Source organism: Chelonia mydas, chromosome 2 (genome assembly GCF_015237465.2).
Source record: "Chelonia mydas isolate rCheMyd1 chromosome 2, rCheMyd1.pri.v2, whole genome shotgun sequence".
NCBI classification, from domain to species: domain Eukaryota; kingdom Metazoa; phylum Chordata; order Testudines; family Cheloniidae; genus Chelonia; species Chelonia mydas.
Window position 1 is genome coordinate 12,812,880 of NC_057850.1, and position 72,089 is coordinate 12,884,968.

Below are 72,089 nucleotides of genomic sequence, written 5' to 3' on the forward strand. Positions count from 1 at the left end.
CAGCATCCACTGACTTCAGTAGGTGTGTGCTCAGCATCTCTGAAAAACAGATTCTGGGGTCCAGATCCTCAAAGGTATTTAGGCAACCAGTGGAAGTTAAATACCTTTGAACAGTTCAGCTTACACGACTTTCCCAAGATCAGAGGAAATCCGTGGCAAAGCCATGAAAAGACACCAGATCTCATGATGCCTGGTCCTGTGTTACAGTCACAAAACCTTTCGTGCAATCAGTGAAATCAATAGGTTTCAGAGTAGCAGCCGTGTTCGTCTGTATTCGCAAAAAGAAAAGGAGGACTTGTGGCACCTTAGAGACTAACAAATTTATTTGAGCATAAGCTTTCGTGAGCTAGTACATCCGATGAAGTGAGCTGTAGCTCACGAAAGCTCATGCTCAAATAAATTGGTTAGTCTCTAAGGTGCCACAAGTACTCCAACAAATTTATTTGAGCATAAGCTTTTGTGAGCTACAGCTCACTTCATCGGATGAGCTGTAGCTCACGAAAGCTCATGCTCAAATAAATGTGTTAGTCTCTAAGGTGCCACAAGTCCTCCTGTTCTTTTTGTGAAGTCAATAGGACTTTTCTTGACTTTTTGAGGACAGAATTCAGTCCTAGGTATCTAAACAAAAAGTGGCAGGTGGGAATTACTTTTAATTGAAAGAAACATAACGACAGAAAACGTTTGAGAGGCACAACCTCTTGATCTTGCTGGTGTACTTACTTCTTAAAAAAAAACAAATTCTATTTTTTAGAGAAAAATGTAGAGAAGAGCAAGGCAGTAAACTTGATGAGATCCTATTCATTCCAGCATCATAGCTGTTTTTTACCGACCACCAAGTAACTATTTCAATTATCTAAAATATTTTAATAGATCAGTCAAAATAGTGGGTAATAACAATAAAGCTAAAAGTGTCTTGCCTAATTAATGTCTAGCCAGATACATTAAGTTCCCTGAAAAACAAGCCAGACACAGAACAACATGACATTAAAAATTTAGCATCCTCAAACAATATGGTTATTGCTTATTAATTATACTGAAGTGGTGCTACTAATTAGTTTAATAGGAAGCATCGTATATGTAAGTATCATACACAGATACACAATGATTTATTTTAGCTTACATAGTTTTCTTTCTCCAGGTAAACAAAAAAGATCCATTCCAAAGTCAAAAATACACAATTATTTCCTCTGGTACTAGGAAGAAGTATTGTAATTTTATCTAATTCCTAAAAGACTCCTCAAACAAATGTAACTTACTGTTCAGAGTGCGTTAGGTGTCCACCTCTGTGTCTTACCCACACTGGATATGAATCCCTCTAAAATGGGAAGTTGGCCCCTTGGCAAAAGCTGTAGAGATCTGTGCTTCTTAGCTCTGGAATTTCCCTTATCCTCTTCGTAATGGTGACTAAGTTAGTGGTCATTCGATAAGGGTATGTCTCTAGTGAAGCCACTGGATATGATTACAGGTCCTGTCAACATACCCATTCTACCTTTAATCTAGCTAGCTCAGGTCCCAGAGCAGTGAAATTACAGTATTGTGCTCTTCAGAGTGGGCCATACAAGCTCACCAGAACTCTGGGTAATTATTTGCAGGGCTAGCTCGCACTATTGCAGTCTTCCAGTAGAGCTAGCTAGATTAATGCTTATTTGGGGATGTCTACACGAGCTCCAATCCCAAACTCTGATTGTGGTCTAGACATGACCATAGATATTCTAGCTCTGGCAGAGTGAGCTTTACATTGCATCTAACTCTTCACTCAATCCTACCATGCTTCTCCTGACAAGTAGAGCTATTCACCTTTTTTTTTTTTAAACCAAAAAGTGTTTTAATAGAAAAAAGGCTTTTTCAGAAATGAACATTTCTGTGAATTTTTATCTTTTTTTCAAATATTGTTTTTCAAGACAAACCCAAATAGATTTGTTTTGTTTTGCCCATCCACTTTCCCTTTTTTCAGTGGGCAAGTGAAGAAAAGAATAAAAATCGGGAGAAAGGGGGGAAAAAACTGAAGACTGAACCCACATCCAAGGTTTTCCAAACCAAGTTTATTTGTGAAAAAATTGGAATAAACAAAAAATTGTGCCATCTCAACCTGTGTAGGAAAAAATATTTCAACATTTTTAGTTTTTTAGCAAAAAATCTTTATTTTGTTCCATTCTATTCTATGTAGGTTCTTATGCCACCCTCATCACCATAGTATCTGAGGCCTTCTAGTGGTGCATTAAGCAACATGACTGAAACTCTCATGTTTGGTTCAGTCTCTCTCTCATTCTTTCCTCAGGAGAACCATCATTATGGAGATGTGGATTACCAATGTGAGGAGGAATAGGGACAAACGGCACTGCCTGATCCCGCCCTCATTGATGTCATCAACAAAAATCCCACTGACCTCAGTTGGAGCACAGCTAAGGGCTAGTCTAACACATGGAGTTATTCCAGAATAGCTATTCCAGAATAACTGCATGTGTAGACACTCTTATTCCACTTTGACCATGGATCAAGTTGAACAGGAGTAGAACGCTTATTCCAGAATTACAGTGTAATAGTTATTCCTGAGTTACCCCATGGGTGGACACTCTTATTCTGCAATAAGAGTATCCAGAATAAGAGTGCCCACACATAGTTATTTCAGAACAGCTATTGCGCTTGAATTTCACAGTAGTAGTAAAGGCCTTGATAGTACTCATCACCATGCTTTTTTGGACAGGTTTCCACGCCCCATTTGGGTCTTTTGTCCTGCCCTCCCGCCCCGTTTCCGTTGGCGCCGAAGTTTGGTGCCGTCGGCCATTTTGAAAGAAAAATGTGTGCGTTTGAATGGAGGAAGTGTTGTGTTTGGATACATGGAGAGCAGTTTAAAGTTTGGGTAAGGTTTATTGAAAAAAGTGATTGTGTGAGTAAGGAGAGCTGTTGTTAAAGGGCAGGCTATTAAAGAAAAGAGAGGCTGGTAAAGGTATGCTATAAAAGAATAGAAAATGTGATACATTGAAAGATTTGAGTGAGAGACACTTGGGTAAGGTTATTGGATGTGATTGAGTAAGGAGAGCTGTTATGAAAGAACAGAGTGTTTGTGTTACTGAACACATGCAGAGTGAAACATCCTACCCCACCGACTGTTGGTAGTGAAATGATAGCTGTTCTGGGCAGTGCTCCTAGGAGCTAGCCCCTCCTTTTGGTGGACCAATAAGGGGTTGTTTTACAACTAGGTCACAGAATGCACTTGTTGAACCAATCCTGTAGTCCCAAGATTTAGAGAGGATCTTTACCTTACATTAAAAGCTATAAAAACAGGATTAAAAAGGAAATTTAGGAAGCACATGATAAAAAAGTGAATAAAAAAAAGCATTAAACAATATTAAAAACTAAGGCAAAAGCTGTTTTGAGCACATGGCCAAAAGCTGGCTAAAAAACTATTAAAAGCTATAAAACTAGGTTTAAAAAGAAAATTTACTAAACGGGAAAAAACTGGTTGAAAAACATTAAAAGCTCCGTTTCAAAAGGAAATTTACTAAGCACGTGATAAAGGAGAGAATAAAGCATTAAATATTAAAAAAAGTGAATAAAAACATTAAAAGCTAGCTTTAAAAAGGCAATTTAGCAAGCACATGATAAAAAAGTGAATAAAAAAGCATTCAGTATCAGGGTAGATGAAAAGAAAGAACAGAGGAAAGATAGAGAGCACATGGTTGAATGGGAGAGAGAGAGAGATTTTTACCTTGCCTGTCTTTCTGTAAAATGAGGCAACTACACAGTCAGAAACTTTCAGACTGGTTATTCCCACCTTTGAATTGGGCCAATCAGAGGTTGTTCTACGGCAGTGGTATAGAATTCTTTTTCCTGAACCAATTTTATAGGTCCAAGATTCTCCCCGCCCCCACCGCCCCTTTAACGGCCTTATTCTTATCTAAAGAAACAGACCCCCAGCATTTTTCCCACCATCTAGATTTTTAGAAGGGGTTTTTTGTAAGAGTTAAAACCATACGCTTTTAGTAACAAACAATTTTTAAAAGTTTTTTTCCTACGTTATAGGCTTGCACTGGTTATTTTTTTCAGTAAGCCCAATATAAAACAACAGGCTTTCGCAGCTGATAGCTGTGATTAGAAAGAAGCAGGCTGCTTTTTTACCTGCTTTTTAACAAACACAAGTTAGTTCCATTAAGTTTTGTAATGGAATGAAGCTCTGCTTTATATTGACTTGAAAAGACACAGCCCTTTATTTATAGGGGTGTTTCAATAAAATAGAGCAGGCAGAATTACCCCAGGTTTAAAAATGAAAGCTTAATATAACTTTTGTATGGATGTGTTAAAAAGGGGGGGAGGAAAATAAACTTCTCTCTAATCCACTGGATTACAGAATAAGGGGAATATAAACTAGCTGTTACGAAGGTTCGATGGCTTTCACTCTGGGGTGCTCTCTGCATCTCATTTATTTTTAATTGAAACAAATGTAAAAATGTTAAATAAAGGGATCTGTCTTCATATAGGTTTGTCTTTTAAAGTGGTTATTCCTTTACAAAACTTAATACAACTTTCACTTGTATTTGTTAAAAAGCAGGTGAAGAAGCAGCCTTCTTATCTCTGATCCACAGGCCTACAGAGGGTGTTTTTGCTAACCGGCTTTGCTGCAAAAGCATATTGTTTCAAACTGTCCTTACTTAAAAAATGACCAGTGGTAGCCAAACATAGGGGGAAAATATTTTTATTACTATACATTATTTTTATAAACAGGATTTCTGTGTGTTTAACCCTGGGTTGTTTCTGCAAACTCACATTTTATTGAAACACCTATGCCAAAGGGGCCACATAAAGAAATGTGTCTTCAGATAGCCTTGTTCTTCAAAGGGGGTCTTCTTTTCTAATCCACTACCTTCAAAAGGCTGTTTCAAGTTGTTCTCACTAAAATCCCCATAGGGAAAAGCTTTTAAAATATTTTTCTTAGTCAAGGTTTAGACCTGGGGTACTTCTGCATGCTCTTTTTTTATTGAAACATATGCAAAAGCATTAAATGAAGGAATGTGTCTTCATATAGCTTGTTTTTTAAAGTGTTTATCCCTTTACAAGCCTTTCACCTCTCTTTGTTAAAAACTTTAACAAATTACTTTTATAAAGTAACTGGCTATGGTTTTAACCCTTAGGTAATTTCTTTTTTTATTTTACCTTGTTAATAAGCTTAGTTACAAAGCAATTCTTCTTCACATAACAAAAGAAAATGTTTATTTCAACAAGTATTTGGTGTAATTTTATTTTAAAAGCAGGCCTAGGGCTTTCTTGTTATAGTCTGGCCTTCTTATCTCTGATTCACTGACCCACAAATGCTGTTTTTGTTAAAAAAGCATGCTGCTTCAAAATGTTCTTACTGAAATATGACCCAAGTTATTCTAAAACATAGGGGAAAACTTTGTTATCACAATACGTTACTTTTATAAACAGGTTTTCTGTGTTTTTAACCATGGATTGTTTCTGCAGACTCACATGTTATTGAAACACCTATGCCAAGGGGGTTAAATGAAAAATTGTGTCTTCAGATAGCCTTGTTTTTCAAAGGGGTCTTCTTCTTTTCTAATGCACTACCTTCAAAAGGCTGTTTCAAGTTGTTCTCACTAAAAACATTGGGGGAAAACTTTTTCTTAGTCAGGGGTTAGGCCTGGGATGTTTCTGCCTGCTTTTTTTATTGAAACACTCCTGTAAATAAAGGGATATGTCTTTAGGTGGGTTTTTCTTTTAAAGTGTTTATTTAATAAGTTAGAAATGAGGGGATTTTAGGCATTACTTCACAAATAAACACATTTTTAAATTGTGTATAGTGTGTGCTGGTTACCTTTTGTTACTAGGTCCTGTTTATTTCGATAAGAGCAAAGCAGGCGGCCTCTAAAGGAAAAAAAAAAGGCAGGAATCCTGGGCTACATACTTTAGCTTTAATGGTTAAAAAGTTTTTGTTATATAGTAAGCTTATTTACAGTTAAAGTTACTGTTCTTTTTAGTACAAGTCTTTGGTATCATTTTCTTTTAAAAGCAGGACTTGGGCTTTCTTATTTCTGATCACAAATAGCTTCTTTTTTCACATTATTCTTACTGACCATGTTAGTCTAAAACTTTTTTGTGTTTTTAATTCCTGAACGGTTTCTGCAGGCTTACCTTTTATTAAAACACTTATGCCAATGGGACTAAATAAAGGAGTGTATCTTTTCAAGGGTTTATTCTGTTACAAGACTTTCACCTCTCTTTGTTAAAAAGTGGGGAAAGAAACAAGCTTCTTCTCTCTGATCCAGGGGTTAACAAAATAAGGGAAATATAAACTGTCTGTTACTAAAAACCTGGAGTTTTAAACCTGGGATAATTCTGCCTGCTCTAGTTTATTGAAACACCCCTGTAAATAAAGGGCTGTGTCTTTTCAAGTCAATATAAAGCAGAGCTTCATTCCATTACAAAACTAAATGGAACTAACTTGTGTTTGTTAAAAAGCAGGTAAAAAAGCAGCCTGCTTCTTTCTAATCACAGCTATCAGCTGCAAAAGCCTGTTGTTTTATATTGGGCTTACTAAAAAAATAACCAGTGCTAGCCTATAACCTAGGAAAAAAACTTTTAAAAATTGTTTGTTACTAAAAGCGTATGGTTTTAACTCTTACAAAAAACCCCTTCTAAAAAAACATTCTGTGACCTAGCTGTAAAACAACCTCTGATTGGTCCACCAAAAAGAGGGGCTAGCTCCTAGGAGCGCTGCCCAGAACAGCTATCATTTCACTACCAACAGTCGCTGGGGTAGGATGTTTCACTCTGCATGTGTTCAGTAACACAAACACTCTGTTCTTTAATAACAGCTCTCCTTACTCAGTCACATCCAATAACCTTACCCAAATGTCTCTCACTCGAATCTTTCAATGTATCACATTTTCTATTCTTTTATAGCCTCTCTTTTCTTTAATAGCCTGCCCTTTAGCAACAGCTCTCCTTACACAATCACCTTTTTTCAATAAACCTTACCCAAACTTTAAACTGCTCTCCATGTATCCAAACACAACACTTCCCCCATTCAAACGCACACATTTTTCTTTCAAAATGGCTGATGGCACCAAACTTCTGCACCAATGGAAACAGGGTGGGAGGGCAGGACAAAAGACCCAAATGGGGCATGGAAACCTGTCACAAAATGCATGGTGATGAGTACTATCGAGGCCTTCACTACTCGCACTCTACCTTAGCCCGAGTTAACTTTCCATTATAGACAAGCCCTAAAGTTGAAGGGAGAAAATGAGTCAAGTGGTCCTAAAATATTTGTAGATGTTAAAACTTTTGTAAATGTCCTTCTCTGGACCAGCAGTTTGACACAGGATATTTTCTTTGTTCTTTTGTAGGTTTTTGTTGTTGCTGGTGTTTTTTCTTCATGTCAGTTTTGAAGTTCTGACTTCAGCTGAAGAGAGTGAGGAAATGATATAATGATGATAGGTGCAATAGTAGAATTTAACTACTAGATTAAACAGAAAATCAAGATTAGATACAGGAAATTAGAACAATTAGATAGCTTGGAACTGCAGCTGGGCAAACAGTTAGGAAACTCTGATTGGCTCAGAATTTCTTAACTAATCTTGCTGAGTGCAGCAACCAATCAGACTGGAGAGCTTTTCACAGTCACAGTATGGTAATTGAAAAATAAGCAATACCATGTCTATGCAAATACTAGTCCTACTGGCTAATATGCTCTTTTAGTCAATGAGATTAAACAATTTGCATATCACCTTTTTACTGAGAAATACATGTATGGTGATTATGCTAGTCATACAGCCAGGGCCAATCAGAAAGTAGAGATTTACATATGGGGGGGGGGATGCAAGGCTGTGTATAATGAGTGATGCCTACATACTTGCAGACACCATTGATTTTAGCAGGGATCAAACCTGGGACCTTCACTACCAAAAGCACTAAACTATATGGATCAGGGACCCTGTCTTCACATGTATTTATACAACACCTCACACAACAGAGCATCAACCATGATATGGGCCCTGGGGGCTACTGCAATAGAAGTATGAAATAATAATAACAAAAGCTCTTATTGCATAAGCTAAATGAGTAACTCTGTTAACTGCCACTATGTAGCAGGCTGTTAGTCACTAAAGTAGTCACTAGAAGGAGACATGAACACTGAGGCCGCATATGCAACTCATGCTGAAGTCAGTTGGAAATACCCCTCATTGCCTTCAGTAGGAGATTAATTGGAAACTAAGCCACTTTATTAAATATGCTCCCATAACTGAACAGCCTCCCTCCGCTGATTAGCAGAGACAATGCCACGCCACCACAATCACTGAGATTACTAAATCCATTAAGAGAATATTCCCAAATTATCAAGCTATTAAGACTACTTCTCAGTTCCAATTCATGTAAAGCATTTTTGCAACAAACATTCACTGTACAGTGCGTTCATGGCTCTGTTGCAAACTCAAACAGTAACAGCTTAGGACACTTTAATAATTTAGCAAACAATAATGACCTCTAAGTAGCATGCTGTTTGTATTTCACAAGTTAACATAAGGAAATAATCTGCTGTTTAATTTATTATGGACACATGAGCTAGACTGACACATACTCAGGTGTTGCATTCAGGCTAACCCATGTTTTCATATTTCCAAAAATAAAGGAAAACATTTCTTTTTAGCCTTCATTCTCCAGGAAAACCAGGTGTTACTGTTGTGTTTAATTACTTTTTGTTATATTAATTGCTGTGCATTAAATTCTAATGAAATGTTGGCAATTAATGCCTAGTAATTAACAAGCATTAGTTGTTTTCTTATGTGTCAATTGCTTATCTATGGCAATTAATTTGAAAGGTTATTTTTATAACCACCCTATAGTCAGTCCCAGTAAACTTATTGTTCCTTATTTAAAATAAAGAGGCTGGAATGTGGCTCGTATAGATAGATATGCAATCAAACTGAATGGGTACTGTGATCAGGTGAAACAATATTCCTACTTAGCATTGCCTGAATATCTTCCTGTGTTCCCTCTGTGCACAGAAGTTTAGATTATTTTTGCCATTGGTTTGTATTTAGCTCACCAGTTGCACTAGAAGGCCCATCCCCTCCATGCAGTATTGACAGATATTCTTTAGCCAGATTCTGTCTTGGTCACAAGATCTAGGTTTCAGAGTAGTAGCCGTGTTAGTCTGTATTCGCAAAAAGAAAAGGAGGACTTGTGGCACCTTAGAGACTAACCAATTTATTTGAGCATAAGCTTTCGTGAGCTACAGCTCACTTTATCGGATGCATTCAGTGGAAAATTTAGGGTTACCATACGTCCATATTTTCCTGGACATGTCCGGCTTTTTGGTTCTTAAATCGCCGTCTGGGTGGCATTTTTAAATATCTAAAAACGCCCTGTATTTTGCCATTATTATTTTTCCCCAAAGAAGAGTTGATCATTCAAGAAAGAGAGTGAATGTTGATTATTCGAGAAAGCAAGTGAATGTTGATCACTCGAGAGAGTGCCCGCTTTCCCCCCCTAGCTCCAGGTGCTTGCGCCTGAAACAGCTGTTTCACACGGCTGGGAGGGAGGGGGGAGGAGAGGGAACGTGGCACGCTCAGGGGAGGAGGCGGGGCTGAGGTGGGGATTTGGGGAAGGGGTTGGAATGGGGATGGGAAAGGGGTGGGGAAGGGGTGAAGTTGGGTTGGGGCAGGGGCAGCATGAGCAAATACCCCCCACCCTGTGGAGTATCGTCTTTTTTTTGAATGTTCAAATATGGTAACCCTACAAGATCACCACCAAATATCTGCAACTTCCAATACCCTCTTGGCACAGTCTTCTTCAACCTGCTCCCTCCCTCTGCTCCGGAAAAGGAGCTACTGCCCCTTTCCCAGAATTCCTTTTTACAAAGCCTGCAACTCCCCTCAGCCCTAGGAACTACAAATCCCAGCATTCCTCTGGTCTGGGTTAAAGCCGGGACTAGGGCAAGCCTTGAATGCAGAGATTATCTCAAAGGGCCCACACACCTGATGTCTGTAGTACAGCTGGTCCAAAAATGATAATAGTTCGTCACAAAAAAAATTGAAATTTTCATTCTGCATGTTTTGAAAAGGAACGAGTGACTTTTTTTAGTTAAAATGTTATGTGCTTATCAATTTTCATTTCCTTCCCTTTCCCCCCTTTCTCTTCCTTTATTCCTTTTCCCATTTTGCCATTGAAAAAGGGAGGAAAAACGTATAAAAAAGAAAAAAAGCTGACCCCTCCAACAAATACTTAAACATACTTGTTTTCAAAGTCTTTGTTGAAGAAAAAAAAATTCAGATGCAAAATGTCATTGTTGAATATATGCCCTTTTTAAACAACAAAAAAATGTTCAAAATATCTATGGGCTCTAATGGGCAGAAGTGAGAGGCTTTTTCTCTGGCAAGAGCTGAGGCAGCAGGTCTCCATGGATACTGACAGAGTTACAAAATGGTGAAAGCACCTCCTTATTGCGCAAACCTCAATCCATTATCTGGTGCACTCCGATTCGGAACTTTCTTCACAAAGAAGTGAAGTGGACTGGCTTCTCTTCACTGTGCATGGTGAATGAAATGGAAATATAAAAACCCAGCACAAATGGTTAAATAAATGTCGGAGGAGTGTTGCCAGCAGAGAATTTGGCCCAGCAGATACTTATTTATTTAAACAACAATAATTTGAAACTAGATAGAACTGGGTCACATTTCTTCAAATTTTCAATATTTCTATTAAAGTTTATATACAAAAGAACTTCAAAAGCTTGTTTGTGAACATTGTTCCCCATTCTCTGAACAAGCTGTTTGGAACCACGTAATGCTGCACATTTCTATCCCATGTAACTAGGTTCAGTTATTAGTGTTACCTTACTAATGGCTGTTACAGTAACTTGTCACTTGTTTTAAGCTGATCCTGATTGGGACTTCTGGACTGTACCGCAATACAAGTAATACAATAATTCTTTTTTTTACTAATTTCTTTTATTCACAGTGGATCTATTTCAGCAGAGAATCTGTGCCATGTAGGAGACTGCATGAAGGCGGGCATGGACTCAGGAAACACAGCACTGGGGGGGAGTGAACGACAACAAGGTCAGAGCTGTAGGTTGTGGCTGAGTGATGTCTGAGCTTGAAAGAAAGGACAAAAAGCTTGAACTAGCTGCAGATACTATCACAGAATTCAGATACTATCTATCCAACTTATATATTATGTTGTAATAATTGGTTCCAAAAAATTGCCCTCCTTGTGATCTTAATTGTAAGAAGTGAGTGAAAGTTCTTAAAATGTCACAATAACTTATAACAATAGATGTTGATGGGAAAAGGTACAAAAGGGAGAAAACTGAATTAGTCCAAAACAAAAAGACCTACTGATATAATTCAAGGATTGTGTTAGAATCATGTCTGATAAATAAGAGACGTGCGGGACTGGATATTAATGGTCCAAAATTGGTGTGTCAGAAATTAATCCTAATTGGTGGAAAAATGAGAGGTTGGGCTATTTTGCCCACCACTTCCCTTTGGGGTTTTAAAAAGAAGGGACGCAAGAGGCGCGGAAATTAATTAAGAAGAATAAACTGCCAACTATTGCTGCAGCGAGCTTTAACATCATGACTGCCACTTGCTCCAGAATCTACCACAACACTGCTGGGCCCTTGTTGTCCTGATCCTGAGAGATGTCTTGACCAGATTGGGCCAGAGAGAGGTTTCAGGTAACTCCTAAATACCATCTGAGATGTGAGATTTTGTCTTGACCCCACCCCTTATTTATTCTCTTTCCTATCTCTCTCCTTTTGCCTTCAATCCAGTAAAAGCCTGGCTTAGCCGGCAAGACTGTATATTTTGCAACATTGCCAGTGACCAGAAAGAGGCAGTTAAAAGCAATGCCTTAAACAGCCCAACTCTGGTACTAATGTGCCAGGTCTTGGTGTGGTTATTAAGACATTGTCCCGTGCCTGTCAGGTTGGGACAAAATTGTAAAAAGTCAACACCAGAAACAGAAGTTGCATTCTTGTATTCTGTGTTGTTCTTTTTTCTCCCCTCTTGCTTGTTTTTGTCTTGTTTTGTCTTCTGAGAAATGGGTTCAGACACTAACAACAGCAACAACCATCACTCCAGTCTATTTCAACTAACTTGTTCTTCTCTTTTCCTCCAAAAGGACAGTTATTAGCATCTTTAATACCACCTGAAAACAGTCAAGTGGACGTGGGGGGGATGATTTCCTTTAAAAATTCCCTCTGACTAGAGGGAATGTTGTTAAAATGAGAGCCTTATTTACTATTTTACATTTCAAATGCTTTAACAGGGGTTCCTTCTTGTCTTTATTTTTAATAAAAGGTTAAAAACTAATTTATTGGTGTGTTTGCCATAGGGCTGAGCAGGCTGAGGTCTCTGTATGCCAAACCCTGAACTTGTTTAAAACTGTTTAATGTTGGACCGTGATAGTGCTCTTTTAACACCTTTGACTCTGGGCCCATTTATTCCATCTAAATGAATACAACAGCTTCCCCCGCACCAGCATATCTGAGCACTTTACAACATTGAATAGCTTTACCCTCCTAACTCTCCTGTGAGGCAGGATAGTGCTAGGAGCCCTATTTTACCAGTGGGGCAGACAGTGATAAAATGACTTGCCCAAGGAAACACAGGAAACCTGTGGTTAAGCAAGGGTTTGAAGCTACACCACCTGTAGCTACCACACCAGCCACCAGACCGTCCCTCGTCAGTACTGATGACTTTGTTATAAAAACCTGTACACACTACAAAGATTCAAAATAAGGTGTGAATCTGTTCAAAAGGTGTTTTTTGGCAGGGGCAGTGTGCATGTTGTCACCATACAACCCAACAGGCTACTGTACCAAACCACAATGAGAATACTGTCATTACAGGCAAGAAAGTTTGAATAAACTTCTAATTTCCTTTTTTGGAGTTGGTTTTGCATCAGCCTTAACTTTATGGTAAGTTCACTATGTGCTATTTATGAAACAAAAGCCTCTCACCTTGAAAACGTTGACTGGTGAGCTCTGTAGGAATCAGCTCAAATCCAGTCACTCTGCATTCCTCTTTGCCTGTAATTCAGCAGCTCTTTTTCCTTTTCCCAGATGTAATGGCTCCCGAGGCTAAACACATAAGAGCTGCCTTATGTAAGTGTTTTCATTTTGCAAATAAGTGAGCTGCAGGCCTCGGTTAGTTTAGAGAATACAGTGGAACCTGGGAATATTTCTAAAGGAGACAAACATGCAGGAGAACTAGAGAATAATATCATTTTGCTGTTATGAATAACAAAACCGACATTTATAGCCACTGTAATGACACAGTTGAAATCTGTGTAGCCTGGATGTTCAGAAATAAACAATGGCGTGCTTAGATGTAATTAGACATGGGCTTCCTAACCAGCTTATATGCTAAAATGGGGTTTTGAGAGCACACAAATTGTGTGTGCAAAATTCTGGCACAGTTTTAAAGCAGGACTGAGATCCCTTATAAAATTGGGATTGATGTCCACAACACTTAGGTATTGTTGTATTGTATAACCTAGAGGGAGTAAATGGCAGCAAACGCACAAGCCTGTACCACTTGAGTTAAAGGAAAATCTCCTTTAGCTATGAGTAAGCATCATGTTGTTGTAGTCACTGGTCTGCTATAAAGAGTTAAGCACCAGAAGCACTAATAGGGGTTCAGCAGATGGGGTGTGTGGGACTCAAGAAGTCAGAGTTCTAGTCCTGTCTCTGCCAATGTCCTGCTTTGTGACTCTGGAAAAGGCACTTTGCTTCTCTGACCTGTTGTCTATTTAGATGTGATCTCACTGGGGCAGGGTCTGTCCTTTACCATGTGTTTGTACTGCGCCATGCAGTGTGTCTGGGTGCTCTGTAACATCGATATTATAATATAATAATAATTAATAATAATTGCTAAGCCCGTGCATTACACTTGAAGGCATCACCTAACTATGGACCAAATAAAAGTAAATATTGCTTCATGTAGCATATAACCACTCTGTCATCTGAAGTTAGAGGGCACCAATAAAATGTGCAACAACTATATATAATCGAAAATAAGTATAGTCAAATTGCAACCCTTGGGGCATATGTTTCCTCACTCCTGAACAATATATAACATTCCACCATTGACTATACTTCTCTGGCCCTCATTACCACAGTATCTAGGCACTGCATAGTCTTTAATGTTTCTATTCTCTCAACACCCCGGTGAGGTAAGGCAGTGTTATTATTCGTGTTTAATGCAGGGCGAACAGAGGCCCAGAGAGCCTAAATGATTTGTTCAGTGTCACAGAGGAAGCCTATAGTGGAGCAAGAAAGTGAACCCAGCTCTCCCAAGTCCTACAGTGGCACCATAACCCACTGCCCCATCCTTAGGAATAGGAGCCTGACTACACACATGAGGAAAGTTATGCATGTATTACAGAAGACTGTCTAGTGCATCAGGCACTGCAAGAGGCAGGATACCAGCCGTGATCTTAACCCATCTGATGTTCCGGTGTTCCTCAGTTTCAGATATTTTATGGTTAATTTAGTGTGAAAAATAATAGCTGATCCAATGGTGCAAAATTTATGTGGTGACAAAATTGTGTGGTGGTGAATAATCTGATGTGGACATTACCCAGGGCTCCTGATGTTATCAAAGAGTAACATTAAATGGCAACCCAGCATGGCTGACATTACCAAATATGAACATAAACTTCGCATCTAAAATCGAAGACCTGCAGTGCACAGTTTGATGCTTACATGACCCAGCGGTGACACAAATTCAATAATGAGAGGTTGCTGGCAGAGTCTGTAAGAGGGCAAGGAGAATGCAGTGTAACTGAATCCAATGCTGGCAGCATGTTGTAACATTTGAATAAGCTGATACCAACGCGATCCTGTACTGATATGATCTGAGAGTGGCGCAGATCAGTCAAGACATGAGCTGATATCAACAGGTATCAGGTCTGAACTGACAATCCCATGGCAACGTCAATGTTATTGGCATCAGCATGAAACTTTGTTTGCTATACACTGGAATGACTTCAGAGTGTGTTAAAATTATCCTGCATTAACCAGCTGAAACATGCTCCAACTCTTAAAAGAATGAAATTTCTAAAAGTATGTTATTATGAAGTAGGAGGGCTCCAAGACTAGCTGGGCATTTAGAGTTGTCTGGTGTGTGATGATTAGCATCATCATTCTGATTATCAGTGTCTATTTGGCTCATTTATCTTTGGATATATACCCAATAAAGATGTGAATAAAGTTAAAAGGTAGATCATATAAAATGGTGATTCAACCCATCCTAATGTATGGAACAGAGACTTGGCCAGCCAAAAGAAAAAAGGAAGGAAAAGGCATGGGTAGAGACCGCCGAATCGTGGACGTCAACGAATGGCTACGCAGGTGGTGTCGGAGAGAAGGAGGCTCCACCTAACGAAGAGAGGGAAGAGCATCTTTGCAAGCACGCTGGCTAACCTAGTGAGGAGGTGTCAAAGTTCCTCCCCCACTCTGAACTCTAGGGTACAGATGTGGGGACCTGCATGAAAACCTCCTAAGCTTACTTTTACCAGCTTAGGTTAAAAGTTCCCTAAGGTACAAATTCATTTTATCCTTTGTCCTTGGAATATCCACTGCCACCACCAAACTCTGACTGGGTTTACTGGGAAACGTAGTTTGGACACGTCTTTCCCCCCAAAATCCTCCCAACCCTTGCACCCCACTTCCTGGGAAAGGTTTGGTAAAAATCCTCACCAATTTGCATAGGTGACCACAGACCCAAACCCTTGGATCTGAGAACAATGAAAAAGCATTCAGTTTTCTTACAAGAAGACTTTTAATAGAAATAGAAGTAAATAGAAGGAAAGGAATCACCTCTGTAAAATCAGGATGGTAGATACCTTACAGGGTAATTAGATTCAAAACAGAGAGAATCCCTCTAGGCAAAACCTTAAGTTACAAAAAAGACACACAGACAGAAATAGTCATTCTATTCAGCACAATTCTTTTCTCAGCCATTTAAAGAAATCATAATCTAACACATACCTAGCTAGATTACTTACTAAAAGTTCTAAGACTCCATTCCTGATCTATCCCCGGCAAAAGCAGCGTACCGACAGACACAGACCCTTTGTTTCTCTCCCTCCTCCCAGCTTTCGAAAGTATCTTGTCTCCTCATTGGTCATTTTGGTCAGGTGCCAGCGAGGTTACCTTTAGCTTCTTAACCCTTTATAGGTGAGAGGATTTTTTCCTCTGGCCAGGAGGGATTTTAAAGGGGTTTACCCTTCCCTTTATATTTATGACAGGAGGGCTTTAAACTAGGTTCACCAGGGGAAGGAGAACAAAGCCCTGAGATAAATGGGGACATGGGATACTGGGAGGAAGCACGAGCAGGAGAGCACAAAAGCAGTATGAACAGCAAGTTATCTGAAGTGCCTATACACAAATGAAAGAAGCCTGGGAAACAAGCAGGGAAAACTAGAAGTCCTGGCACAGTCAAGGCATTATAATGTGATTGGAATAACAGAGACTTGGTGGGATAACTCAAATGACTGGAGTGCTGTCATGGATGGATATAAACTGTTCAGGAAGGACAGGCAGGGCAGAAAAGGTGGGAGAGTTGCATTGTATGTAAGAGTGCGGTATGACTGCTCAGAGCTGAAGTATGAAACTGCAGAAAAACCTGAGGGTCTCTGGATTAAGTTTAGAAGTGTGAGCAACAAGGGTGATGTTATGGTGGGAGTCTGCTATAGACAACCAGACCAGGGGGATGAGGTGGATGAGGCTTTCTTCTGGCAACTAACAGAAGTTACTAGATTGCAGGCCCTGGTTCTCATGGGAGACTTCAATCACCCTGATATCTGCTGGGAGAGCAATACAGCGGTGCACAGACAATCCAGGAAGTTTTTGGAAAGTGTAGGGGACAATTTCCTGGTGCAAGTGCTGGAGGAACCAACTAGGGGCAGAGCTCTTCTTGACCTGCTGCTCATAAACTGGGAAGAATTAGTAGGGGAAGCAAAAGTGGATGGGAACCTGGGAGGCAGTGACCATGAGATAGTCGAGTTCAGGATCCTGACACAAGGAAGAAAGGAGAGCAGCAGAATACGGACCCTGGACTTCAGAAAAGCAGACTTTGACTCCCTCAGGGAACTGATAGGCAGGATCCCCTGGGAGAATAACATGAGGGGGAAAGGAGTCCAGGAGAGCTGGCTGTATTTTAAAGAATCCTTATTGCGGTTACAGGGACAAACCATCCCAATGTGTAGAAAGAATAGTAAATATGGCAGGTGACCCGCTTGGCTTAACAGTGAAATCCTTGCTGATCTTAAACACAAAAAAGAAGCTCACAAGAAGTGGAAGCTTGGACAAATGACCAGGGAAGAATATACAAATATTGCTCGGGCATGCAGGAGTGAAATCAGGAAGGCCAAATCACACCTGGAGTTGCAGCTAGCAAGAGATGTTAAGAGTAACAAGAAGGGTTTCTTCAGGTATGTTAGCAACAAGAAGAAAGTCAAGGAAAGTGTGGGCCCCTTACTTAATGAGGGAGGCAACCTAGTGACAGAGGATGTGGAAAAAGCTAATGGACTCAATGCTTTTTTGTCTCTGTCTTCACGAACAAGGTCAGCTCCCAGACTACTGCACTGGGCAGCACAGCATGAGGAGGAGGTGACCAGCCTTCTGTGAAGAAAGAAGTGGTTCAGGACTATTTAGAAAAACTGGACGAGCACAAGTCCATGGGGCCAGATGCGCTGCATTCAAGAGTGCTAAAGGAGATGGTGGATGTGATTTCAGAGCCATTGGCCTTTATCTTTGAAAACTCATGGCGATCGGGGGAGGTTCCAGATGACTGGAAAAAGGCTAATGTAGTGCCCATCTTTAAAAAAGGAAAGAAGGAGGATCCAGGGAACTACAGGCCAGTCAGCCTCACCTCAGTCTCTGGAAAAATCATGGAGCAGGTTCTCAAGGAATCAATTCTGAAGCACTTATAGGAGAGGAAAGTGATCAGGAACAGTCAGCATGGATTCACCAAGGGCAAGCCATGCCTGACTAATCTAATTGCCTTCTATGACGAGATAACTGGCTCTGTGGATGAGAGGAAAGGAGTGGACGTGTTGTTCCTTGACTTTAGCAAAGCTTTTGACACGGTCTCCCACAGTATTCTTGCCAGCAAGTTAAAGAAGTATGGGCTGGATGAATGGACTATAAGGTGGATAGAAAGCTGGCTAGATTTTCAGGCTCAATGGGTAGTGATCAATGGCTCCATGTCTAGTTGGCAGCCGGTATCAAGTGGAGTGCCCCAAGGATCGGTCCTGGGGCTGGTTTTGTTCAATATCTTCATTAATGATCTGGAGGATGGTGTGGATTGCACCCACAGCAAGTTTGCAGATGACACTAAACTGGGAGGAGAGGTAGATACGCTGGAGGGTAGGAATAGGATACAGAGGGCCCTACACGAATTGGAGGATTGGGCCAAAAAAAATCTGATGAGGTTCAACAAGGACAAGTGCAGAGTCCTGCACTTAGGACAGAAGAATCCCACTACAGACTCGGGACCGAATGGCTCGGCAGCAGTTCTGCAGAAAAGGACATAGGGGTTACAGTAGACAAGAAGCTGGATATGCGTCAGTGTGCCGCTGTTGCCAAGAAGGCCAATGGCATTTTGGGATGTACACGTAGGGGCATTGCCAGCATATCGAGGGACATGATCATTCCCATCTATTCGACACTGGTGTGGCCTCATCTGGAGTACTGTATCCAGTTTTGGGCCCCGCACTACAAGAAGGATGTGGAAAAATTGGAAAACGTCCAGCGGAGGGCAACAAAAATTATTAGGGGACTGGAACACATGACTTATGAGGAGAGGCTGAGGGGACTGGGATTGTTTAGTCTACGGAAGAGAAGAATGAAGGGGGATTTGATAGCTGCTTTTAACTACTTGAAAGGGGGTTCCAAAGAGGATGGCTCTAGACTGTTCTCAGTGGTAGCAGATGACAGAACAAGGAGTAATGTTCTCAAGTTGCAGTGGGGAAGGTTTAGGTTGGATATTAGGAAAAACTTTTTCACTTGGAGGGTGGTGAAACACTGGAATGCATTACCTAGGGAGACGGTGGAATCTCTTTCCTTAGAAGTTTTTAAGGTCAGGCTTGACAAAGCCCTGGCTGGGATGATTTAGTTGGGGATTGGTCCTGCTTTGAGCAGGGGGTTAGACTAGATGACCTCTTGAGGTCCCTTCCAACCCTGATATTCTATGATTCTATGAAATCTGTATCCTTGCCACCATAGAAATGAAAATGTTGAGATGGTCAAATGTTTGGACACTCCATGATAGGAAATGAAATTAGGTTGTGAGGGGCTTAATGTTGGTTACCACAATGGAAGATAAGTTGAGGGAGGCTAGGTTAAATTGATATGGGCATGTCCAATGGACACCTGAGAGTTATATAGGTAGGCTGTCCCTTGTAGTGTTTGTGGATGAAAGACAACCAAGGGGGAGGCCAAAGATTTGGTACATGGACCGGATCTTAGCAAATGTAGAGAGACTGATTTGCATGACAGCCAAGTGTGTGACAGTGAGTTTGGAAGAAGGCTATAAATTCCCTGACCCTGAATAGAGAAGTGGCAAGAAAGAAGAAGAGGAGAAGGCAAGAAAGAAGAACCACATATACCCTTGTGGTTACGCTGTCATTCACTGAGAATACAGCAATGATCCACTGCATGGAATTCAGGAAATAGGTTTCAAAATGAGAAAATACTATCTTAAAATGACCACCACACTTCCCTGCATTAGAGATACATGCATATTGGTTTCTGAAATATTTGCCCCTCAGAGGCACCTCCAGCTGTGCACCACATTCTATTTATCTTGATTCTCATGCCACACCCATGAACTTGGTATCTGAACACCCTGAAATATTAATAATTATTATTATTTATGTTACTGTAATGCCTAGGGGCCCTAGCCATTGAAGAGGATCCCATGGTGCTAGGCACTGTTCAAACATAGAACAAAAGGATGGCCCCTGACTCAAGGAGCTTACAATCTAAGACTAAGACAAGAGACAACAGAGGGATACAGACAGACATAGGAGTACAAGTGAACAATGAGACAATACTGGTCAGCATAATAGGCTGTGGTCTCTGCACACCAAGATATCATTGCAAAGGAGAGTTTTGAAGATAAAATGCTACATTGAATCATAATTACTGCAAACAACTGGAGCACTGATTCCAATAGCTAGGTGCATAGGAAGAATAATGGGGAGATTATGTTTTCATTTGTTCAACTAGGATGAAGAAATAGCATTCTTCGTTGCAATTCATTTGTTGATTTTGAAGAAAAAACAGTAGTTAATTGGCACAAATCAAGGGCCGTTGAGAGTTCTGGCCTCTTCAAGTTTTAAGTGAGGGGTTCTTAGTCGGGGGATTGTGACATATCGCTCAACAGGTGGTAGGTCTTGGGAGGTCATGGTTTGGAAAAGGTTGAGAATGGTGGTTCTAGGTTATGGATGTTCATATATAATGTGGTCTTGATTGTTAGGGATTGGAAATTGTTCCTATTTCATTTCTTTTTGGTGGTCAGTATGGAATGAGTTAGAGGTGACACTCCATTTCCTAGTGGGAAGTTGTCCAAAGTTTCTGTGGAAAGGGATGGAGATTCCACTAACCTTTTATCCCCAAGGCCTGTCACACCAGGTCAGGTTTGAGGGTACACTGGCACGGCACTCAGTGTATAGAAGCTTTCTCTGTTGCTGCTTGTGCCTGTCTACTCTGGAATACATAGCGAGTTCCATGTCTGTTTTCACCAATCCAACTCTTATGACATTCCAGGTTATTTTGGGGGGAGAGTGTGGACAGATGCTTGTCCAACAAGAACTGAGCGAGGTCACCCCTTTATTTCACACAGATTGCCAAACACCATCAGATGGATACAACATTTGCTCATTCCTAACCCAGGATGAAATTGAACTGGTGAGTCACAGTTGATGTGCTTCACGGTACATTTACATTTACATTCCCCTTCTCCACCCTCCACTAGTCACCCTTCTGCACAACAATTAATAAGATCTCTAGCTCCTTGCTTTGGTTTTTGAAGGATAGTGGGGAAAGAGTCATGTGAATTAATGTTTTTCTCCCCAAAACAGCTGTCTGTGGTGCGTGCTGGATTTGACTCCCACATTACATTGCTTCTGCTGTTTGTGAGTATCACACATCATGACACTAAAACAATCTGTTTGCAGTGTTGTTGTAGTCATGTTGGCCCCGGGATATTGGAGTGTCAAGATGAGTGAGGTAGTATCTTTTATTGGATCAGCTTCTGTTGGTCAGAGAGACAAGCTTTTGAGCCAAATTGAGCTCTTCTTCAGGTCAGACCAACTCAGGTCAAACCTGAAGAAGAGCTCTGTGTAGCTCGAAATCTTCTCTCTTTCACCAACAGAAGCTGATCCAGTAAATGATATTACCTCGCCCACTTACTCTCACTAAAGCAATCTGTCATTTTACAGGGCCTGATTTTCTTCTCCAGTGTATCTGCATTGACCTAAATGGATTTATTCCTGATTTACATCTGTATAAATGAGATCAGTATCAGGACATATGCAGATTGTCAAGTGTTATACTTTTAATACAAATTTGGGGCCAGATTCTGCCACTGTGGCTCCAGTTAGCTAGAACCTTACTCAACAAGGTGTCCCATCAATTTCAATGAGATTACTGAAGAATTAATAGCCTACCAGATGGACGACTAATGCCCACAAAATAAAGTTTAAGTGGGACTTAAGTAATGCAGAGGACCTGTGCTGGCTCGCTGCACAGAAGGTAAATTTCACCCAGTATAAGGATGATAGAATCAGACTCAGTTACCTCTTTTAGTGTAGAGTGCAGGGGAAATTAAATAATGGCTCTTGAAAGGTGTATGTTCTCTCATTGTTCCCAGGAAGAAGCAATTGCTGGCAGACACAGCCATTAGCACTCATCTCACTTTTTCATAGGAGTAATGTCATTGGAAAGATTGCTTTGGAGTCACTGACAGTTTTTAGTTGGATGAGTAGATCTTTAAACACATGTTTCTGCCTACAGCTTTTCAAAAAACAGAGATAAGGCTTCATCTGCTCAAGTGTCATGCTCCTGGGAGGGTACGTTTTGGCATTCATTTGTCAGAAAAGAGAAATAGCGTGCTCGAGTGGCTGAAGTATGAAATGTTCCACGGAAAGCAAATTAAAATGATCGATTAAAAAACAAACACCCCCCCCCCCCCAAAAAAAAACCCAACAGAAAACTCACCCTAAATGCAATGGAAATGTTGGGTTGGTAAAATTCCTGTGGAAAATCATAGCGATAGGTGCTGAGGAGTAAAAATTTGGAATGGAGCATTTCTCCTTTAATGTGAAAATACATATGTATGTACCAAGATGAATCTAGAAAATGTCTATAGTGTTTCCTTAAACTATGAATTCATTGTACCCAAGAGAACTTTCAACCAGCTGCAGTGCTGACACAGGACAGCGATTAATATTTCAGCAGCCACGACCAGAGATCGTTGTTATGGCTTCTAATAAGAAAAGTGTTAATATATATCTGCCCCCATAATATTGTATTCCCTCTATTCTCGGTGGCTGTGCTACAAATACTTCTGGAAGATGGCCTGATTCTTTAGGGGAGTTGGGCTCAACCTTGCCTGTGACCTAGCATTTAGCCCTCAGCTGATCCTGGTCTCCTCCAATTGCAATTAGCAGTCCCAGGTGTTTAAAGGTCAGGAAGGACTACATGAGTTCTCAATGAGGGGGGAGATCTAGGAGACAGGAGCAAGGGGAGTTCCTGCTCCCCAGGAAGGCAGGTAGGCTTGAGAGATCACAGGAAGCATGTTAGACTCCTGAGGGAGACCCTGAGGTAGGGCCTGTAAGAAATAGGGAGGTCCCTGGGAAAAGATGTCAGAGCAGTGGGAAAACCTGCAAGGAAGAAGAACCTCCAGGGAGAATGGAGCAAAGAAGGAACTCTGCAATCCCTGAGGGTAGGGGTAAAAAGTGAGGAACTTCAACATAGCCTAAACTGGGTAGAAGGATCTTCTGTTGGGATGTTGGTCTGGATTCTTTAGTTGGACTTTCGTTACCCCAGAAGAGGACAGAACTGGAAAGAGGTGAACTGGCCAGAGGGCTGGGCTACAGAAGAGTAGCCAGCAACAGGCCAACGCAGGGCCAAAGGAGTGGTCAGTGGAGGCATTAGAGATGAAGACCCCTGCAATGCTACACTATGACACCAGGGAGTGCTACAGCAGTCAATGGGAACTGGACCAGGCCTTTTGTGAGTTGTTGTGAATACATTCACAGTGATGGGAATTGTAAGTGAAGTGTATGGGTTGCTCTCCAGTTTGTTGCATCCTAGGTACTAACTGGGAATAATTTTTCAGAAAATGCTCAATTAGACTGTGGAACGCATTGCCAATGGATGCAATTGAGCACAAGGGCCAAACAGGATCTAGAAAAAGAGTAGGCATTTATATGGATAACATGAGTATCCATTCTTATAACAGTAAATATGTAAAAAAAAATATAGAACAGATTTGGGGGGGGATGTAGCCCTCAAGTGTAGGAGCATAAGCAGAGCTCGAAGTATTGGGGTTAGGAGGGGATTTTCTCTGGGTGCAGGTTACTGCATAACTGCTTTCTGCAGGGTTTCTTTTTCTGAGGCAACTGGTATTGTCTTCTACCAGGAACAAAAGACTAGACTGAGTGGATCACTGGCCTGATCAAATCTAGCAGTTCCTATGCCTTTAAGTCTACTGCTAAATGACAAACAGTTTAGTTTTTTAAAAGTAATCAATTAATTAAATGGAAAAAACAAACAGTTATGACAAAGCAAACTAATGAGAACTCCAGCAACTTCCAACTCAAGCATTGGTCTGACCCAGTATGGCCGTTCTTATGTTCTTTCCAAAACAAATTTTAGGCAAAATTCATATGATTTTGTGAAGCATTTCCATTTCAACTGAACTGCATTTGCTGACAGAAAATGGTTCTGGCAAAGTTTTTCTGAACACCCCTAGTGACGTGTCTGCATTTGTTACTGCACTTTGCTGTTCATAGCAGGGAGATGGCACAGGTTACAGGGGTGAATGTTGGACCAGACACACAAAATGCAAACACTAACATAAAATAAAGGCAACTTGGGGATAACCAAACAATAGTAGTCTTCCTCAGGTCCTCTTGCCAAAAGTTGTCATGTCTAGCTCTCTGATTTTGTTAGTTTCCTGTATGTAAAGGACAAAGCATGGATTTCTCAATCCAAGTGACAGTGCAGACTAAGGAAAACAACAGAGGAAGAAAGACCCTAATCTTTGCCAAATTTTCAAAAGTCGCCATTTGCCCTGGGTGCCTCAATTCAGGGAGTGCCGCTTGAGACACAATAAGGGCACACAGAAATTGTGGCATGTGGACACAAAAAAACCAAAGACTGACTGACAAAAGAGAGGTAGAAACAGGGTGAAAAACCTGACCTAGTTAAAGTCAGTGGAGGTTTTGTCATTGACTTCCCTGGGCCAAGAGTTCACCCAAAATTCCCAGTCTGGAGAATTCTGCAGCTGAACTCCAATACAAAATAGCAGCTGCGTCCCAGCTTCCCCGGGTGCAGACAGGGAGGATACTTTTCATTTTCATTTAAAGATGCAGTGCACAGAACAGCAACATCTCTGCCAAGTTACACCACCAATACACCACCACTATCTACCTCGATATTATTTTAGAACCAAATGTAGCCAAGGCATTTGGATGAAAAAGCTGTAGTCACATGTAATGAAGACATACTAAGAAAACAGAACAATCACATATGCTGAAAATACTGACATTTGAGGATATACTGTACAGGCAGAGTATGACTAACTTACAACATTAATAACTCAAACTGATGAGAGTGAAAGAGTGAGACCCTGAATGGGGTCTGGCAACTAAAGGGGTCCTCCCAGGGACTGTTTCAGAACACCAGATATGAGACACACGGAGTTGCTGTCTGGTTGGGCTCCAAGCTGCTCATATTGTGGTCAGGTGGAATATTCATGTAGATCACAGACAAGGTGATGAGCCAATTGTATCTTTCTGTGCTGAGTGCGTGTGTAGCCAAATCACTGGCTTGATTCTCATTAGAATCTCAAGTATTAAGAAGCTATAAACAAAACAGCTGTAAGTTGTGGGTGTTTTATCTCCTCTGATTGGAGCATTATCTCCTTCACTCTTGGGGGTGTCACCTTCATTCTGCAGCTTTCTCATCTGAGTGATCCATGAAGCAACATTCCTATCAGATAAGAGGCACTCAGAATTGGGCTGTACATTGGCATTTACATCAAAAGGCAAGGGAGGGGGGCGGCAGCTATGAGCCACTCTGGCTGTGATAGAACAAGGCTGCCTTTGTTCTCGCATTGTATTTCTTTTAACACCTGGCTGTTCTCGCCTGCCTTCGCTCTCATGGAGGAAAAAAATAACACGTTCTACCTATAACTGCCTCCAGGAATGTCCTGCAATTAAACATCTAAATCAATTTATACCATAGCTGCCTTCACAAGAGGAAGTTCAAATTGCTCTGCAGTATCAATGTGTGAGTTAGGACTGGAAGTTAGCAAAAATGAGAGGGAAGTGCCACTACATACATAGAGGACAGACTTGCATTGAAGTGATCAACTAGGCAAAGACATTTGGGACTTGCCAGCAGGAAGGCCCCCCATAGGCCAACAGACTGGGGACTGAACCAGGGGCCTCCAGAGCAAAAAGTAGGAACTGCCATAGCTTGACCTAGAGAGCCTAGTTTCTGTATGGTGGGGGTGTAATAACTCAGATCCTCTGTGGATCAGCAAACAGTGGGTCCTGTCAGTGGGTTAGAAAGGATTTCCCAGTGGATTGGATTAGACAAAGGTAAATTCATTAATGAGAATAAAAAAGAAAAATATGTTTCTTCTGTTCTTTTCATTCCATTTTTAATTTCTGAATGTTCTGAAGGGCTGGCTCTCTGGGGCTATTTCATTGAAATTATATTTATTTTGCAAACTATTTCATTTAAATGATTTTTATCTTTGGTCCTGGGTATCAGATTATGCTCCTTGGAAAAACAAACCCCATCTATGCTTCTCCTCCTTCCTACGCCCATGCAATGCATACCACAGCTCAGCAGACGATCTGCACTGCCTTCATGATTTTGAGTAGATAGCTAAGCAAATTCTCTTCTTCCTACCCAGTGAAGGAACTGACTCCTGAGTTGCTGGTGGCTCTAGGTTGGACTTGCAGTCTGTAATCTGACCCTTAGCTTACAAAAAGGATCAGGTTACTATATGACCAGCATGTGTCTAAGGTTGCCATTTCTTCTTGGAAGTGGTCTCCTGACCTCAACTTCAGTGCTGGATTTTGTGTCTTTCCTAGCCTTCATTACCCAGTGGCTAAATTTTTGGGGTCCCTGACTGTCCATCAGTCAGAAAATTTTGGTCCTTTCCCCCCAATCAACTGTAAAACTCTGTCTGCTCTGACAGACAGAGATCTATTATTTATTGTAATGCCCTAATATAACTAGTGGGACAGTGTGTCTGTCTGTCCTCTCTATCTGTCTAAGCTGGCCCAGGCATCAGGGAAGAGTAATGCCAGCCCTTTCTTTCAAGCAGGAATACATGACCCCTACCTGGTTTCTGTATGGTATTGTTCTGTTGGCCTATTGATCTGTTAGGTGAAGTTATAGCAGGGATGAATTTGGCCAGATATTTTCATAAAGACTTCGAGTTTGCCCAGGCTTTTGCTCCCAATTTATTGTTTATTGTTTCTGTTGTGCCATATGTCTGCAGTATGTAGGAAACTAATGGGTTTCCTTACTCTCATGAGCTTATTTCACTGGAGAGACAGAACAATTCACTAGAGGAACTTGGGACAGTAGGGGTCTTTATGTTTGAAGGGAAGGGTGGAAATTTCTGCCATGATCTCTGGGCTAGAACCAGAGATGATGGACACACCGTCTTGCTGTTACACTAGGGCACTGCATTGGACAACGTCTTAGCATCACAGGGCAACAGGGATGAAACTGCTGCAAAGCCCTGAAATAGCAAACTTTCTCTCTGGTGAATCTATCTATCCAATCTCACTGTGCATCTACTATACCCATCTGTCTAGCTACCCTGGTTAGTCTTGGGGTGTGTCATAAATATAAAGGGAAAGGTAAACCCCTTTAAAATCCTCCTGGCCAGAGGAAAAAATCCTCTCACCTGTAAAGGGTTAAGAAGCTAAAGGTAACCTCGCTGGCACCTGACCAAAATGACCAATGAGGAGACAAGATACTTTCGAAAGCTGGGAGGAGGGAGAGAAACAAAGGGTCTGTGTCTGTCGGTACGCTGCTTTTGCCAGGGATAGACCAGGAATGGAGTCTTAGAACTTTTAGTAAGTAATCTAGCTAGGTATGTGTTAGATTATGATTTCTTTAAATGGCTGAGAAAAGAATTGTGCTGAATAGAATAACTATTTCTGTCTGTGTGTCTTTTTTGTAACTTAAGGTTTTGCCTAGAGGGATTCTCTCTGTTTTGAATCTAATTACCCTGTAAGGTATCTACCATCCTGATTTTCCTTCTATCCTTTCCTTCTATTTACTTCTATTTCTATTAGAAGTCTTCTTGTAAGAAAACTGAATGCTTTTTCATTGTTCTCAGATCCAAGGGTTTGGTCTGTGGTCACCTATGCAAATTGGTGAGGATTTTTACCAAACCTTCCCCAGGAAGTGGGGTGCAAGGGTTGGGAGGATTTTGGGGGGAAAGACGTGTCCAAACTACGTTTCCCAGTAAACCCAGTTAGAGTTTGGTGGTGGCAGTGGATATTCCAAGGACAAAGGATAAAATTAATTTGTACCTTGGGGAAGTTTTAACCAAAGCCGGTAAAAGTAAGTTTAGGAGGTTTTCATGCAGGTCCCCACATCTGTACCCTAGAGTTCAGAGTGGGGGAGGAACCTTGACAGGGTGTAACAGCCACATTACCCCACAACCCTTACTGCATGTTGCAATGTATAGCTAAACTTTTAACCCCCTTTTATCTTTCCAGGAATCTTCTAGGCCTATGCAACATTTTCAAGTATTTTTATTTATTTCTGTTTACAATAACATGAAGGGCATTCTTGCTATATTCTCATCTTAACTGACATAGTTGAAGGCATAGGGAATTGGGTATAAAGTTCTTGAGGACAAACTTGTCCCCATGGACAGCTTTTTATTTCAGTCTGTTCTGTAGCACAATGACTATTCTAAAAACAAATCCATAAAGTTAAAAAAAATCTAATCATGACTGAATATCCCCAGGGCTGTACACCAGAAAGCTGGGATATGATAGACATCAGAATCCCTGAAACTGGTTATTTGCTTTTGAGTGCTCAGCAGTTTGAACCATGACCTTTCACTTCCAAATGCCACTTCTCGTCATCCAGCTGAGTGTCATTCTCTGCAACATTTCAGTCCCCCATTAAGGCAAGTGGGTGGCAAGTTTGTAATGACATTTTATCCTCTGCATTTCCATTAGCTTCATTCTGAGGTGCATAATATTGCTAATATGTTTTTGAATGGATGCTATATTTAGTGCCTTTTTTAAAAAAAATGGTTTTAGTTAAAAATTTGATTTACAAGAAAGCTTGATGATTCATGGGATTAGCAAAAAAAAAAAAAGGGGGGGGGGGCTGTAGATCCTTGTGACTCTTGGTCTTTTGTTCAAATCCAGCCTTTCTTGATACAGACTGAAATTTACCATCTGAAGGCTGTTTGGTGGCCTATGTGAAATAAGTTTTGAAGGTTTCAGTATAGTCCACATCACCAAAGCTACATCTGTGTTGGAGGGGTTCCGGAAAGGAGGCCCTGGAGAATAAATTCTCCTGGCACTCAGATAGGTGGTTGCGCCATCTCATGGTTGAAGTAATGTGGAAAAATCTGCAGTGCTGCTATCTGCTCTGTGGATAAAAGGACTGCTTTAAGGCTCAAGCCATAGCTTTTAAGGCCCGGTGGGACCACTATGATCATCTCCTGCATAACTCAGACCTTAGAATTTCACCCAGTAATTCCTCCTTCAAGCCCATAATTTCTGGAACATATTTTATTGCATGGAGCCATAAAGTTCCCACCCCCACAGGTCATCAGTACAGTTTGCTTCTTAGACCTTCAAGTCTCCAGCTAAGGCCACTACCATGAGACCTACAGACATAATTATAACTGGGAGTCTTGGAGCATCTTCCAATTGACTTCACAAACTTTAATCAGGCCTAGTTTGAAGGCTTGGATCTCTAGGAATGTAATTGTAGCAACCTTCCTGAGTACTAAATTCACTATAAAAGGGGTGGCGGGAGGGTGGAGGGGTATGACTTACATGTCAAATATGCCAACAGCAGAAGTTATGATGCACAGACAGACCCAGTATGCTGCAATTTAAACATCTATCTTCGTTAACACACAGTGTTTGCTGGAAGAGTTGTGTGAGATGTTCCTGGCTATGTATTTTCAGAGATCTCTCTTGTGGATAATAATGTGACCTCCATTTGTGTAAATGTGATTGAAACGAATATTTACAGATGGGGTCACTTACTATTTTAGGTGCTTGATCCTGCAAAGATTGACATGCCTGAGTAACTTTGCTCATCTGAGTAGCCCCATTGACTTCCAAAGGGACAAAAGATACTGAACGGGAAGCTTCTGAGAAGAATATCCTTGAAGAATTCAGTTTGTCTTAAATTATTATACTGTTATTATTTATGGACTATTTGAGTGTACTTTGTTGGACTGAATTACCATATTTACACAGTTTGGATCAAATCCAGGGCTCAGATATATACTCACTACTGCCACCATTTGGAATGGAAAAGGAGTGGTGTGTATAACAGAAGACAGAATTTGATCAGACATTGGTAATCCATCCATCTATCTATCTATCTATCCCTTATCACCACAAGTTCTGAGCATCTCCCAGATCTTTAAAAATAGAAAATACTTTCTTGGGTAGGTAGCAACCTACTGGGCCAGATCTTTGACTTCGGTAGTGCAACATGATTTATACCAGCTAAAGATCTACTGTACTTGGTGAACAACAATAACTGCATGTGTGGACTATGTATCTGGAATTTTGGGGTTAATACCAGCATACGTTATTGTACCAGCACCCACGCAGATATTTATTGTGTAGCAAAGACTTTGGTGCTGTAAAACAGAAAACAAGGCAAAAGAAGAAGGGGAAAAGACCAGCAGTATTAGCACTCTCAATTATTTACCAGTGATGTATGCTTCCCCACTGTGACAATGACTTATATAGGATATTGCCCAGGTTGTAGTGCACTGATAAATTCACTGTCCTTTGCTACCCTAGAATATATCTATGGTAAGAGTAACGGATTAGAACTTTATTACCATCAAGCCCAAGATCTGCTCCATCCTTCAAACTTTCTGTGTATTTGTTTTTTCTGTTCTATCTTCTCCTGTTTTCCCCCCCACCATAAATCATTTTCTTTGATCTCTTCACTTCTTTTTTCATAGTCTCTCCTAAGTGGATGTCAAAGTCAATAACATGGTCCTATGGTATCTCAATGAGTTCAAAAGTAGGCAGCATAAACTTTCCCCAGTTAAAATAAGTTCTCATTGCCCCAGATCATTTTCAATGCTTCTCAGTGACAATCAGAACTATTAAAATAATTGCTGTGAAATTAACACTACGGAGAAAGGAATTAAAAAAACCCAGCAACAACAACAACAAACCCCCATGCTTTAGCTGAAATTCCCCACTGCTTTCTATCAAACTTTCCATCCTGTCCCTGAATTTGGAAGGCGTGTAATGAGCCAGACATGAACTCTTTGTGTCCTTAATGCACAAACACCCAAGGGCTTGCTTCAAATACTCCTACTCAAATTAATAGGAATTTACTCCATGAGTGGTCCCATTGAAATCAGTGGCAGCACTCATGGAATGAATTATTACTCAACGTGCGTAAGGGTATCAGTATTTGGCTTTAGAAGTGTTTAATCCTTAATTGCTTCCTCAAGCCTGCAAAGTGCTCCCTTTGCTGTTCAAATCCTTCCGCAAAATCCAGTCTTTCAAACAACAATCCTGTAATTCCCCTTAAACAAATAATATATATAGTTATAAACAAGCAAACCACTGGGAAGTAACACAATGTAGATTACACAAGGAAGACATCTTATCGCATTATTTAATCTGTTCTTTCATCCGTCCCCCATCCCCATTGCCTGTTGTTATCTCCCACAGCGGCTTGCCCTGTCTTTAAACATTAAGGTCCTGATACTGCAATTTGCAACACACTGGTGGATTCCCATGATGCTCTGTTGCTTTCAATAATGCTCCACACAGGTACAGGGATCTCCTTGGACATTTTAAATTGCACTATCAGGGCCTTAGATTGTGAGCTGTATGGAGCAGTGACTGTGGGTGAAATCCTGGCCCCAATGAAGTCAGTAGGAATTTTGCCATTAACTTCAAGGGACCAGGATTTTACCTCATGTCTTTATTCGCTATGTAAAGTGCTACACACACCTATGCCTCTGGATACAAACATTAAATAATAATTTCCACAAATGCCTTTTGGCAAAATGGTATGCAAAGTGCTCTGAGATCCTCTAATAGAGATGCAAAAGGTGTATGCAACAGCATTTTGAGTTGTCGTGAGTGCAGAGGATAAGGCAATCCCAAACACTTGTGATTTAATACAAATTAATTGAAATTACTGCCATCGCCAAGATCTGTTTGCATGATTTTTCAATCCCAGAGCATTCTGTACATTTACAACACTGAGTGGCTAAAACATGCCATCTCCTTGCACTTAGTAACAAGACTAACATGCTCAGTAAATGAACATTTTATCTTTACCAAGATGTGAAATGCAACTATGACTTTGCATGTATTTAAATCTGTGAATATTGGCTAATCCTATTAATTTCAAGCTCTAAGAAGTTTAACGTTCTGTCAACTATAGAAAGATCGTCCTCAGTAATATCATCCCTGAGCCAGGAAACCAAAATACTGGGTGTCACCAATTTTAATATTAAGATTGTGCCATAAAGAAGTACGCTTAAAATATCATCATTTAACTTTAGAAACCTTATCTGTGTCAACAAAAGCCTGGTAAGTAGCTTTAAGGATCAAATTATGGGATGAGTGATGCAATATAATCATGGTTTTTAACAGACTCATAAGAAATGGCCTAACACTTTTTCAATTTCTCCATTTGAATCCCTTGCTGTACTTAAATCTAAACTTAAAACTTTTTTTTTTTTTTTTAGTTCTATTTCCACCTCCACCCAGGCATAAAGAACAAGGATTTTGACGAGTGCACACTGGTTCTATATGCCACTGGTTGATTTGTTGTTCTTTTGCATTCTGTTTGATTCCATAAGACTTTCCTAAAAGAATTGCCAATTTCGGTTGGACGTATTCCTGGAGATTTATTCACATGACACAATCTTTAATTAACAATTAATCTTTAATTCCTGGAGACTCCAGGCCAATCCTGAAGGGTTGGCAACCCTATCTGCTAGACAAACCTCTAAAAGGTGCTCAGATGTAACAGTAATGAGGACCATATAAAAACCTGCATTAATAGTAGTAGTACAGACAGAGTGAGAGACAAACCTTGCCCTGTGGATCTTCTATACTACATAGGCAAAACAAATAAAGGGTAGAAGAGAAAATGAAGGCACTGAGAATGACTTGCCCCAGGTCCCACAGCAGATCAGTGGTTGAGCCTAGAATAGAATCCAGGTCTCCGGACACCTGGCCCAGTATCCTGTCCTCTAGTGTTCTGGTTCTCAACTGGGGGACCGTGGCCCACAGGGGGTCCACAAGGAGGTTTCAGGGGGTCTGCCAAAGACATGGCTTCAGCTGCAGGCAGTGAGGCTTGGGCTTCAGCCCTGGGTGGTGGGACTCAGACTTTGTCTTCAGCCTTGTACAGTGGGGCTTGGGCTTCAGCCCATGTGGCGGGGCTCAGGGAGGGAAGGCCACCTCCACCCCCGACTCACCTCAGCAGGCTACCCAACCTCTCTGGGATGCGGGGGGCACAACCAAAAATTGCAATATCACTACAGAAGAGAGATCTCCCCCTGCCATCAGAAGGGGTTGCCTCACAGCCATTGACTCCACGAGCAGGCAGCAGCTAGCCAAGGAGACGCACACTACTGCTCTACCCTGCCACATCAGCACTTCGGGGAGCAGGGCCAAATGGAAGGCAGAAATCTGGGGGTGGGGCACATGACCCTGCAGCCCTCCCACATGTCACCTTTGGTTGGAATCTTCAGGTTTGTCTTTTTAACTATAGGGGTCCCTGGGTGTAAAAAAGTTGAGAACCAGTGCTCTAGTGAACAGATTAATCTTCACCTCCATTTTCACAGTCATTTACTGTTTTGCTCCTCCAGTAAACCAAATAACAAACAGCAGCTGGCATGCTGGGTGTTGCTAAGATTCTAGCTGTAGTGGCCTAGTAGCACAGTTGTATAATCAGGGGTTGTGTAACTTTTATATTTAAATGTTCCCAATTAATATTACATTGATAAAGATCAGGGTGCAATAAATCCAATTTAGTTCTCAGGTTTGAGCCTCTAGGTGGGTTACAGAACATTTATTTAGTAGCGGACCACTAAGCGGCACTTTGAATGATAAAATCAAAGTTTATTAAAAAAAAAAGATAGTTAAGCAAATAGGTATTAAATTACCATTTACACAATACTACAGTTACACTCAAAGGATGACATAGTATACGAAAAGGTGGTCAGTCCATTGACAACAGAATGAAGTATAACCTTATAATCCTGCAACCTAATGGTACCTTTTTGATGTTAATTGGAGTTCTCCAGCAATTTAGCAAAACTACTCCTTTTATACCCCATTATAATAGTAATTAACATTAAACTGCCCCTTATCATAATATTTACATCACTTATTATTTAAAACAACATCTGCACCAATATCCTTCACCTCCTGTCATTTTAGATAGCATTTAAATAAAACATTCCAAAATTCTCAAAACACTTCTTAAAAACCTTGCTCAAACCAGTTATAACCCAAACAGCAGCAACATAACCATGGGCCATGGCCTTGCTAACTTCAATTGTCTCACGTTACTATCCCTACCTTCTCTCTAACTTTCTCACCCTAGCAACTCTAGCATACTTCTACACTTAGGCTAACTTTAGGCTGAAGTCTAATTTCTACTTAAGATAGGCTACAGTTGGAAATGAGATGGCACTGATGCTGAGCTCCATGGACGTGCTGAGCGGCAAAGTGGTGTTAACTCAGCCAGCCCGTAGAGCTGACTACCAAAGGGAGTACCAGGAAAAACACAGAAAAACACAGATTTTCATCAGTAGCAACTTCACTGACATTTATATCCAAAGCGTGTAAACACTGCAGTCTATACCTATACCTATAAGCTGTAAAGTAAATGACCACTGTTTACTAACTCCCTAGGCTTTTGCCAGTCTCAGTATAGACTTTAAACATACCCATTGGAAAGCCCAGACCCTTTAACATCAAGTAAGTTGACCCCTGTGATATTAAGTACTTCTACCGTAATGCCACAGAAAAATCTAAGTTCCTCTGTTCCAAAATGATCAGACACATACCACAGGTCAGTTTCTCCTTAGAGCTTCCTCCTTTACCCAACAAGGCAGTGCTGAGTCTGATCCTGTAACAAACATATGTAGGCTTTATTAATTAAATGAAAATGAAGCAAGAAATAATTTCACCATGCTAGGAACACTAAAGACAGTAACAGACAGACAAAGACATAAACCTACTGTGGCAAATTGCCGGCACTACTATGATGGGTCACACGCTTTCTCTTCTTGGGGTGAGAGGGGGTTCAGGGCACCGTTTCTTGCCCCTGAACTGGGGTATTAACTGCCCCACTAGTGTCCTAGAGGAGGAGATTGGAGAGGGAGGCACCTGGGCCCGCCTTCTACTCTGGGTCCCAGCCCAGGGGCCCTAGGGATAGCAGTAAACGACTAGAACTAGCAGTTCCTTCCCCTGGGCTACTTCCCTCTCTGGCCCTTCAGTTTGTGGGGCTTCCTGCCCTCTCCCTCTGCACAAACCAGGTGTCCCTTTACCTAGGGTCTTGGTCTTCTTAGCCCACCGCAGCACTTCCCCAAACTCTCCTCTTCTTCCCTCCAAACTGCTCTCTGCTCCAACACCAATCCACTCTGCTTCAACTCCTCCTCTTGTCTGATTGAAGCAGGGGTTTTTTATCATGTGATTGGCTTCAGATGCTTTAATTAATTTATAGCAAACTTTCTTCCCTCTACAGGGAAAAAGGCTCCCTTCTAACACTCTCCTGCTGCTCTCTGGCCGTGCTGTATCACACTATGTTAAAACTTCTGTTCAATGTAACAATGTCTTAGAGGTTCAGTTTCTGAGGTTTTATCCCAGCTATGGCAGCTAGGGGTCCTTTACCTGGCAGACAGAGTCCTTGCCTCTCAGGATCCAGTCTGGTAAAAAGAATCATGTTTCCTTCCACTAGGCAGCTTTTAACCAAATACCCTGCTATGTAACTGTTCTGACCCCAGGGCTCACAGATGTAAAGGTGTGGGGAAGGGGGTCCATGAGGTAATTCTTCAGTGAAGTCATCCCATGTGACTCACCCATGGGTAGGAGTTTCCCCTTCTCCATTGTCTTGTAAACTGGTTTCTACCTGCTGTATTGAGAATCAAGGACTTTCCTCTGGACATGTTGCTTTTTAATCGGTATTAATTGACCACCCTCTCTCCTAAGGGGTGTATATCTACTTCTGGCAAGACTCAGCAATGATTAATGGCTCTTGTTATCATGGAATGTGTCCCAGCCATGTGAGAGTTAGGTAACACAAATGTACAATTGCTCTTTACATGAGCAATACAGAGATTAGCTCGTCAGTATTACAGTCATCTGGTCATCTGCATTTAGGAAAGACGAAACACTACATTGTTTGCTGCAATTTTAACAGCTGAATTTTAATAATGTTCTACCAGCATTAAGCCTGACAGACTCTTAGTTGATACACAGGCCTAGAGTTTGCTTACACGCCCAACACCACAATAAGTAGAGCTGGTTGAATACTGAGGATGCAGAAGCTTCTGAAAACTTCCATGTGGAAAGAAGAATCGTCCACATGTGGAAAGGATGCTCTGTCCCCGGATCTCAGAAAACCAGTCTAGAACAGTGTATATTCAGTTCGATGTATTCATGAAACACGACGAGAGTAGCTGTAGTCATTGTAAGTGTTAAGTGCTCTTTTAATTCTAATCCTCAGTAAATTCTTGATCATTTTCATTGTTATGCAATGTTGTTATTACAGTTCCTCAGAAAATGTCAATTGCTTTTCTTGGTAATTTTTTGGTTAAAAAAATATTCAATTTTATTGACATTTCCCATTAATGTTTTCATCTATCCATTGTCCTTTTGTGGCCCCCATTATCATACTGTCTGAGCCTTTCACAGTCTGGAATGTAATTACCCAACATCCCTGTGAGATAGGGAAGTGCTATTATCCCCATTGTACAGATGGGGAAATGAGGCATAATCAGATTTAGTGTAAGTCTACTTTAGAGTGGCTACAGCAGCACAGCTATGATGCTGCGGCTATGTAGCTATCGCACCATAGTGCAGATGCTTCCTACACTGATGGAAGGGGCTTTTCAATCACCATAGTTAACCCACCTCCCTGAGAGGAGTAGCCAAGTTGACAGAAGAATTCTTCTGTTGACCTAACCGTGTCTGCAGTGAGGGTTAAGTCGACCGAACTACGTTGCACGAGGTCAAAATTTTTCACAGTGCTGAGCAATGTAACTAAGAAAATTTAACGTTTATGTGTAGACCTGGCCGAAGGATATGTCTGCAGTTAGCAATGTGACTGTCCAAGCTTGCCTAGGACTCCGGGGATGTATTTGAGTGGCTAGCCCATGCTGCCATCACTTCACTGCTCTTGGAACCCAAGCTAGCTAGATGAAAGCTAGCTCAGGCATGTCTAAACGGGCTGCAGCCATGTCTCTGCTGGCAAGCATATGCATACCCTAATTGGCCTGCCCATACAGGAAGTCTGTAACAGAGAAGGGAATTGATTCTAGCTCTTTTGAGTCCTGGGCTAGCGCCCTAGCTACTGACCCATCCAAGATTAAACAGTGAATAATTCTAAGGAAAAATTATGTGAAAATTATCATGGGGGTGGGAATGTTTCTGTTGGGAAAATGCTTTTTAATGGAAAAATGTTGACCTGCCCTATTTATTATATTTCAGCTGCAGGATTTTTTTCCCTCTGTGCAGCATACTTTGCATTTTATATGATAACTTTCATGAGACTCCTGTTTTGTATGCACAGTGACTGATGCGGGGTGTGTGTGTGTGTGTGTATATATATCAGAACAATTGTATGGTATATTTTATCATTTGAGAAATATCACGTGATCAGATAATTAAAGACTGCCTAACAAGGAATACACATCAGGGCACATACAAGATATCATGTACAACTTTAAGTTTGGCATTTCTATCTAGCTATTTGTTTTACCATTCCCCCATCATCATTACAATATCAGAGTCGAAACCTTTTCTGAGGCAGAGTGATTTGGGCATTTCTTAAATGGGAGGCATTTGAAAGCTGCTCTGAGGCTTTGAATGGCAGAAGTAGTCCCAGAGGAGATATATTAGGGAGCACAATATGCATAATAAATTACATTTATCATATGGCTCTGCAGCTTCCTCAGTTTATCAAATGGATCTCATCAATACTCATGTGGTAATAATAATCTATATCTACACCTAAGATACTGACCTGTGGAAATATGTTATCACAAAGGGTGTTTAGAATGAGAAACTGCTTCTCAACATTAATTAAGAAAAGTCTTATGACATCTACTTTATAGTTGATTTTTGCCAAATGTCTTATGTGGGTCATTTTTTCTGCTCTTTGGAGCATGTTTTTCCTGTGCAAAGAATGTTAGACTTACTTGAGGAAATTTGACAGCCTCCGATAAGCCAGAGGCAGGCATCACTATTAGAAAGAACATCATTTTGGAAATTTGAATATATTAGACAAGCCAGAGCAGGGAAAGAAAACACATGTGTATAAATAATGAAGGGAGGGTTTAAGATGAGGGATAGCATGGGAGATGGCACTGGAAATATTAAGGGTAAGTGAATGGCAGGACATTTTCACAGCTCTGTGCAACCTTTTCTTCTCTTGCATTAACTGTTAACACCACAGCAGGATTCTGATGTTTTGACCATAGTTGTCTTCAAATCTCACGTTGTTTGCAGGTCTCTTGCTATTACAGCTCCCTGTCTCTGCTTAATATTTCTTTCCAGAGCCTGCCTTTTGGCAAGACATGTGTGTCCAGTTGCAGGGGCATGGAACAGCACAGGGGAGCAAAGCTATAAAGATCATTTGTTGGTCTCTGGCATAATCAGCAAATTAGGAGCTTGCTAGAATGGTGTACACAAAGAACAGATCTTGACAGATATCCCAGCAACACCTGTTCAGCTTTCTGTCTCTGCTGCAGAAGGGACACCTCAGAAACAGTAAGACAGAATGATGGTCCATTCCACTTGATGAAAGAGGACCCCTGCAGTAAAATCATTTGTGTCTCCACCTTTTGTGTTCCGAATTTAAACACATCCCGTTATCCCCGCCGCACTTTCATAGGCTGCCCTTCTGCACAGCTGGCACTTATTAAAATTCAGCACCCTAAATAATTGTGTCACTTTATTTAGATGCCCCCTCTGTTTCTTCTCTCATCCCACCGACTACAAAAATGTTGTTTGTTCTCCTACCCTCACATAAACAAATAAATATAAAAAATCTAATCATCTCCCATAATAAATATTCCTCAGGGGCACTGGATGATTTGCATTGACTAACAGGGCTAGAAACACTACCAAAAAAAAAAAAAAGACAGCGGTATAATATAAATGCCATACAGTAGTTAACCTCATATCACTTTTTGATTATCATGAGGCCAGTGTGTGATTAACTGTGAGCTACATGATAGCTTTTTTTAATAGATGCATTTCTGATCTCCACCAAACATAGCTCTTCATTATGCAAATAAGCACTGAGGTCTTTTTTGTTTATTTGTTTGTTTATATTCCAGCTAAATTAAAGAATATTTTGGCAGGAGCTGCATGTCTTCTAGCAGTCATATGCTCTTGATTAATCATGCATAATGGGCAGACAGCATGTGAGGTAAAGTAATTTCATACCAATCACTATCCATTATTTAAAATCACTTTGACACATTGCCTTGTCTGTCTCGTCTGAGATCTTGGAGCCAGGAAGAGAAAGATCATTTGGATGTATGCTCCATGAACCAGCTGGACATCACCGGCAAAAGCAAGAGCAGGACAATATAGCTGCTGTTTGGGGACAGAAGTTTGAGTTTTCTCTCCATTGCAAGACATGGAAATTGATGAAGCCAGGACAGTTACACAAGCAGATTGTGACTGTGTGATTGTTATTGGTGTTATGGTTGTGTATCAGATTCATATCCTCAGCAGACCAGGCACAGATGGGCACTTGTAATACATACTCACCAGTGGATTACTCTGGTCAAAGGAAGTTCTTCCTGAGTATCTGAGGCCACAGCAGTTTCAATTCCAGACAAACCCTCACTTATACCAGAGCCATTGACCAGGGATTGAACTGGGGACGTCCAGAACTGTACACTCTACTATGTGGGGTTGCAGGGGCGGTGCTGTGGGAGGATTGCAGGGGCTATAGCCACCCCAAAATTTGCCTTAGCCATCCTGTAGCAGCTGCCACTCTCTGACTGCCCAGCTCTGAAGGCAGAGTGCGGAGAGCAGCAGCTTCTGGTCGGGTGCCCAGATCTGAAGGCAGTGCCACCACCAACAGCAGCATGGGATTAAGCCCAGGCAGGGGACCGGGGCCCTGAGAGCAGCCCCCAGCCCATGTCCACACCCACTGGAGCGCACCGCCCAGGGCAGGTGCAGGGTCTGGGTCTCCCCACAACAGCCCTGACTGACCAGCTCTGAGCTGGGCCCCTTGGGCCCCACCCCTCCCCAGTCACTGCTCCCAGAGGGCTCTACAGGGCTCAGAGCTGGGTACCCCAACCTGGGCAGCTGTTACCTACTGCAAACAGTCAAAGGGTGGCGCGGAGCTGAGGAGCAGCCGCAGCCCCAAGCACCATCAGACGCAAGAGGAGGAGACGGGGAGTGTCATGGCCGCTCACATCATGGCACCAGCCAGAGCAGCAGCCGTCCCGCACTGCCTGGCTATGGCTTCCGGCCCCTGACCTGACTGGGTGGGGGGGCTTGGTGGGAGAGAGGATGATGAGGGGCCGGCACGTACCTGAGGAGGAGAAGGGGGCAGGGCCACAGAGAGGGGCAGGGCCTCATCACAAGGGGGGCCTCAGCCCCTCCCAATTTTCTGGCTAGCCCACATCAGCCCCCCCCACCCTGGAAGAGACTGGCACCACCCCTGCGGGGTGTAACAGACTCATATGCTCTCTAGATTGGACACAGAGGGTGATCTGTAATGCACACTCATCGCTCAGAAACCCCAGTCAGGATCAGAGTCCTGTTGTACTCTGTAAACATTTGAGTTGGTTGAAACCTGGGGGGAAATATTGTGAAAAAATATTGGCCACATTTCACAAATTTTCTTCCAGCTCTTATAAACATACAGAGAAATGGCAGTCTCTGCCCTGAAGATTCTGCAGTTTAATAGGGAGATTTTTAAAAGGGGAAGCTGGTGCACAACTCCCATTGACTTTCAATGAAAGTTGGGTGATTTAGAAAATCTCCCCCTGCATGAAGGCAAGACATAAAAGTGTGTGCCTCATACAGTAGAGGGGTTAGTGGGAAGCGGGCGATGGAGGTGACAGTGACTGGAACCCATGGTTGTGTAGACACATGAGCAACATGCATAATTTGCATGTTGCATTTATATCCATTGATATGCCGGATACTGCAGAAGGTCTATCAACACGCACACTCATTGGGAGATGTCTCTTTCTTTTAATGAAGACATAAAATGGCAGTGCACTGGTGTGGTGTATTGTTTATTGGCAATATGCTATGGAAAGCCCAGTATAATGGGCACTGTGCACCTGCTACTCATCCCATGGAGCACGTGGGTGGGGAATGGGTGGATTCTTGGCTCTGCCACCCACCCTCTTAACGTCAGCCAGGGCAGAGGTGTCAATTTGCTGGTGGTATAGGTCAGCATATAACTACTGCCCAATGCCCGGGAGCAAGGGTGCAGGAGGGAGAGGAATTGTGTTTGAGCCACACTGCCCCCTAGAGCTACTTCTGGGGTGATGCAGTTTACACACTATCCACTCCTCAGGCATGACGCGAAAGGCACCATCTAGCTCTAAATAGTCAGCCTACCAGTCTGAGTTCAGAGCATCCTTATCAGTTCCTGTTTTAGACTGTAGCTACAGAGGCAAAGAGGCCCTTCCCTGCATACTTTAATTTAGTCTCCATACCCCAAAGTGATGAATGGGGGAAGATTTGTTTTTCTGCACCAGCACAAATCTTGAAGAAAAGTTTACTTGTTGACATTTATACTTCAATGAACTATTAACCTTCCAGCTTTGGCAGGAGACACTGGGATCCACAGAATCCAGTTTGCCAGCTACAGATCATGAGCAATTTGTACCAAAAGAAGAGGTATTTAAACAGAGAATGAGTGGGAACTAGCAGTGATGTGTCTGGCATTTCATGATCCTGCCATTGGCTAAACTTCCTCTGGCAGCATATCACAAGTGTAATCACATTGATGCAAAAAGCAGAAAATGTCAGAGAATACTGCAACTGCTTAGCTGAAGAACGGCAGGCAGCAGTGGTGGGGTCTGATTTAAAAGAAGGTTTGATTTAAAAGAAATCTTCTATGGACCCTCAGCATGACTTTGCAGAGATTTGCCTCCTATATTTTAACATTTTTCCTCTTCAACTGTTTTAAACCCCTTGTCCCAGAGGTGTGTGTACTGCAGGCAGAATTTGGTGTGGGGCTGGAGAATCTGACCACACCTTTTCCTATTTAAACAAAATCATCTTCTCACAAGTGAAGCCATGGATGGAGGAAGCAATGCTTGACAAGAGAACTTAGAGTCATCACATTTGCTGGAAATATTTGACTTCCTGACAAATATACCAAATAAAAAGTGAGGGTTGGGGTTGAAAAGCTGATAGTGAGACCAGAAGGAATTCTACCCCAGGAATGTAGCTGGAAAATACCAGCTTTTTGATGCAATCAGATCCATTCCAAAGGCAATACATTTTATCTTCCAAAGTATATTCATGAACCATCTCATTTTTCTTATATGCCAGAAGGGTTAAGTTATCTCTAGCAAGGTTAGGAGCACAAGAACATAAGAAATGCCATACTCCATCAGACCAGTGGTCCATCTAGGCTGGTATGTTGTCTTCAGCTGTGGCCACTATCACATTTCAAAAGAAGGTGAAAGAAGCAAAGTTTGGTTGATAAAGGTAACTGTGTTGACATAATTTATTTAGACCCTTGTATAGCATTTAACTTGGTCTGACATGACATTCTGATAAAAATATTAACATATTCAAAAATTAATGTAGCCCATCTTAAACAGACTGAAAACTGGTTAGCTGATAAATCGCCCAAATTAACTGTAGATGGGGAATCATCTTGTTTTCTTGTTTCTAGTCAGGTGTTGCTGCGATCTATTCTCACTATTCAATATTTCAGGTTCAAAATTATGAGTTCAAATGATCCCTTTCCAAAGTTGCATAACTGGCATTTGCTAACAATGGATTTTACGTCATGAGCATTTTCCAAGGTTGAAAATTTAGCATTTATTCCTATTCTTTGTTTACTGTCTCTGAACCAGTTTCTCTCACCCCATGACTATTTAGTTTCCATAACAACATCTTGTGAGGGATATTTTTGCAGGCTTTTTGAAAGTCCCAATAATTTATCGGCGGGTTCACCTTCATACATCATGTTGTTAATACGTTCAAAATAGACTAGAGTGGCCTGATTGTCCTTTACAGAAGCTGCAAGAGAGTACCCTTGCCATAGCTTGTTCATCCCACTGCTTTAATTCAGCCATTTAATGTGGTACTGCAGTAAGGGCCTCTGGTTTGTAGATCCCAGGATTGCTACTACTGATTTTAATGTTGCAAGTTTTTTGTTAGCAGCTCAGCTGCTTTATCCTTAAGTTCCTTCCGAACTCTTGGGTGGATGCTCTTTGCTGGCCTCCTGATGATTGGTAGGTTGGCACAGTAATGCGGTGTCCTTGGAATAACAACACGGACACAAGCTCAGTTTAACAGCAGAGCAACATCTGCTTATTATTAGAAGAGGGTACAGAGCCTGCTCCGCTCCTGCTGCTAAGGCTGCTGGTATGAAGAAGTTCACTTTCTTCCCAAGGAAGGGAACACACATTTCAACTTCCTGTCAAAGCTACTTCCCCAGACGGGACCTTTCAGTCTGGGAGGAGCCACACACTTTAGGAGTTGTCCATAGCTGTGCCAAGAAACACCCTCTCAGCCAGCACAGTGACCCTGTTACAAAGCCATCTGGGCTGGTGACTGGCAGCTGTTTAGTTTATCAATTTGTTCAAGCTCCCTCCTTCTTTGATACCTACATCTCTATCTTGGAAGGATTAGACTTTTATCCAGGGGCAGCGGTATCGAAGGCCAGGGCAGGCTAAGCCTCCCCTGACCCTGGTCGTGGCCCCGCCCTCCATCTCCCACTATCCTTAAGCTGGTGGGGGTGCTTAGCTCTAGCCAGTGGCGTGGAGCTCTGGCCCACTGGTGGCCAGGAGCAGCCTGGGGTGGCACTTGAACCCAGCCGGGGGTCGGGTCAGGTCGGACAGTGGGGCTGCCCCGGGACTGGGGTTGGTGGCTGGGGGTGGCACTTGGGACGACCGGTGGCTCAGCCCAGCGCTGTGGCTAGCCTGGGAATTGGGGAGGTGTGGTTCAGCCAGGCACTGGGGCCGGCCTGGCATTTGGGGCGCTGGCCGGTATGGCTGCGGCGGGCGGGCTGGGATTCCTCCAGCTATAGGAGGTGTCTCTGGCTGCCTCTGGTCTGGGGAGTGGGGGGCCTCAGGGCTCCAGTGTGCAGGGGGCGAGGCCTCGGGCAGAAGGGAAGGGGCCAGTAGGCTAGCCTCCCCAAAGCAATGGGGTTCACCCGCCAACCAGGCTTTTATCAGTAAATGTCGATTTCAACATACACACACAAAACCAATAAAAATATTTCCATCAGTGATAATAGAAGATTACAGATAGGCAAAGTAGGAAAAACGCTGCTTGAGAACTTACTAGAGCCTGGTTTGAGGCTATTTCCTTTGTATATTTTGACATGCGATGTTGACAATTTGTGGTTGAATGGTTCTAAAGCATTCACTTTTTGAATCTCAGTGTCTACTGTCATTAAATAATTATTGTCTGACCCTCCCCCCCCCCACACACACATTGTTTGAAGCACCATAACTTTGGGGAACTGTAAAAATGTAAATTGATAAAAGTAGAAAAAATGCTTAAAATAAACATTGATATTATCCATCAAAATTATATAAAAATAAAAATAAAAGTAAAATTCTGTCTGGCCTACTCATCCTTATTACCTGAATGAACAGAGCACATCTGGGGAATGTTTAGCACTGTCCGTAAGGGCAAGAAAATCACCTCCACCCTGCTTTAACGTGGTGGTGACATTTTAACATAGATGGAGCCTCTGATACCTCCTCCAGCACCATCACTGCAAGTCTGTACCTTGTGCAGTCACTTACGACAATACTTCTGTGGTAGGTAGTCTATACAGCTGGCAGGACACGTCGACTTACATTCATTATATCTTTTCATAAAGGATTTTTCCTTCCAAAGAAAAAGAGCAGAATCTAGCAGTTACTGCGTCATGTCAGGATAGAGCAGTCCTAGATTTTAGTCTTGACTCACTGTGTGACCATGGCTACATCATTTATCCTGTATTTGCCTCAATTCACCCATCTGTAAAATGGAATTGCACCTACTGTACTTTCCCCTCATGGTTTTTTGGTGAGGCTTTATTAACTATAGTAAATAGCAGTGAGGTATATCCAAAACCCCAGATCTCAGGAGGAGCGTGGATCAGCGTTCATGTTGCACTTCTCGTCAGTACCCGGCCCAAGCCGGGGAAGCTAATGATCCAACCAGCAGACCAAAATCAATGATGAATCCTGGTCATGTGCCACCTGAGGCATGTTGTGCATATGCTAAGAGGACATGAAGGAGGAAATTGACTGATTCTATGTGCCTGAGTGGCTCCAGGAATAGCAGAAAGCCGTGCGCATGAACATTCTGGCAAGTATAAAAGTAGTACGGCAGTTGTTAGCCTGACACCTCCATCTGTGTGAATCCTATATATTGTAAGATGTCCAGTTTGGTTATTCCGTCTCTTTCATTGTGAGCTGCGGCTGGTGCTGTTGATTCAGAAACAGCCAATCAGAGCTAATGACACATTTTGAAGTCACAGGCTGTGTTCCTGGAAGGGAAGGAATCTCTGTACCACTGACCCCATGATGAGTAAAACCAAAATGAATTTGAAAGCCAGAGCAGCACAAGTGAAGATACACTCAGAGGGCTTGATCCCGCTATCGCTCTAGTCAGGGCAGTTTTTGTCATTAACCCAAGAGGTAACGCTCTGGGTACTAAGAGGTATATAGATTCCTAATTAACGGACATTAAAAAAAGCAGCAGGGACTGGCTGTGTTTGGTTCTTGGTAGATAACACAGTGGATTTTCAATGGTCACTGCCAACTTGTTTATACCCCCAAAATAGACCCTTCTCTAGAGGACGAGAAATCATATGCAGCACCCCAGGAGGAAAGAGTGTCAGATGCTGATAGCCCCACTATCACCAGCTGCTCTACTCACCACGGAAGCACCTCCTTCTGGCCACATCTGGGGATTTGCTCTGCCAGGCCAACATCCCTTCTTGCAGTTGCACTCTGTCACTCACGCAGTCTTGTTCGCTTGGGACTTGACTGCTCCTGCTTTGTATCTTGGCCCTCCTGTCAGGCCGCTGTGGTTTTCCCCTTCCGGGGGTGGGTTGCATGCCCCAAAAGTCTCTTGGGATCCACTGTCCCAGGCAGTCTTTCCTTTCACTGCCCATTACCCATTCCACTCTCCCAGTGGCTGGTAGGGGAACCCAGGCCTGCCCTCTACACTGGGTTCCAGCCCAGGAACCCTATAACAAGGAGTCAAGGTCTACATAATCCTCAACCTTACTGCTGTATCCCTGGGCTACTTCCTCCTACCTTGCCATCTCTCATTCTGAAAGTGACTGTAACCTCTCTCTGCTCTCAGCTACAGGGCTATATACAGGCCCCATCTGTTCCTGTCCAGCTGAACCTCATCTCTAATTAGTCCTTGTACCCTGGCTCCTCCTCCAGGTGCAGCCTAGGTGGTTAATTAGCCCCCCTGGCCATCTTAAACACTTCAGGCCTTATGTGGGATGGACACCCCATCAGACCTACCCATGCTGAGAACTAGCATATGCTGCTAGGAGTCCTACTGAAATCATTGGGACTACATGAGGAGCCAGCATGAGCAAAGTATCAGAATCTGGCCCAGAGAGCGAGGGTGATAGATAGTCTTCAGGAGGCCAAAGTTCTTGAAGCGCACAGGCCATGAACAGTTGGGACAGTTCACAAAGTTACAAATCTTTGCTGTTATCTGACTGTTTACAGACTCAGCCACGTGGGTGTGGTTTTCATGGTGTAGCTTCCACTCCTGACAGGAGCCGGAGTCAGAATGGAAAGCACCTGTCACAACTCTGCTGTGCTATAGCACGACACTGGAGAATCTAAAACAAAGAGTCACATCTCTTCTGTCTGATGTAGCACCTCCAGCCATTGCTGTTTGCTGGGCCTTTGTGTCAGTTTGTGCCAAACGATTAGACTTGCACAAGCTGTAAACATGGGAAATTTGGATCCATACTGCTCTCCATAGGCAAGAAGTACAGTGAGAAGTACAAGAGGAATGCATTAATAGGTAGCACTTTAATTGAAGTTTGTGCAGTAAGGTAGTGTTATTAACTCCATTTTAAAGGCTAGAGAAGCTGACACATAATTGGGAATAAACCTAGATTTCCTGAGTTTTAGTTCTGCACTCTGACCACAGGAGAAAATGGATCTGAGAGAAAACTCTGAAGAAGTGGTGAATATTAAATGATGTTTCACAATATAGTCCCCATTAATGAAATAATCTGAATGATCCAGCAACTTTCCTTATGGAAAACAACCCCTGAGATTAATTCCATTTGAGAAGATAATTTTATTAAAAGAGGACAAGTAGATGCACCCTGCAATATATAGAATTGCAATTCTTAATTTTCTATATGGTGCCTAAATAGTATAATGATATGTACCTTAGATATGCAGATTGATTGATAGAAATACAAGAAAACCCATGGGCCAGATTCTCAGGAAATCAGTGGATCCCCGATGAAGTCAAGAGGAGCAATGTTTACTAATTCACATCAGCTGCAGATCGGGTTTTATATTTTCATTCAGGATTTAGTTTCCTTCTTTCACACACTGTCTTAGTTTCATGTTGACAGGTTTCCCATAAGCAGTCATAATGTGTAACTAATTTGGATAGCAATTACCTGACCCAATTTTTTGTAGTAATTATCTGGTTGAGTAACCCATCAGAAGCAGGCAGTGGATATTTTAACTTCTACATGTCTTGAATACTTCTCGTTTTTTTAGAGCAAGGTAAAAAGCAACACCTTTAAGATAAAAATAAAAAAATTTCATCCAGCAGGGGATATGTTTTTAAGACTCAAGCTTTTAGCCAAGTTATTAAGAGCAGCCTTCAGCATAACATTATTTTCATATCGCTTGATTGTGGGTTTCATTTGTACCTGGCATCAGCACCTTCTTGCAGCATCTTTTCCTTTTACAGATCTCACTTTCTACTTTTCTGAGCGTTTTCCTATTGCAGAAGGGTGATACTCATTATCTAATAGATTAAATGTGAGATGAGCCTTTATTAGAACTTTATATGTCAAAAACGTTCCATTCTTACGGAGAATTGGGGTTTTGACAAAACAAAATTCCTGACTTCCAAAATGTCTGCTTTCCTCATTTTTTTTTGTTTTGTTTTTCATTGATAAACCAGAAACACTAAAACTGAACATTTTTAGCAGTTTTTGGCTGAAAATGTTTGCAGTTGCCAAAAAAAGAAAAGTATTTGGTTTTCATTTTTTGACAAAATATTGAGAAAGAAATAATGTTCTGACCAGCTCTGCTCTTTATACTAAGTGGATATTTATACTTTAGGATATGTAAGTTAGTGACAGTAACTCTATTGCTTGAAAAGACAAAGCCATTTATAATCATTTTACCAAGCTTTTCTTTTGACACAGAGGGATATACTTAGTTGATCTTTCTCCTACAACTGTGTGTTCTACCTAAAGTGTTACTTGTATGTCTCTCTACCTTAACATTCCTACAGTATGATTTATTATGGAAGCCAAATACATAACTGTGGAAGCTGTAAAAAGCCCCAAGGTGAGATATCCGTGTGTGACATCTGTTGGGAAATTTTGCTGTATATGAACTTTTGAATGTTAGCCATCTCCAGGACAGACAAACAACGTAATTGAGATGCAGTACCTTGAGTCAAATCAGAATTTTTGCAAGTGATTAGAAGACAATTTGTTTTGAAACTGTGGGTTCAAGCATCGAGTCTAAACCTGCATGATGCTGAGTACTGTCAATTCACTGAACATCAAAGAGAATTAAGAATGCTCAGCAATTTACAGGACTGGGGGCCCATACTGGGTATTTAGCACTTCAAGATAATCTCTGGAATATAGCCACATCTTCTGAGTGTGTATTCATTAGTGCTGTTGAAACTTTTCCGACCAGCCCTGTGGCATGTGTTGTTCTGTACAAGTCATGTGGTTTGTTTTCTTTGGGCTGCACCTTTAAACTTTAGAAATCTGCTAATGACAGCTGCCATTTTGTGTTCATTGTTGATGCAGCTTGCTACAAGTAAGAAACATGCTACTCTCTGATGCACAGAGGCTTTACTTTTACTCTCTCTTCTTTTGTGGCATCTCTTCCTCTAAGGTAAAGCAATTCTGACTGATTGCCCAGTATATGTCTGCTGTTTGTTCATGGAATGCATGCCACACCCAAACTGCAATATGAAGCAATCATAAGCCATATGTAAGTTTTGGGTTGCTTTGAGATAAAATTTTAAAAAATGGTAATTAATTCACTTCTTTAACCTAGATCTGACTAACATTCCAAAAAAGATAAACCCTTCCTGAGGAGAACTGACTTCCAAAGTGCTTCCTATCCCTAATTCCCAACCCAGCATCCCTTGGAAATTATAGATACATTTGGATATGAAATTCAGAAGAAAATCTGAAACTTTGAGGAGTTTATACGAACCTTTCGGGATCTCAGCAGGGGCATTCCACCTTGCCATTGAAAGGAGTCACAGAGAACTGTAAAAGGATTAAAATGACCTAGGAATGTAAAAAATGCATGCAAATGCATTCATTATAAAGTAATTGTGAATACATTCAGCTATATATTTTAGTGCTTTTTTTAGAGCTTAAACAGCAGTCTGGTATTCAAAGTCTGTCTCCACTCTTGAGACATGGGTCTGCCATTGTCAGCGCCACCCACATGTCTCTGACTGTGTTTTTGTATTAAATTGTTATTTTTCCCCCAGAATGACTGCTGCATGAACACAGGACATGGAAGAATGACTTAACTCAAACCCAAGAACTTGCTTGCCACTGAAGAGCCAACAATTCTGAATGGCTCTTTTGCACATGCGTTAGGAACAAAAGTTAACTCTGTTTTCACAATAGATTTGGGTAGTTTCCACTGTACTTTTAAATACATTTTCTTTTAATGTATTGCAACAAAAAAAATCCATGCACAGATTCTTGCCAGCTATTTAAAGTGACAAAGACAGATATAAAATTCAGGCAGTTCACCTCTCCCACAAAGCAGCAGCTCTAAAAACAAATATGAGCACCACAATGCACTGGTCAGTAACCAAAAGGGCCCAGCCGTATGCCAGGAAAGACAGAAAATGTGGGTTATTTCAGATGGAGGTGGGCATTATGTAGGACCAGGTGACTTACAGAGAAAGTCCTGCCAACAGCCTTGGTCTATTTATATCAAGGCGAAGCTAACAGCTAACCTGTACTGACTGCAGCTGTGGCAGTGTATTGTTGGCAGAGTGGCAGTCAGTCAGGTGGGCCAATCTTTAGTCATTTAAGACTTTACAGGTGAAAGCCAACACCTTAACATTGATCTAGAAGCTCACAAGTAACAGTGCAAATCCCAGAGCACTGGTGTCATGGACTCTCTCTAGGTTGCTTATATATTTGAGGCTGAGTTCCAGCCATCTCAGCTGAAATTGCCCATATTTTGGTCTCAGTCGAAAGGTAATTTTTTTGGCATGTGTGTGATGCCTTCAAAAAAAAATAGTTCTGGCTTTTTTTGAGGAATACTGATGTGAAACAAATACAATTTTCCCATATATGCCACTTTAATGTAGGGTTAGACTGTGAGTTAGGGTTAGTAATGTAGATCATTTTCCACAGTTAATTTCATTGGAGTTAATAGAAAAACTTGTATGATTAAGTACTTACCAGTGTGAAGTGTTCACAATCTGGTTCTTTGCTCTTACGTAATTTAAAATTGGCTGAAGCTGGAAACTTCAAACTTAGCTTGTTTTGTAGACCTCAGTGAGAATTAAAAATCAAGGTAAGTTTGAAGAAGCTCAGTTTAGCAGGTTTAAAGTTTCTATTCGTTAAAGACAGCAGTTCCACACATATAGATGAGAACATGTTGTCTTTTCTTGAATCTACTTTAAGGATACTTCTCTTAAGGACATCTTGACTAAGGTGTGGTCTGAACTAAAGGGCTATTACACTCCGGAAAGTGCCTGTGTGTACAGGGCATGTTACTGCCCTATTTTTATGATCTCTCAGTGACTTTCAAAGTTGCTTTGTTTACAAGAAACAAGTATGTCCTCCACCCCTCAACTATCATCCTCGACAAGGAAATTTGGAACAGGACAGAAAAGTTGGATTATTGCACCAGTAATACAGATTCTGTTCTGTATAGGTTCTTATACTGTGCTCATCACCATAGAATCTGACTGCCTTCCAGTAGAGCGGTAAGCAACACGACCATAGAATCATAGAATCATAGAATCATAGAATATAAGGGTTGGAAGGGACTTCAGGAGGTCATCTAGTCCAACCCCCTGCTCAAAGCAGGACCGATCTCCAACTAAATCATCCCAGCGAGGGCTTTGTCAAGCCTGACCTTAAAAACTTCAAAGGAAGGAGATTCCACCACCTCCCTAGGTAACGCATTCCAGTGCTTCACCACCCTCCAAGTGAAATAGTGTTTCCTAATATCCAACTTAAACCTTCCCCACTGCAACTTGAGACCATTACTCCTTGTTCTGTCATCTGCTACCACTGAGAACAGTCTACATCCATCCTCTTTGGAACCCCCTTTCAGGTAGTTGAAAGCAACTATCAAATCCCCCCTCATTCTTCTCTTCTGCAGACTAAACAATCCCAGTTCCCTCAGCCTCTCCTCATAAGTCATGTGTTCCAGTCCCCTAAACATTTTTGTTGCCCTCTGCTGGACTCTTTCCAATTTTTCCACATCCTTCTTGTAGTGTGGGGCCCAAAACTGGACACAGTACTCCAGATGAGGCCTCACCAATGTCGAATAGAGGGGAACGCTCACGTCCCTCGATCTGCTGGCAATGCCCCTACTTATTCATCCCAAAATGCCATTGGCCTTCTTGGCAACAGCGGCACACTGTTGACTCATATCCAGCTTCTGATCAACTGTAACCCCTGGGTCCTTTTCTGCAGAACTGCTGCTGAGCCATTCGGTCCCTAATCTGTAGCGGTGCATGGGATTCTTCTGTCCCAAGTGCAGGACTCTACACTTGTCCTTGTTGAACCTCATCAGATTTCTTTTGGCCCAATCCTCTAATTTGTCTAGGGCCCTCTGTATCCTATCCCTATCCTCCAGCGTATCTACCTCTCCTCCCAGTTTAGTGTCATCTGCAAACTTGCTGAGGGTGCAATCCACACCATCCTCCAGGTCATTAGTGAAGATATTGAACAAAACCGGCCCGAGAACCGACCTTTGGGGCACTCCACTTGATACCGGCTGCCAACTAGACATGGAGCCATTGATCACTACCCGTTGAGCCCGACAATCTAGCCAGCTTTCTATCCACCTTATAGTCCATTCATCCAGCCCATACTTCTTTAACTTGCTGGCAAGAATACTGTGGGAGACCGTGTCAAAAGCTTTCCTTAAGTCAAGGAATAACACGTCCACTGCTTTCCCCTCATCCACAGAGCCAGTTCATCTCATCATAGAAGGCAGTTAGATTAGTCAGACATGACTGGCCCTTGGTGAATCTATGCTGACTGTTCCTGATCACTTTCCTCTCCTATAAGTGCTTCAGAATTGATTCCTTGAGGACCTGCTCCATGATTTTTCCAGGGATTGAGGTGAGGCTGACTGGCCTGTAGTTCCCCGGATCCTCCTTCTTTCCTTTTTTAAAGATAGGCACTACATTAGCCTTTTTCTTGTCATCTGGGACCTCCCCCGATCGCCATGAGTTTTCAAAGATAATAGACAATGGCTCTGCAATCACATCCGCCAACTCCTTTAGCACTCTCGGATGCAGTGCATTCAGCCTCATGGACTTGTGCATGTCCAGCTTTTCTAAATAGTCCTGAACCATTTATCTCTCCACAGAGAGCTGGTCACCTCCTCCCCATGCTGTGCTGCCCAGTGCAGCAGTCTGGGAGCTGACCTTGTTCGTGAAGTCAGAGGCAAAAAAAGCATTGAGTACATTAGCTTTTTCCACATCCTCTATCACTAGGTTGCCTCTCTCATTCAGTAAATGGCCCACACTTTCCTTGACTTTCTTCTTGTTGCTAACATACCTGAAGAAACCTTTCTTGTTACTCTTAACATCTCTTGCTAGCTGCAACTGCAAGTGTGTTTTGGCCATCCTGATTTGACTCCTGCATGCCCGAGCAATATTTGTATATTCTTCCCTGGTCATTTGTCCAATCTTCCACTTCTTGTAAGCTTCTTTTTTGTGTTTAAGATCAGCAAGGATTTCACTGATAAGCCAAGCTGGTCGCCTGCTTACTATTACTATTACTAAGAATTTATTACTCTTTCTACACATTGGAATGGTTTGTCCCTGTAAGCTCAATAAGGATTCTTTAAAATACAGCCAGCTCTTCTGGACTCCTTTCCCCCTCATGTTATTCTTCCAGGGAATCCTGCCCATCAGTTCCCTGAGGTTGTCAAAGTCTGCTTTTCTGAAGTCCAGGGTCCGTATTCTGCTGCTCTCCTTTCTTCCTTGTGTCAGGATCCTGAACTTGACCATCTCGTGGTCACTGCCTCCCAGGTTCCCATCCACTTTTGCTTTCCCTACTATTTCTTCCCAGTTTGTGAGCAGCAGGTCAAGAAGAGTTCTGCTCCTAGTTGGTTCCTCCAGCACTTGCACCAGGAAATTGTCCCCTACACTTTCCAAAAACTTCCTGGATTGTCTGTGCACCGCTGTATTGCTCTCCCAGCAGATATCAGGGCGATTGAAGTCTCCCATGAGAACCAGGGCCTGCGATCTAGTAACTTCTGTTAGTTGCTGGAAGAAAGCCTCGTCCACCTCATCCCCCTGGTCCGGTGGTCTATAGCAGACTCCCACCATGACACCACCCTTGTTGCTCACACTTCTAAACTTAATCCAGAGACTCTCAGGTTTTTCTGCAGTTTCATAGCGGAGCTCTGAGCAGTCATACTACTCTCTTACATACAGTGCTACTCCCCCACCTTTTCTGCCCTGCCTGTCCTTCCTGAACAGTTTATATCCACCCATGACAGCACTCCAGTCATGTGAGTTATCCCACCAAGCCTCTGTTATTCCAATCACATCATAGTTCCTTGACTTTGCCAGGACTTCCAGTTCTTCCTGCTTGTTCCCTAGGCTTCTTGCATTTGTATATAGGCACTTGAGATAACTTGCTGTTTGTACTGCTTTCTTAGTATGAGGCAGGAGCCCTCCCCTCTCATTCTCTCCTGCTCATGCTTCCTCCCGGTATCCCACGTCCCCATTTACCTCAGGGCTTTGGTCTTCTTCCCCCGGTGAACCTAGTTTAAAGCCCTCCTCACTAGTTTAGCCAGCCTGCTTGCGAAGATGCTCTTCCCTCTCTTCGTTAGGTGGAGCCCGTCTCTGCCTAGCAATCCTCCTTCTTGGAATACCATCCCATGGTCAAAGAATCCAAAGCCTTCTCTCCGACACCACCTGCATAGCCATTCGTTGACTTCCACGATTCGACGGTCTCTACCCAGGCCTTTTCCTTCCACGGGGAGGATGGACGAGAACACCACTTGCGCCTCAGACTCCTTTATCCTTCTTCCCAGAGCCACGTAGTCCGCAGTGATCTGCTCAAGGTCGTTCTTGGCAGTATCATTGGTGCCCATGTGGAGAAGCAGGAAGGTGTAGCGATCCGAGGGCTTGATGAGTCTCGGCAGTCTCTCCGTCACATCGTGAATCCTAGGTCCTGGCAAGCAGCAGACTTCTCGGTTTTCCTGGTCAGGGTGGCAGATAGATGACTCAGTCCCCCCGAGGAGAGAGTCCCCGACCACCACCACCCGCCTCCTTCTCTTGGGAGCGGTGGTCTTGGAACCCCCATCCCTAGGACAGTGCATCTCATGCCTTCCAATCGGTGGAGTGTCCTTCTGTTCCCTTCCCTCAGATGTATCATCTAGTCCACTCTCCGCATTAGTACCTGTGGAGAGAACATGAAAACGGTTGCTCACCTGTATCTGCACTGCCAGTACATGGACGTTCCCCTTTCTTCTTCTGCCAAATTTCTTCACCGTTCTTCTGTCCCCGCTGCGCAGCCTGCTCTGAATCTTCAGAACATTGTGTCCGTAGAAGCAAATCCTGACGTCTGTCCAGGAAATCTCCAGTTTCTCTTATGCAACGCAGGGTCGATACTTGTTTCTCTAGACCTTGAACCTTCTCTTCCAATATGGAGACCAGTTTATATCTGTGACATGATGTTTGTTCTCTCATCCTCTCCCCAGGGGGGGAGAAGTTAGAACTTGACAATGTTGTTGATTATTTCAGAGCCAGAAAAGAAACCAGCACACTTCCCCATGGTTGGATTTGCTCTGCAGGGCTGACAGGAGTAGAAAGCAATAAAAAACTTAATTTTGTCAGAAAAGCAAGCGAGCAAGCAGATCTGGCTCGAATATATGCAGAAGGAGCAGATGGGATGAGCAGGAAGGTGCTTTTTTACAATCCTTTTACTGATCATAGCTAGTGAATATTTCTGGATAAAGGATGCTATAAGATCTGTTGCCAGAGACAATGGAGCTTGAAAATGCCATGAGACAGGTAGAATTTACAAATTTTGGGCATGGTTGAGACTTTATCTCTCACCCTTTTTAAGGGGAGGCGCACAGCTGGGCTATTGCAGGAACAGATCAGGGAAAGGAATTGGGCCTCAGTCATATTTCCTGCCCTGGAACCTCCTTTGCTTCAGGGGGGAGTAATCTGCTACAGACCTATGCCAGTAATCTGCATGTTACCTTCCCCTCCCTCACTGACTCAGCTGTGCTCATTCGTATGTGAGAGGCAGAGCCAATGCTCCTCCCATTCCCCTGCACTGTCCACACACTCATTGCTGCGCAGGGACTATCATCAGCATGAAGCCAGCTCCGCCCTCCACATACAGACCAGTCACGTGCGGAGGTCATGGAAGCTAATAACAGAGGTGCTTTATGTCCCAAACACTTCTGTGTGGCTGCATAGGCCAAGTCACAGTCTTGCCCCTCGTACTTTTTAAGCCTAATAGCTCCAGATATCTTCTCCTGTTATTTTCATTTAAAACACAGAAAATTATTAATGAATATTATTATTTTAAATAATGTCACTTTAACACTAATGTTGGCAAATCAACCGCTCAAATATCAGGAAATTCCAACAGTAAGGCTGGTCCCACAACATTAATTCAGCCACATTCCTGTGGTATATTCCATTCGTGTTCTCCTTCCATTACCGCGAACCACAGCTGATTATGTTTGTTATTAAAGTTTGCACTAAAAGAGACACAATATGTGGCTGACTTTATGTTCTGCAAGCAACCTCTTGGGTCAGATCCTGGTGTAAAACAAAAAGAAAAGGAGGACTTGTGGCACCTTAGAGACTAACCAATTTATTTGAGCATGAGCTTTCGTGAGCTACAGCTCACTTCATCGGATGCATACTGTGGAAATCTCAGAAGACATTATATACACAGACACCATGAAACAATACCTCCTCCCACCCCACTCTCCTGCTGGTAATAGCTTATCTAAAGTGATCATCAAGTTGGGCCATTTCCAGCACAAATCCAGGTTTTCTCACCCTCCGCCCTCCCACAAACAAACTCACTCTCTTGCTGGTAATAGCCCATCCAAAGTGACCACTGTCTTCACAATGCGTATGATAATCAAGGTGGGCCATTTCCTGCAGAAATCCAGGTTCTCTCACCCCCTCACTCCCCTCCAAAAACCACACACACAAACTCACTCTCCTGCTGGTAATAGCCTATCCAAAGTGACCACTCTCCTTACAACCTGCATGAAAATCAAAGTGGGCCATTTCCAGCACAAATCCAGGTTTTCTCACTCCCCCACCCCCATACTCACACAAACTCACTCTCCTGCTGGTAATAGCTCATCCGAAGTGACCACTCCCCCTACAATGTGCATGATAATCAAGGTGGGCCATTTCCAGCACAAATCCAGGTTTTCCCACCCCCCCCTTTTTCTTTCCCCCCCCCCACACACAAACTCACTCTCCTGCTGGCAATAGCTCATCCAAACTGACCACTCTCCCCACAATGTGCATGACAATCAAGGTGGGCCACTTCCAGCATAAATCCAAGTTTAACCAGAACATCTGGGGGGGGGGAGGAAAAAACAAGGGGAAATAGGCTACCTTGCATAATGACTTAGCCACTCCCAGTCTCTATTTAAGCCTAAATTAATAGTATCCAATTTGCAAATGAATTCCAATTCAGCAGTTGCTCGCTGGACTCTGGATTTGAAGTTTTTTTGTTGTAAGATAGCAACCTTCATGTTTTTTCCTTCCCCCCCCCCAGATGTTCTGGTTAAACTTGGATTTATGCTGGAAGTGGCCCACCTTGATTGTCATGCACAGTGTGGGGAGAGTGGTCAGTTTGGATGAGCTTTTGCCAGCAGGAGAGTGAGTTTATGTGTGGGGGGGGGGGGGGGGGGAAGAAAAAGGGGGGGGGGTGAGAAAACCTGGATTTGTGCTGGAAATGGCCCACCTTGATTATCATGCACATTGTAGGGGGAGTGGTCACTTCGGATGAGCTATTACCAGCAGGAGAGTGAGTTTGTGTGAGTATGGGGGTGGGGGAGTGAGAAAACCTGGATTTGTGCTGGAAATGGCCCACTTTGATTTTCATGCAGGTTGTAAGGAGAGTGGTCACTTTGGATAGGCTATTACCAGCAGGAGAGTGAGTTTGTGTGTGTGGTTTTTGGAGGGGAGTGAGGGGGTGAGAGAACCTGGATTTCTGCAGGAAATGGCCCACCTTGATTATCATACGCATTGTGAAGACAGTGGTCACTTTGGATGGGCTATTACCAGCAAGAGAGTGAGTTTGTTTGTGGGAGGGCGGAGGGTGAGAAAACCTGGATTTGTGCTGGAAATGGCCCAACTTGATGATCACTTTAGATAAGCTATTACCAGCAGGAGAGTGGGGTGGGAGGAGGTATTGTTTCATGGTGTCTGTGTATATAATGTCTTCTGAGATTTCCACAGTATGCATCCGATGAAGTGAGCTGTAGCTCACGAAAGCTCATGCTCAAATAAATTGGTTAGTCTCTAAGGTGCCACAAGTCCTCCTTTTTTTTTTGCGAATACAGACTAACACGGCTGTTACTCTGAAACCTGGTGTAAAACAGCGTCACTCCATTAATTTAAATGGAGCAATGCTGCTTTACACCAGCTGAGGACCTGACTCTGTGAAATGTAATAGAATGATGCTGATTTTCATTAGCTGATGATCTGGGCACTTAATTTTTGAATTTTTTGACTTTTGGAGGCTTGATCTCTCAACCTTCATGCTCATATGTTTTGTTCCCCAACTGATAGATGGGGTTCTGCCATCAGATATATACGTATGTATTTTTCCCATCTGAACTACCTTTGATATGTATTAATGTGTAGTACCAAATTTATCCAGCAGAAGGGCTGAAATATAGCATGATTCAGAAGATGGCATACCTAATCAGAACAATATGATGTGTTCCGTTTATTTGGCATCATAAATGAGATGCCTGGCATATGAGATTATTTCCAGTGAATGCAATAATATGGATATGCTTTAAAAATTCACAACACAGGTGAGGAATAAAGAATTTGCTTGCATTTGACTAGTGATTGCATGGATTCTCTTTCCCATAGCTTTTTTTTCTCGCTAGTCTATCTCCACATCTCATAGCTCAGTTTTGCTCCAGTGGAGCTGTAGTTCTCAATGACAGGCACCTGAGTAAAGGCCCAGGAGGTACCTAATTAAAAAAGCAAGAAATCAAATTCTGATGGGGTAAGTCTGCTGTTGTCAATGAAGTTGTGCCAGAAGGAAGAGAATTTACTAATTTAGGGTGAAATTCACCCCTGTGCAGCAGGTCTGCGCTGGATTTATGCACCACTTGCGTCCCATTTAATTCCTCCAAACAAATTTTGTGCAGGTGCAGTATGGTGAATTTCAGCCATCCAGGGACTATCTAATTCAGGGTACTCCCTCTGCAATCAACTGATTTAAAAATCAAGCACTTAATTTTGCCATGCTAACTTCTTAAAAGGCTTAACTTCATATTTCATGCAAAATCATTTCTCTGCTTAAGAGGAAGGAGGGGAAAAATACATGGAAACATCCACTCTTAAGGATGAAATTCACTCCTATACAGAGGGTCAAAACAAAGGCCCATGCAACACTTAAATCCCACTTTAGCACGCAAAATAGGACTCAGGTGTTGCAAAGGCTTTTCGTACAGAGCTGAATATCACTAAGAGATGCCAGTGAAAAAAATAGCCATGTGATGCAGCCTGAAATAGGAACTTTTGTACTGGAAAAAACTTTATATATGTATTAGAATTAAAAACGACAAACCGCTCCATAATTATTAACATCTCAGTAGTGCCTATAGGCCACATTGTCCTAGGCACATGGCAAAGTGATAGGTCTCTGCCACAAATAGCATTCACAATCTAAGACGAGAGAAAACAGGTGGATACAATAAATAGATGGGTGGAGCACACAGCTGCCAACTTTCACATGGTAAATAAGCACCCCGACTTTCACAATAAGCCAAAAATCAAACTAATCCCATTTCAAAACAAGGCCAAAACAAGCCAATCCCTAAGAACCCCAGCAGTCTATATGACTAGATCCCCCCGGCGTTCAGTCTGGGACTGCGGTGGGTCCGCTGTGCACTCCTGGCTCTCTCCCCACCTTGCCCCTCCTTGCCCCTGCTGATCAAAAAAAAAAAGCAACAAGCTACAACAAGCAACAAGTTACAAGCCAAACAAGCTGCAAGCTATAAGCCAAAAACTAGCCAACAAGCCACTCACAAGCCAATTAAGCCAAAAACAAGCCCAATTTCTGCTTTTTTTCCACAGGTTTGGTATATCTGGTGGAGCACTATGTATCAATGAGACGATTCTGATTAGCATGATGAGACGTGATCCCAGCACACCAGCTGCCTAACTAGTGTAGGGGTTTAGTAGGTAACTCTTCAGAGGTGAGTTCTAAGGAGGAATTTGATGGAGTAAAATTGTGTGGCTTCGTGGATTTTTACAGAGAGTTTCCTCCAATACATAGGTTCTTATTGAAGAATTAGACCAGGGGTGGACAAACTTTTTGGCCCAAGGGCCACATCGGGGTTGCAAAACTGTATGGAGGGCCGGGTAGGGAAGGCCGTGCCTCCCCAAACAGCCTGGCCCCTGCCCCCTATCCGCCCCCTCCCACTTTCCGCCCCCTGACTGCGCCCCTCAGAACCTCCAACCCATCTAAGCCCCCTGCCCTTGTCCCCTGACCACCCCCTCCTGGGACCCCCCGCCCCTAACCACCCCCCCAGGACCCCACCCCCTATCCAACCCCCCATCCAACCCCACCTTGCTCAATGCTGAATCAATTATAGGAATGTGAACATGCTGCAGAGTACAGTATATTTTAAAAACCCTTTAACACTGTTTCAAGGTAATTACACCTGTATTCCCCCTCCATGGTCCCTCAAGGGCAGCCACTCAAGGTTTCCAGCTCCCAGCTATCACCTCTCTTGGGTGGAGTCCCATGTCTCTCTCCATTCTGATCAGGGAGGCTTTAAAGCTCCACAGCCCTCTGACTTGCACACCTATATCCAAAAGAAGCCAATCTGCCTTAAGGCCAGCCCCTGTGTGTTGCTCTCTTTTTTTCTCTCTCTCTCTCTGTCTCTCTCTGTCTCTCTCTCTCTCTCTTTGAGGGCTCTTAATAATGTATTGCCAGCAGTTACAAGTTACCACATAGCTTTTTTCTAAGCAAGCACCTTTATTGTTAAGGTAACAGCGTTACAGAGAAGACGTATAAAAACAATAAGTGTTCCTATATGCATGTTAAAAGCTTACCAGAGCCCCAACATAAGGTTGCACCCTTAGTCCCAAGTTCATGACAGTTTTTAGATCGGGAACCAGACACCCTCTTGACAGTTCACCTGTTTCTTTATACAGATCAAGCCTTTGATCTCCTGTTTCCTGGAACAGATAATCACTAGTCAATGGCCCTCTGCTCAGGATGTAGTTCAAAAGTTTTGTTTTTTTTTTCTTTTGCAACAGAGGTTGTGGAATTTTCTTTCACCACTCCCCAGGGAATCCCCAGGAAACCCTCCTAATACTCATTGTTCCAAAAGTCTATGCCCTGTCTGGCACATTTCAGTATAGTCACTTGAACTCCTTACACTTCCCGGCTCTCAAATCGGTCACACCCTTCACATGGCCAGAGTAGTATAAAGGGACCTTAGTGTACCTGAGAACCCAGCAAACGAAATGACTAAGAATTAGAGCTAGTCACACTTTTTCAAAATTTGGACTTTTTTTGTGTGTGATTTCCCCCCCCCGCCCCTTTCCTCCCTGCCCAATTTTTCGACCAGTTTTAATAAATATAAGTCCAGCCAGTGTGCCCACAGTTTCTGGTGATGTTAGCCATTCCCTTTCAGTCCTCCTTAAAATGTACAAGTTGCCAATGGACTATAATATATAGCCCCCGGTGGAAATCCACTCTATACATTCTTGAATGGCTCTTTGCACTGCTGCAGAAGAAGTATGCGCAGCATGCCTGAGAAATCCTATTGTCATTGACTGTTCTGGTTTTTTGGCAGATTTGTGCTGGTGGAGATGCACAGAAGAAAATCTTGTCAATTACGTATCACCTTTGAATCTCAATCAGCTGGCACGGCTAAGAAATTTCAGGAAGAAGTTAGCACACTGAATCCTGTCCACAGTCTCAGGGGGCCCCAGGTTTGCTTGAATTCCTAGCACATGGGCACAATGATTGGCAGCTAATGATAATTCACAGTGAAGCAATTCAAACATGGTTTGTTTCATTTCAAGTACTGCAGGCTGATTTGCTTTTCAACAAGACATCCTAAACCACAGGATATCAGACAAATAAAAGAACATGGCAGCCAATGTTTCAGCTCTTCTGAGCCTTCCTGAAATTTGCACTCCCAGGGCTATTCGTGTGGCTTCACTCCCAGATGCAGGAAATATCACACACTCAGAACACTTCCTCAGTTTTTCCCCCAACTCCATCTGCCCTGTTTAAGATGCTGCTGCTCCTGTTACTGTCTCTGCTTCTGTTTCATCAAGTCCTTTTTCTTGTGTGTGTGTGTGGGGGGGGAGGGTGTCTTTTCCCCACCTGGCTTAGAATCTGAGTAATAACAAGCAAAGCTCTGTTTACCAATACAATACAAGTTATTTCTGAATGGTATCATGAATACTGAAGGACCACAGAACTCTGCACAACTGAGGACACTTAAATGCAGGTCATTTACCCAGGTTTAATGCATATACAGGTAGCACTTGAATATGTCAAAGCCTGGGGGTGAAGAACATTTAAGTAAACAGTTAATGGGGGAAATCACTGGCTATACAAGAGAAATGATTGGAGGCCAAGGACAATTCTTTGGAAAGACAGTATGTAGAGTGAGTATGAGTCAGGGAGAATGGTGTTTGGAATTGGTATTCTTTGCATCAGTCTTCACAGCTGAGGATGTGAGGAAGACTCCCAAACCGGAGCCATTCTTTTTAGGTGACAAATCTGAGGAACTGTCCCAGATTGAGGTGTCATTAGAGGAGGCTTGCAACAAACAGTAATAAGTCACCAGACCCAGATGGTATTCACCCAAGAGTTCTGAAGGAACTCAAATGTGAAATTGAAGAGCTACTAACTGTGGTATGTTTCAGAGTAGCAGCCGTGTTAGTCTGTATCCGCAAAAAGAAAAGGAGGACTTGTGGCACCTTAGAGACTAACAAATTTATTTGAGCATAAGCTTTCGTGAGCTACAGCTCACTTCATCGGATGCATTCAGTGGAAAATACAGTGGGGAGATTTATATACACAGAGAACATGAAATAATGGGTGTTGCCATACACACTGTACGAAAGTGATGTAACAAATCATTTAAATCAGCTTCTGTACTAGATGACTCGAGGATAGCTAATGTGACGCCAATTTCTTAAAAGGGCTCCAGAGGTGATCCCAGCAATTACAGGTCAGTTAGCCTAACTTCAGTACCAGGCAGATTAGTTGAAACTATAGTAAAGAACAGAATTATCAGACACATAGATGAACATAATTTGTTGGGGAAGAGTCAATGTGGTTTTTGTAAAGGGAAATCATGCCACACCAATCTACTATAATTATTTGAGGGGGTGAAAAAGCATGTGGATGAGGGTAATCCAGTGGAGATAGTGTACTTATATTTTCAGACAGCCTTTGAGAAGGTCCCTCGCCAAAGGCTCTTAAGAAAAGTAAGCCATCATGGGATAAGAGGGAAGTTCCTTTCATGGATCAGTAACTAGTTAAAAGACAGGAAACAAATGGTCAGTTTTCAGAATGGACAGACGTAAATAATGGTGTCCCCCGAGGGTCTTTATAGGACCAGTACTGTTCAACATATTCATAAATGATCTGGAAAGAGGGGTAAACAGTGAGATGGCAAAATTTGCAGTTGATACAAAATTACACAAGATACTTAACTCCAAAGCAGACTGTGAAGAATTACAAAGGGATCTCACAAACCTGGGTGATGGCAACAAAATGGCAGATGAAATTCAGTGTTGATAAATGCAAAGTAATGCACATTGGAAAACATAATCCCAACTATACATATAAAATGATGGGGTCTAAATTAGCTGTTACCACTCAACAAAGAGATCTTGGAGTCATTGTGGAGAGTTCTCTGGAAACATCCACTCAATGTGCAGTGGCAATCAAAAAAGCTAACAGAATGTTGGGAATCATTAGGAAAGGCACAGATAATACGACAGAAAATATCCTATTGCCTCTATATAAATCCATGGTACGCCCACATCTTGAATACTACATGCAGATCTGGTCACCCCATCTCAAAAAAGATATATTGGAATTGGAAAAGACACAGAAAAGGGCAACAAACATGATTAGGGGTATGGGACAGCTTCCATATGAGGAGAGATTAATAAGACTGGGATTTATCATCTTGGAAAAGAGATGACTAAGGGGGGATATGATAGAGGTTTATAAAATCATGACTGGTGTGGAGAAAGTAAATAAGTAAGTGTTATTTACTGCTTCTCCTAACACAAGTACCAGGGGACACCAAATGAAATTAATAGGCAGCAGGTTTAAAACAAACAAAAGGAAGTATTTCTTCACAGAACACACAGTCAACCCATGGAACTCTTTGGCAGAGGATGTTGTGAAGGACTATAACAGGATTTAAAAAAGTACTAGATAAATTCGTGGAGTATAGGTCCATCAATGGTTATGAGTCAGGATGGGTAGGGATGCAAACCCATGCTCTGAAGTGTCCCTAGCCTCTGTTTGCCGGAAGTTGGGAATGGGTGACAGGGGATGGATCACTGGATGATTGCCTGTTCTGTTCATTCCCTCTTAAGCGCCTGGCATTGGCCACTGTCAGAAGACAGGATACTGGGCTAAACGGACCATTGGTCTGACCCAACATGGTCCTTCTTCTGTATGATTCTCATCTCACACTGGTGTATTTCATGGAGTTGCTCATGGTTTACATCAGAGTCAGAGCAACCTCAGGCCCCTGAGGAAACAAGAAAGCAACTCCAGATGGTGCGGGCTAGCACTGGAAACAGATCTACCATTCACTGTGGATAGGCAAGAAGGGAGAAGGAGGCAGATTTTTGAGGTGGCAAGAGGAATGGGGGGTTCCCTAATCAAGCTCTGCCCACGATCAGTAGTGAAAGGATTGAAAACCGTGCCATTAAAAGTACAGTTCTGCCCTGAAAAGAGACTATGTTAATGTCTTACCCTAGCAGATCTGCTCCTTTGTGTAGTCAGTCATATCTTCTGACTCCAGTCTCAAACCTATTAGTACTTGGCACCTTCGCTCTGCCTTTCATGCAGAGGTCTCACGCTGCTTTACAGACATTTACAGTAATAATCCCCTCTGTGCACAAAGCCAGAATGAGGCTTGTGTGCCCCTTGGACCCTCATACCACTCCTGTGACATAGGTCCACTTCATTAGCCTTATTTCACGGGGAAAGAATCTTGGGAACAGAAAGATCAAGTGATTTGCTTAAAGTTAGTCAGTGGATAAATTGGGAATAGAACCGAGATCTCCAGATTACCATTAAATCATCCTTCCCCACTGTCCAGGCCTTTCAGGGAGCCCACGAAGATTTTGGAGGATGAGTAATCCCATTTCCAGCACAGTGTAGGCGTACAATCCTGTACACTAATGGGGTTTGTAATCTCTTATGCTATCTCTCTAATAGTCTCAGGGTGGCTTTCACTTGATCCTGATTGATTTACTTGGTCTAAACCCTCTACTGCTATTTCTGTATTAATCTTATCCCCTGAGGTCCCCATTTACTTACTGCCTCTTACTGTGTGTCTACACTCCAGCTGGGAGTGTCTCACAGCCCAGGTAGACAGATAGTCAAGCTAGAGTGCTCAAAAAATTAGCAGTGTGGATGTAGCATGTACGGAGGCACAGACTAGCCACCCAAGTTCAGAGCCGGGGGGTGCCATACTAGGGAGGCTATCCCATGCCGCTGCCCATGCTATAACATACACGGTCTTATTTTTAGCCCACTAGTCCAAGCAGAGCTAGAACCAGGGCTGGGAAGCATGTTCCCAGGTGCAGTGTAGACATACCCAGGAGGACACTGTATCACTCTTTAATGAGAAAAGAAACCAAAAATCCCATCTAAATTGGTATCCTTTGTTATTTTTCTTCTCTCTTTTCTTCAATTTAGATTACTCTAGATTAAGCAACCTATTTTCACAGTGACCTCTGCTTTAACCTCATGTAAATATGCTTTCACTTTACTTCCAAAGCCAACACAAATTCTATTGTATTAAACATGTAATTTATTCAGTAGCATGCAGTAAAATCCCTCCACTGGTTAAAAGGGATAGGAGAAGGTACACACAAGCCTCACTGAATGTAGCAGCATGTTTTCCCCCCTATTCTGTTTAAATATTTTAAAGTTTTCCTGGGACATTTTGAAATTAAATAAGTTATAAAAATGGGTAAGTGCTATACATTATAAAGTACCATCTAGAAACCACAAGAAATAAAAGGCAGCAATATCTGCAATTCATATCCAGGTATATGACTAGGGAATGAGTGTGTTGCTGTTTTATATCTTCACTTAGAAGACCAGCTTGATTAGCCGCAACCCCTGTTACTGGGGAAGCCGCAGAGTAAACTCATTAAACTGAATGGAAGCCAGAGTTTCAAAACAAAGATGTGGGTAAAATATTAAGAGTGGGCTTTCCAAACTGCTCAGTGTTAGTGGCCTAAGTCTGCTCCCATTTGAAGTCAATGCTTAACTTTCAGTTGGATATTATTGAGCATTTTGAAAACCCCACCCCTAATGCTGATAGACAATATAAGGATAATAATATATAGCTAGAAAAAATAATAGTGTGGGATAAAGGTTTCATTTGTCTAAACTTGAGATGGCTGAGTGAAGAACCCAGCTATGCAGGTCACCCCAAAGAAGTGCCAGGAAAACATTTATCCTATACCAAGCCATAATGTTTTCTGTAAGAACAATCATATAGGTATCAGAGCCAACAGTGCTCTGCCTCATTTAGGACCTGATCCAAACTCACTAAGGTCAGTGGAAAGACTTCAAGGGTCTGGATCAGATCCTTACTGCATATACAGTGAAGGAGGCAAGAGGCTTCTTAGGTGAGCTGGCAAGTAACATGTACCTATGATCAAAGAACACTGACAGCAGGTCCTACACCTTCTCAGATCCTAACAGTGGACAATTTTTAACAACATGTATAGTTTCATGTATGTGAGAGAGTTTCCGTGCTTGGCTTCAGTGTCATGAGTGAAGTTTGGAAAAGTCCAACCAGTGGGTCAACATTGCCTTTAATTAAGGATAAAAATAATGTGTTATAATTGATTGATCATTGGTCTTTATGAATTTAAAATAAGTAAAGACATGGAAACATTTAAGTTGAGTTTGAGTCTTACTAACTGCTGAATTTCAGAAGCTCCTGGATGTGTGATAGATAGATAGATAGATTAGATTAGATTAGATTAGATTAGATCGATCAGTGGCTTTCAAACTTTTTGTAGTGGTGACCCCTTTCATACAGCAAGCCTCTGAGTGTGACCCCTCTTATAAGTTAAAATGGGAGGAGGGGGTAATTTAATTTAATTAATGGAGCTGACAGTTCGCGACCCTGAAGTAACCACCTTGTGACCCCCAGTTTGAGAACCCCTGAGATAGATAGGCCCTAAACCTCATGGATTAGAGAACCTGATTCCCCATCACTATGGCACTCTGCAGTCATGTAGTGGGATAAGACCAGTTTTGTCCACCCTCACTCATTCCCATGTTGCCTGTGATAACAGGAAAGTCAGATTCAGTAAGGGTACTTGTTACATTCTCGGCACATATATTTCTATCAGCGGAAGTGCAGGAATCTTGTTCAGAAGAGATACCAGCTCAAGTTCCTCTTCCTTCCTCCTGCAGTAAAGGCAGCGACTGATCATCACCATTTTAAAGTCTCGGCTTTGGTTCAATGTAGAACAAACTCTTATCTTGTTACTTCTCCACTTCTCACCTCCCCCACCAATTCTGTTGTATTAACTCTCACACTCCAAATTGCTCTCCTTTCATCATGTTCTCTCTTGTCCTGCCATGTGAGCTGCATGGGGAAATCTTGTCAGAGCAAATCAATGGCTCAGCTGAGTTATTGATTCACTCTAAAAACACCCTCTCATGCTGAGCCAGCTGTTTCACATGAAGAAAGCAGAGTAAAGACAAAGAGGCCAAAAGAAGTCACAAAAAATAGAAGAAGTTTCAGAACAAAATTCTCTGGGAACAACTGGAGATAAGCCTAATCTGGCTCCAAACTCTCCCCAAATTTGGAAGCATTTGGCACCAAAATTCTAGATCTGGTTTTCATCATCTCATGTTTTGATTACTGCAACATCCTTCTCTCTGGCTTTAATAAATGCAACCTTGCCCCACTCATTTCTATTCTGAATGCTGCTGCAAAGATCATTCTCCTAGCCCATCACTTTGACCATGTCACCCCTCTCTTTGAATCCCTCTGTTGGCTCCCCCTTCTCTGTTGCATCAAACATGAGTTTGATGACCCTGTATGGCTTATCCCTACCCTACCTATTATCCCTTGTTCACTGCTGAAATGTTGACTCCCACCTCTGACCTGCCAATGGTACCAGGCTCTAACAACTGATGGTTACATTTGGAAACAAGCACCTTGTGCTTTCTCTCATGCTGCCCCTCATGTATGGGAGAAGCTCATTATTGCCATTATATTTAGCTCATTATTCTCCTTCAAATCCCTCCCTAAAACTTTCCTTCATCCTGGTGCTTATAAAAAAGCTGGAGACTTTTTAAAAGAATGGTGCACTGATACCACTTCTGATGATGCTGACCCATATTGTCCCATCATTTCTTTGAACTTCCCCACTGGTCTGTATCCATCTGTTGTTTCTTGGCTTATGCTTAGATTGTAAACGCTTTGGGACATGGACTATTTTTTTTTGTTCTGGGGTTGCACAGCTCTTAGTACAATGGGGTCTTGGTCCATGACTAGGGCTCCTAGGTACTATGGCCAAAATTATGAGGCAAATCATAGAATCATAGAATATCGGGTTGGAAGGGACCTCAGGAGGTCATCTAGTCCAAGCCCCTGCTCAAAGCAGGACCAATCTCCAACTAAATCATCCCAGCCAGGGCTTTGTCAAGCCTGATCTTAAAAACTTCTAAGGAAGAAGATTCCACTACCTCCCTAGGTAATGCATTCCAGTGCTTCACCACCCTCCTAGTGAAATAGTGTTTCCTAATATCCAACCTAGACCTCCCCCACTGCAACTTGAGACCATTTCTCCTTGTTCTGTCATCTGCTACCGCTGAGAACAGTCTAGATCCATCCTCTTTGGAACCCCCTTTCAGGTAGTTGAAGGCTGCTATCAAATCCCCCCTCATTCTAAATAATCCCAGTTCCCTCAGCCTCTCCTCATAAGTCATGTGCTCCAGCCCCCTAATCATTTTTGCTGCCCTCCGCTGGACTCTTTCCAATTTTTCCACATCCTTCTTGTAGTATGGGGCCCAAAACTGGACACAGTACACCAGATGAGGCCTCACCAATGCCAAATAGAGGGGAACAAAGAGGGAAGAAAGTGCCTGCCAAAGCCAGGGATAATAATAATAATTGACTGGGTCTATTCTAAAATAGGTCTAAGCCCTCAATATTCAGATCCAAACTCTCTTGACGTTCAGGATGGTTTGACCTAATAGCAGCATTTGGAAATCAAATAAGAGCAACACAGTGCCTATCATTGTCCGATGGTCTATATGGGAGCCAGGGAGATGGGAGGGCTGAATTCCACTCCCATCTCTGCCTCTGATGCATATTCTTGACACAGGTCACATAGGCTCTTTTTTTTCAAAGGGACTGCTAATTTTTTGGGTGTTCAAATTTTAACACGGTGGGGGGAGGAGAGGCGGGGAGCTGATTTTCAGGGGTCTGGAGCACCCACAGTTCTCGTGGCCCTCAGCTGGATATACAATTGCTCAGAATCTCTGAAAATTTAGCCATCGGGAATCTAAAGCTGGCACCTGAAATAAGAAGGAACTTTTGAAATTGAGGATCCGAAAGCCTTAGTTCGCCATTTAAAAAACAACCACCACAAAATCCTGGACAATACTTGTCCATCTCTCGCTATCGTTGTTGTTACAGAATATATAACAGCTCTGAAAAGTAATGCTACAGCAACATTGGCAGCTGCTCCTGGAAGCTGCAGACATATCTGAGATAATAATTCAGTCTAAGAAGAAGCTTTAAGATACAAACCGAACACCCCAGAATGTGTGTCTGCCTGCCAAATGCAATCCGAACTACATTAGCATCCAGTAATGTGCTCCTTCTCCATGTGACACCATCTGTGAATTTCACTTGCTCATGTGTTAGCTCCAAGTAACTGTGAACAGTGCCTAATTTAAAGGGAGATAATGAAAAGTAGAAACAACACTTCCATTGTAATCACTGTGAGGGTCAGGTGGTATCTCCCTAAACTAATACACTATTCTACAGTGTACTGCATCACCTTATGGTGCAGAGTGGCGGATCTGTCCATTCTTATATGTAGCCTCTGCCAATCCAGACTCCAGTACTAGGTGCAGGAGTGGACATGTTACCAATGCAAGCTCTGTCCTTTCTGCAGCGGGCACAGTCAGTAAGTATTTTTTTCAATTATTTATTTTGTGGAGGAGGGTAGGAGGGGGGAAATCCATATGTAACTTTTGGATTTTGTAATACACAAGACACAATGGCTAAGAATAGATTCCTCCCCCTGCTCCTTGTACACTGTGTGCCCCGTCTCTTTACAGCAAAATCTGTGTTTCCTGCGCTTGCCACTGCTGCCAGATTTTTTAAATTATTTATGAACGGCAAATGATTTGCACTCCGTCCAAATCAGGGAATGATTCAAACCTGGTGCATCAATGGCATGATGGGGGCACTAAAAAAGGATTAGAGTAGATCAGAGTAAATAGGGGGAAAGTCATAGGGATTGGTGCAAGAGTGGATTCTATACCAGACTACTAAGCCTTCAGCTAGTCAGGCTGGTTCCTTTGAAAAGAGGGTATCCCTTTCTCTTTAAAACTGCCTTGTATTTAGCAAGGTATGGCTAAGGGACAGGTGAGCTGCTTCTAGGGAATAAGAACCCCCTCAAACTCTCATCCATATTTAGCAACAAGTTTAGAGAAATGCTTTTCAGAGTTCTGAAATGCTAAGGTAAGGTCTGTTGGGTTGCGGGGGTGGTGGTGGTGGTGGTGGGGTTAAACTCATATTTTATGGTCAGACCCTACTTTTGGATGATTCTCCAAACAGTTCCTCAGCCCTGTATCTTTTAGTTCACACATCGTCATCCCTGATAAGTACCATTTATCACCATCATCTGTCCTAGTCTGGTAGGCAACCAGGCAGGTGTATTCTGTACATGGGAGTGTGGACTCCTGGATTCCATACATGCTGTGGTAGATCAGTATTGTCGCATGTGTTTCGGCAAGCCAGTCTCATAAGAGTTTAGTTTGGACATATTAGGTCAAACTCTGGTTGTTCTTGGGTGGATGTACTGGTGGTGTACAGGGGATAAGAGGTAGATTGGTTCTAGAAGCCAGGTTGCTAGTACTTGCATTCCCTAGTTCTTCCAGAAACTTCTGGTCCTCAATTTCCAAACTGTAAAAGAGGGATCATAGCACATTCTTTTTCTCAACCTTCATCAGTCTTGTCTATTTAAACTATAGACTCTTTGGGGCAGAAAATATCTCTTACTCTGTATTTGCACAGCACCTGGCCCAATAAGGCTCCAGTCTCAGCTGGGACTTCCAGTCACTACTGCAATACACAAGGCTAATACATTCCTGCTTGACAGTGTTTATATCACCAAAAGAGCACAGCAGTCAGCACTGACCTGCACCATTGTTGGCAGCCTGACAGAAGACACAAGGATTCAGTGGCTATGGAGACTGGATTGTCCTCTCATCTTTAGACTGTTTCCTCTAGAGCAGTGGTGGGCAACTTGTGGCCCACGGGCTGCACGTGACCCATCACGGTAATCCGCTTGCAGGCTTCGAGACAGTGTTTACATCGACTGTCTGCAGGTACAGTCATTTCCCGCAGCTCCAGTAGCCATGTTCCTGGCCAATGGGAGCTGTGGGAAACGGCCGTGCCTGCGGACAGTCAATGTAAACACTGTCTTGTGGCCCGCCAGTGGATTACCCTGATGGGCCGCGTGCAGCCCATAGGCCACGGGTTGTCCACCACTACTCTAGAGCACAGTTGAGGCTCTTTGGCAGACTGCATGGGGAATCTTGCACTGCTGCTCCTGTTCCATTTTCCATTTGGATAAAGGATTTCAGTCTCCAAGGGCATCAGCACAGCATCTTCAGAGACGTTAACAGGACACCTTTTCCAAAAACCCATTGAAGTTTGACTTTAATGCACTTAGGATCAGGCCTTTCACTATTCCTTATTTTTAAAGCGAGGAAAACAAATACAATTTGGTCAAAATGTACCCAGTCATAACCTCCCATTTGAGCTTAATACCCTACGGAAAGATACAGCCCTAATCGCACAATGTGCTTAGCCCACACAGATGCAGATCCTCTTACCACCAGTTATGAGTACTGTTTAGAAAGCTGGGTTCCTGAGAGAGCGAGTGGGAGGGGCTATTGCCAAGTCTGTGGAGTTTGACAAAAAATGTGAGCTTCACCTCCAGCCCACTGGACTGTGCAACGAGTGACTTCTCATCTGCAT